This window comes from Myotis yumanensis, unplaced genomic scaffold (genome assembly GCF_028538775.1).
Source record: "Myotis yumanensis isolate MYYU_CA2020_CCGP unplaced genomic scaffold, mMyoYum1.0.hap1 SCAF_2, whole genome shotgun sequence".
Lineage (NCBI taxonomy): Eukaryota > Metazoa > Chordata > Mammalia > Chiroptera > Vespertilionidae > Myotis > Myotis yumanensis.
Genome location: NW_027223753.1, coordinates 93929324 through 93987607, shown reverse-complemented (window position 1 = coordinate 93987607; position 58284 = coordinate 93929324). Strand labels below are relative to the sequence as shown.

General features: G+C 42.5%; 2 protein-coding genes across 3 annotated transcripts; both read right to left on the bottom strand.

The window, feature by feature from the left end:
* Positions 1 to 4862: 4862 nt before the first annotated feature.
* Positions 4863 to 48057, bottom strand: LOC139003677 (leukocyte elastase inhibitor-like). 2 transcript variants are annotated; one of them, XM_070405822.1, is made up of 8 exons: positions 13969 to 14043; positions 13386 to 13459; positions 12642 to 12816; positions 11230 to 11367; positions 10567 to 10684; positions 7067 to 7209; positions 6814 to 6981; positions 4863 to 5369 (listed from the first exon to the last, which is right to left on the bottom strand). In XM_070405822.1, exons 3-8 carry the CDS (start codon positions 12807 to 12809, stop codon positions 4968 to 4970), a joined length of 1137 nt encoding a protein of 378 aa, XP_070261923.1. In that variant the 5' UTR covers positions 12810 to 12816; positions 13386 to 13459; positions 13969 to 14043; the 3' UTR covers positions 4863 to 4967. The 2 variants fall into 2 exon arrangements, with proteins under 2 accessions (XP_070261923.1, XP_070261924.1); XM_070405823.1 differs by lacking the exons at positions 13386 to 13459; positions 13969 to 14043 and adding an exon at positions 48039 to 48057.
* On the bottom strand, positions 37707 to 48107 carry LOC139003676 (leukocyte elastase inhibitor-like). The gene is made up of 7 exons (XM_070405821.1): positions 48039 to 48107; positions 47295 to 47469; positions 44941 to 45078; positions 44300 to 44417; positions 40341 to 40483; positions 40087 to 40254; positions 37707 to 38651 (listed from the first exon to the last, which is right to left on the bottom strand). The coding sequence occupies exons 2-7, from the start codon at positions 47460 to 47462 to the stop codon at positions 38244 to 38246; spliced, it is 1143 nt and encodes a 380-aa protein (XP_070261922.1). The 5' UTR covers positions 47463 to 47469; positions 48039 to 48107; the 3' UTR covers positions 37707 to 38243.
* Positions 48108 to 58284: the final 10177 nt, after the last annotated feature.

The following is a 58284-nucleotide window of genomic DNA, read 5'->3' as shown; positions in this document are numbered from 1 at the left end:
CCTTGTGATCGGAATCTTTTTGCCATATGAAGTATGTGTCTTTATCACTTTTACAGGAAAACTTACTTTACTTAATAATCACAGCTACATTTACTTTTATGTTATAGATATATTTTCTGTAGACACCATACAATTTTTTCAATCTAGCCTGTTTTTGCCTTTTAACTGGAATATATAGTCATTTCACATTTTTTAAAAAAATTTTGATTTCAGAGAGGAAGGGAGAGGGAGAGGGAGAGAGAGAGAGAAACACCAATGATGAGAGAATCATTGATCAGCTGCCTCCTGCATGCTCCCTACTGGGGATGGAGCCTGCAACCCAGGCAAGTGTCCTTGACAGGAACCAAACCTGGGACCTTTCAGTCCACAGGCCAACACTCTATCCACTGAGCCAAACCAGCTAAGGCTAGTCATTTCACATTTAAATAATTACTTAAATATTTGGGATTTAATGTAATATTTTGCTATTTGTCATTCCTGTTCTGTCTCTTTTTTCTTTCCCCTTTTTGGATTGGTAATGTCATTTATTTCTCTTTTTTCTCTTTGGTTTATTATGGAAGTTATAAACCCTTTCACTATTCTTCTTTTGGTTACCTTAGACAGTATGAAATGCATTCCTGACTTATCAAATTCTAACATAATTGTACAGACATGTGCCACCTACCTTTGGGATATGTTTTAAGAAACATGTTGTTAGGCAAGTTTGTTGCAGTGCAAACATCATAAAGTGCACTTACACAAACCTAGACAGTACAGCCTACTCTAGACCTAGGCAAAGTAGTGAGCCTATTGTTTCTAAGCTAAAACTCTGTACAGCATGTTCCAGTAAAAAACACCATGAGATTAAGTCCAGCATAAGAGAAAATGATTAAATCAAGAAACACAATAAACACAAAATGTATGCGGCTGCTGCCATTGTAACATTCCATACTTTTTTAAGCACATTGTTCTTTCATAAATAGAAAAATTACCCACTCTAAAATAATGATAAAAGTTATACTATAATAACTACATTTACTATCATTATCAAATATCATGTTCTGTTCATAATTGTATATGTATACTATTCTGTGACTGGCAGTGCAGTAGGTTTGTTTACACCAGCGTCACCACAAACATGTAAGTAATGCCTTGCACTATAGTATTATGGTGGCTACAACATCACCAGACAATAGAAAATATTCAGCTCCATTATGATCTTGTGGGACCACCATGGTAGATGCACTGCTGTTGATCAAACTGTCATTAATCAGCTAGTGATAGTAATTGTGCTTTTATTCTCTTCACAGAAAATGCAAGGACTCCAGAAATGTTACCTCTATTTTTCTTCCCCAACATCTATGGTATCCTTTATTTTAATTTTGTGTATGTTTGAAATTCTGCAGACATTATTACTATTGTTTCATATGGTCAATATTTATTTAAATTTATATTTAAATTTTTTTCCGGCTCTTGTTCTTTTCTTACAATTCTCATGTTCCTTTTGCATAAATAATATTCTGTAGAATTTTTTTTGTCTCAGTTTTTGTTTGTCTGAATAAATCTTAAGGAATATTTTTCCTGGGTATAGAATAATTCTGGATTGGCAGGAGTTTTGGGTGGTGTTTATTCAGCATGTTAAATCAGTCTATAATCTCTGGTTCTCATAACTTCTGTTGATTTATGTATTTTCCTTCGAACTGTTGCTCCTCTGAGGGTACTTTGTCTTTTTTCTTTGGCTGTTTTTATATCTTTCATGATCATCTCTTTGGTTTTCTGTAGTTTCAGTGGAATATGAGTAGAGATGGATTTCTTTGTAGTATCCTGCTTAGGGGGTGAGTAGGATTTCTAAAATCTGTGAATTAATGTTTTAGCATATAAGTTTTATAGTACACATTTTGAATGTTTGATCTTTAAATATTATTCTGTACCATATTGTCTTTTGCCTTATCTTTTCCTGTTAAACATCTTCTTACTGACTATTTTAACTATTCTTATCCTTCCTTTTATATTTTCCATTCTTTTGTCTTTCTAGGCTTTATTCATTATAGTTGTCTTTCTGGAAGAAAGTATGGGTAATTTTTTCTGGTCTGACAATCCACCTTTTTCCTGTTTAATTTGTTTGTGAATTTATCTATTTAGTTTTTCCTGTGTTATATTTTGAGTTCTAGGATTTCTATTTCATATTTGTTTTTTTTTTAAAAATATTTTAAAATTCTTCAGAGAGAAAGGGAGAGGGAGGGAGAAATAGAAACATCAGTGATGAGAGAGAATCATTGATTGGCTGCCTTCTGCACACCCGCAACTGGGGGTGGAGCCCATAACCCAGGCATATGCCCTGACTGGGAATCAAACCGTAACCTCCTGGTTCATAGGTCAGTGCTCAACCACTGAGCCATACCTGACTGGGCTCTATTTCATTTTTATTTAAATGTGCAGTATCTTTAAATTGTTAGTTATCTGCTGAAATGTTTAACCTTGGTTTTTATCAACTTGATAAAACAGTGTTGTTTTATAATTTGTGTGTGATTATTCCAATATTTAGATCCCCTGTACTTCTGTTTGCATTATCTGTTTTTTCGTGCTGATTTTTATTCATGTTGTCATAGCTCCTCACCCATCCCACTTATCTTTGGTTATGTGCTAAATAGTGTACTTAAAAAGCTGATTATAAAAATAACTAGTTGCCTGGTGCACAGATTCATGCACATAGAAAGGGAAATAATTAGAAGAAATATTTTAATATTGCTATTTGCCCTTTCACCCTCAGCACCTGGGAGCTGGGAGGTGGCTCCGCGTGCTCCCCCCAACACACACACCCCCATTTCAGCTGGTTGAACCCGCCTTGGCCTGGTGTCGCTCAATCACCTGCTCCACTATCCTGCCTTGGTCCTGCTCTTGCTCTCATCAAGGCCCATCAGAGCAGCAGCACCTCCACTGCTGCCTGCTGCCAGCGCCACATGGCCAATGACCACCATGTCCACGCTGTCCCATGGTGGTCAGCACATGTCATAGCCATCAGCCAAACTACTGGTCTCCCAGGAGAACTCCCAGTCAAAATACCACCCAAGGGCACAATTTGCATAGTAGGCTTCTATTATGTGGGATTTGAGGTTTGTAGGTAATCTTTCCATAGGGATGATTTTTGTTTGCTTCTTCCATATGCCTCTGGATAGTAGCAAACCAGATAGATGCAATCCAATCCCAGGGGTTGGAATTTGGGGCACTGTCCAAGGACTTACATCAGGGCTACATTCTGAGCTGCTTCAGTCATACTCCTAGAGTGTAGTTCTAATGTTGCCATGTGAAAGCACAGGGTCACAATGGGCCCCCAACTTGACAGGCCAAAATTCTGCCTGCCTGACCTTGAACATCATCAAAATCGATGCTTCATGCCCTTTTACCTCAGTTGGATTGGGCGATGCCCCTAGGGTAAAAGTAGCCCCAGTTTTCATAGTCACCAATTTACCCAGGATTGCTGAGTTCTTCATAATCATGGTAGCTCCCTTAGCTTTGGGCTCATGCTTGCTTGGTTTGTTGTTGTTGTTGTTGTTGTTATTTTGGTTGTGTTAAAAGATCTGAGTTACCTAGTTCACATTGCAGTAAAGAATTAGATGTTCTCCACATAAAATATTTTTTGAATTCAAGTTTCTGCTCTGAAATTTACTATTTGTTTTAACCTTCAATAATTTGTCATCCATGAGCCTCCTCCCTCATATATAAAAAGGATTTGAGCAGAGTTGCATGGGGCCCTGCAGTTCAGTTTCTACCTGATTAGTCCAATTTACTCTAAATCACTGTGTAGATTTTAGCATAAGATCCCAAAGACAAGGATGCCAGAATGCAGTGACTTGCTTTTCTTGTTTGTCCTATACATAAGAGAACCTTCTAAATTGAAGGTGCCAGTAAGCATTTCAAAGGAAAAAAGGAAGGAAAGCTTGTCAACAGATTTGCTAAAATGTTCTTTTTCTTTCATGGAGTCACTGATTATCATCATGGATATCAGTATTGTCAGTCCAAGAACCCCATTAGTCCTCTCTTTTCTGAGATCAGATAGAAACAAGAAGAGGACTGAGATCAGTCTGGCTAGCAGAATCTTAGGAAACGTTATTAGCCAGCCCACCAGCTTTGTGGGAGCAAGAAAATGCAGCATTTCAAGCCCCATTCCAAGGAGTGCATTTGACTAAGGTTTATATTGATCACAGAGCCCTTCCCCATCCAGCATTGCAAAAAGCCATCCCATTGCTATCACAATCTGGACTAGATGATGGAAATCAAGAGCCCTTATCAGAAAACACACAAGAAGCTGGTAACAGTGTGATCCTTGCAACCCTCTAGGTTAACAGTCTCCCCTACTTCACTTCTCTTGTTGTAGTTTCATGGCAACTATTAAGATAAGACAATTACTTCTTCACTCCTTGTGATCCCACACAAACTACAAACCAAGTGGATAAAGGAAAAGAAGCTCTCTCATTGTTTGAAATCAGAGGGGCTATAACAGAATACTAATCCTGTAGAAAAAGGGTCAGAAACACTGGCCAAGGCAAATTTATCTTCATAATCCAACCCTTAATTGGGCTGCTCTCCTATATTTCTATTGAATGTCTGCTTTTAAGCCTCCCTTCAGCAATGACTATCTCTCTATCATAGCTTCCAGAAGTCTATCTGTGAAATAAATTACAGTTCTATAATTTTTCTCATGGCTATCAAGAGAGTACAGCAGTTTCATAGTTTACTACACTGTCAAGAATCTACATATCTGCTTGGTGCATTCAAAAACAATCACTAAATTTTTCAATATAAAGAACGGAAAATAGATACTTATGCCAAAGATAATGGGTGTAAACAGCCAACAAAGCTGACATTACAAAGGAAATTAGAGATTTGTTTTAGGGGGTGATGGATTTATTGTAGAAGATATATGAAAACTATCACCATTGAAAGGGCCAGTAATAAAGTCTGAGCTTGGCCTTGGACTTCCACAGTCTCTAAGGGGAAGAAAGTCTGCCTAAGAACAGGATGTTAGCTGAGGGATTGTGTCGAATGAAAAAAATGAATGGATGGTCGGCCACAAAATTTTCCTCTGGCATGAGCATGCAGAAGGTGGCAATTCCGGCTGTGGCAGCTGCTGCCTCTGTGCCCTCCTCATTAACTTCCACAAATGACTTGTGGACAATTTTTGATATAAAAAGATCTCTGGATCTTGACATGCCAGACAGATCAGCCTTGCTATTAAAGAGATCCTCTATACCCAGGCTGGCCAGGTGAGAGTTGAGGTTGTAGCTCTCTTCTAGCTTGAACTTCGGCAGGTGGACGTTGACTTCAATGGAACTCAGATTCTCAGGCTTGGTCCACTCATCCAGTTTTTCCAGGGTCAATTGTTCTTCAATCTGAAATGAGAAAGGGCAAAAGAAGAGGTGAGAACTCTTTCACATAAACAAGGCAATACACATTATTTACATGGATGGACTCATGTTATCAGTTGCTAATTCGTTTCCTTCTCTTTCTGTACCAAAATAGATTCCATTTGGAGGATTTCATTTCTTTTCAGCAACAGTTGATAATAGAAGAGAGATGTGGTCCAAGCCATCAAGGGCCCCAGAAACAGGGACTTTGGACATCAGATGCTTCAACTACCCATTCACCCACCCACCCAACCATCCATCCACCCAGGCTTTCCTAAACCCCTACCACACTGGATTACTGTGATAGGTCATGATGGCTGTGATTGCTTTAACTGGTTGATTGATGCAAGGTAAAACTCAAAAGTTTTCTTCTATTTCTTCTATTCTGAACCCTACTGATCACTGTGGTTATCTGTGAACTCACTGTGCTGAAGTAATCTCTAATAGATTTAGCTTGTGGGTAAAAAGAGAAAAGGGACTAGTTCCTCATCTAAAATTGGGAGAGGGTTAATAATAGTACCTACCTTATAGCATTGTTGTGAGCATCAAATGATTTAATGTATGCAAAGCACTTGGCACACAGTACTAGTAAGAGCCACAAGAATGTCAGCTATTATCATTACCATATTACTACTATTATTGGACTAGAATGGGCCCTTCATTCCCCTTGTTCTACTGATGCTGATTATCTCTTTTATGAGGCTGAAGAATTTTTTTAATAATCATAGAAGAGACAAATATGAAAATACAATTAAAAGAAGGAACATACTGATTTTAATACACACTTCATACATGCCAATAATTAATATTGGACCTCTTCCTGATAACAAGTTTGGTTAGGGAGAGGGTAGAGAAAAACCACACAACAGGCTAGAGACACTAAAGAAAACCATAATCTTCACAGTTTTGCCTAGTCCTACCCTGAAAAGAAATGTCTTCGCTTTAACTGAAATAAAATAGAAACATCATACAAAGTTCATATGAGAACATAGGCTTTGCTTTCAAGCTAGTGTGTCATATGGGTCTTTTCTACCACGTAGCTGTTGGAAATTTAATTCACAATCTATATGAATTGTAATGAGAATGAGCAGTGTAATAATAGGATTTTGTAGTACAAGTTGAAGATACCTACTAAGAATGTTTTGGGATTTTTAATTTTAATAAATTTGTTTCAATAATATAATTCTAATTTTAATGAAATTTCCTCTAAAGTTCATTTAAGAAAATTCCTGTGAGCTGCCACTGACATGTTACATTTAATATAGATTCTTAGACGCCCCCTACCACAACCGTACACTGACAGTGTCTGAAAAGTTAATCTTAGGGCTTCAGAGTAGCAAACATTAATGTCCTACTACCACACAACATACACACAGTCTGAACCCATCTATCATAAAGAAACATGAAGCATGAGTGTGGGAGCCATTACCTTCTTCAGACCTGTGGCCTCGTCCTCGATGTCATCTGGCAGCAGGATGACCATGCTGAGGTCCCTGCCTTGGTAAGGCAGCTCCAGCACCCGGCACTTAAGGTCCTCGATGTAGCCAAATGGAAATGTGCTCTTCTGATACATCATTTTCACTGTTTTTGTGTCTTTCTGAACAGTTGAAAAACCAAGTCACTCACAGTATTATCTGCATTCTCTTACAGCAAAGAGCAATTTTATAATTACATCACCTCACCTTATTCAATCTGAAAGGTGTATCGGTTGTGGCCTCTTTACTGAATTTCTCCTGCCAGTTTCCTTTGAAATAGATGGCATTAACTAGCACAAGTTTGGTCATATTATCAACCACGCCTGCAGCCAACAATTCTGGAATTTTCCCTAAAGAAATAAAGTTAAGTTTTTTTTTGTTAATTCACATATCAGCATTCCATTTTTCAATTGCATTAAAATGCAATTTAAATTCATAGTTTTTATTTAATTCCCATTAATGTATTAAGTTAAGGAAGCCGTACCAGTGTATTTTGAGTGTAAATAAACCAACTAAAGGGTTTAAAAGTTAAAAACAGGACAATCTTTTCTGCATTGTTTGAGAAACAATGAGCCTTCTTTTGGGAATGGCCATTCTTTAGGAGGCATAAAAATTATTTCTTAATGAAAATGATTTTTAAATAAATTACTTCTTCAAAGCCTGCAAGTGGAAGCTGCTCTCACAGAAAATATTTTCACAGATATGCAAAGGCTAGGACAGTTAGTCCTCTGAAACAGCAGTTACCCTGTGACCGCAGCATGGCTATGAAGAATGCCTTGGATGGGAGACAGGTGTTTTCTAGGTGCCTTGACTCAGACCTTGACGAGGTTAGAGAGAGTTGTAATGGAGAAACAGCTGAGATGGAGCCACTCCTGACAGTTTAGACCAGACTTTTGCCAAAATACAAATGGCCACAGCAGTTTGTGTCACATATGAGAATACTAGAGCCCTAATGCTCAAAAATTGTGCAAGGGGCTCGGTGCCTGCTGCTGCGGCTGCCACTGCAGCTTCATCCAGAAAGGTCATCTGGTCTAATTAGCATATTATGCTTTTATTATTATAGACTAGAGAACCCGTGCACAAAATTCGTGCACTGGAGGAGGGGCGTGGTGTCCCACAGCCTCGCCAGTGTCTTCTCGCTGTCCGGGGAGTGGGACTAAGCCGTGAGTCAGACATCCCTAGCACTGCCGCAGAGGCGGGAGAGTCTCCTGCCACCGCCGCAGCACTGCTAGCTGTGAACCCGGCTTCTGGCTGAGTGGCACTCCCGCTGTGGGAATGCACTGACCACCATGGAGGAGCTCCTGCATTGAGTGGGATCGGGCCAAAACCAGCTCTCCAACATCCCTCAAGGGGTGCTGGATCGTAAGAGGGCACAAGCCAGGCCGAGGGACCCCACAGGTGCACCATTGGGGCTGGGGAGAGATGCGGGAGGTTGGCCAGCCAGGAAGGGACCAGGAGAAGGCACCAGGGCGTGTCTGGCCTGTTATGCTCAATCCTAATTGGCCAGACACCAGCATCAAGCTAACCTACTGGTCATAGTGTCTGCCCCCTGGTGGACAATGCACATCATAAGGAGCAATTGGGTGGCCTTAGCATATCACTAGCATATTATGCTTTGGTTGAACAGATGACTGACCTGATGACCCGACACTTAGCATATTAGGCTTTTATATAGGACTAGAGGCCTGGTGCACAAAAATTTGTGCACTCAGGGGGGAAGAGGGGTCCCCCAGCCCGGCCTGTGCCCTCTCACAGTCTGGGACCCCTTGGGAGATAACGACCTGCTGGCTTAGACCTGCTCCCGGGTGGCAGAGGGCACGCCCAATCCCTAGGTGCAGCTCCTGGGCAGGCTCAGAGCAGGGCCGATTGGGGAGTTGGGGCGCCGCCCCCTGTCATGCACAGAGCAGGGCAGATCGGGAGGTTGCGATGCCACCCTCAGTCACGCTCAGGGTAGGGCCAATTGGGGGGTTGGGGCACCGCCTCCTGTCACACTCAAGGCAGGGTCGATGGGGAGGTTGCGGCACCACTCCCTGTCACGCACAGAGCAGGGCCCATCAGGGGGTTGTGGTGCCACCCGTCATATACAGAGCTGGCCGAATAGGGGGTTGGGGCACTGCCCCCTGTCACACAAAGAGCAGGGCCCATCAGAGGTTTGAGGAGCTCCCCCCTGTCACTCACAGAGTAGGGCCGATAGGGGAGTTGGAGCACTGCCTCCTGTCACACACAGAGCAGGGCGGATCAGGGGGTTGGGGTGCTGCACCCTGTCACACTCAAGGCAGGGCCAATGGGGAGGTTATGGCTCTACCCCATTACACACAGAGCAAGGCCCGTGGAGGGGGGTTGGGGCGCCGCCCTCTACCACCTACAGAGTAGCGCCAATCAGGTGGTTGGGGCGCCACCACTGACACACTCAGGGCAGGGCCGATGGAGAGGTTATGGCTCTACCCCATCACACACAGAGCAGGGCCCGTGGGGGGGGGGGGGGGAGGGTTGGGGCGCCGCACCCTGTCACAAACAGAGCAGGGCCGATCAGGGGGTTGGGGCGCCGCACCCTGTCACACACAGAGCCGCAGGGCGATCAGGGGGTTGGGGAGCTCCCCCCTATCAGGCACAGAGCAGGTCTGATCAGAGGGTTGGGGCGCCTTCCCCTGTCATGAACAGAGCAAGGCAGATAGGGAGGTTGTGGCCCCGCCCCCTGTCACACACAGAGCCGCAGGGCAATCAGGGGGTTTGGGCGCTGTCCCCTGTCATGCTGATCCCGGTGCCGGGAGCCTCGCTGCTCCACTGATCCCGGTGCCAGGAGGCATGTTACCCTTTTACTATATAGAATAGAGGCCTGGTGCACGGGTGGGGGCCAGCTGGTTTGCCCTGAAGGGTGTCCTGGATCAGGGTGGGGGTCCCCACTGGGTTGCCTGGCCAGTCTGGCTGAGGGGCTGAGGGCCATTTTCAGGCTGGCGGGTGACTGAAGCTCCCAACTGCTCCTTTTTTTCTTTTTCTTTTTTTTGATTCTGGGCCAGCTTTAGCTCTGAGGCCTCGCTGCTGAAAGCAGGTTTCTGGCCTTTACCTTCTGTATTTGATACAATGTTGCGGTCCGGCTGGCTGAAGCCCAGCTGACTGAAAGCCGGTTTCTGGGGTTTTGTTTAGCTTCTATATTTGCAACATAGTTGCTTAGAGTTGCAGCTGAGATGCCGGCAAGTCAGGCGGGGAACGTTGGAGTCTGCATCACTGGAGCAAGCAAGCCTCCCTGTTTACTTCAGTGCATGGCTGCCTGCCGCCATCTTGGCTGACAGTTAATTTGCATAAGGATATGCTGATTAGCCAATGGGAAGGGTAGCGGTCGTACGCTAATTACCATGTTTCTCTTTTATTAGTGTAGATTCTTTTCCATAATCTGGGCCAGGATGGAATTCCCTCAAAGGTTTATCCTTTTTATCCTACATTGAATGTTACTTTTAATTTTAACATGTGGTTTGGTGAATTTATGGGGAAAATATTTAGCTGCTTCTGTGAAAGCATGTTGAACTTCCTACTTTGAGGAATATCCACATTCAAAAGCTGTCTGGCACTGGGCAGTGGCAGAGTTTACCCCCAGCACGAGGGTGAGGGCAGAGGAAAAGGGCAGGGAATCATCTGCAGGCTGGGAAAGTGGAAGGAGGAAAGGAATGGCCAGTGTGTAATGAATGCCTACATTCGGCCCACTCTCTTACCTTCAGTCTGCCCTTTGACCCACTCGTTTATCACCTTTCTTGCATCTTCAGAGGCTCGCTGAAAATCTACACTGGCCAGTTCAGCACCATACATTTTCTGGGTTGAAGCTAAGAACTCCTGTTTAAAATAAAAAAGGTAAAAAAAAACCCCCACAAAACAGGAATAACTCCTAATACATACAGAAATGGTTTTCTAAAATCCTTAAAAGCAGTAGAAATTGTCCTAAAAGACATAAATTTCATTGTAACAAAAAAATTCTAACCCTTACAGTTTTTGCATTATGGTAAAAAACACATAACAAACACTAAATTTACCCCCTTAATCATTTTAATTGTACAGTTCAGTAGTTTTGGTGTTGCATAAAATTTACCAATTCTTTTCTGATCTTTGGCTAACATTTTCATAAATAAGTATACAATGGTTGTTCTTGGAAGTGAATTATGGAATTCACTCTTGCTTTAGTAACACAGCCAGGGTCAGTCTTTTCCTGTGAAGATTATCAAATGAAATCAGATCCTTAATGGGTATACTGCCATATGTTTAAATTCTGTATCATATTTCTGAATGTATATAAAAATGAAAACCGAGTTCTATGACTTGATTGTGCTGGAAAATGTCTGCACTTTTTCGTGAGTTTTAGAATGTGAATGTAAAGTACTCACCGGGAGGAACTCATAGGTTTTCTCTCCATATAACCTATTAGCAAGTTTCAGAATATAGGGAGCTCCACGCTTGTTGATATCAGCATTCAGGCTCTGAAAACTTGAATGAATCTCCTTAACTGCATCGAAGTGAAGAGTCTAAAATAGAGAAAGCATTCTTTCTATAGCCATTTATTTTGAAACGAATTCCTTGACATTTGCTTCTATCAAATTAAATTAATGCTTTTATTACTAATTATCAATAATTCCCAGCCCAATACTTTATTAAACTTTCATTGGAGAACAAGAAAATAAAGAATCTAAAATGTATCACTTTGTGAGACATAATTACATTAAAAGCTCTTTTTATGTCACTTTTTATCATTATATTCCCATGAGTGGAAGTGGTTAATAGGCTAAATATTTACCTATGTCTGCTTTTTCTCCAAAGAAAATCATAAGCGGTATATTCACATATAAATTCTGTATCAATTAGTGTTTTACTGAAAGTTCTCAGAAATAAACAGTAAAATTAAGAATCATCCCCTATGTGGAAGCACAAAGATATTACAGAATTGAGGGTATTTTTAAACTACACTATCAGCATCAGTAACTTAAAAATAACATCTATAAACTTAACATTCAGAAAAAGTTTAATTTTCATGTTACAAATCAAGAATCCCTTCATGGTTTTATGAGTCCTGGGCTGGTTCCTTACTTTAACACACAAAGAATAAACCTACACAATGTACAAAGTCCAGTTACTCACCAAGATAGGGAATGTTTGCACAGTTGCGATGATAGATCTGCTTTAATGGAAAAGCAGGGGAACCCTTAAAACTGTTTTTTGCTGAGACAAAACAGTCCCTGGATAAACCTCAAAATAGAAGCTGACATTACCCTGCAAGAAGCAACTAACAGTTATTACCAGGGGGTAAAATAAAAAAATGGATTTTGGGAAATATAAAAGTGCTTTCATGTCTGCAGTGGTAAAGACCACTGGTTTTTCATAAATTGCTGAAATAAAAGATTTGCAGCTGGAACAGATGGGTAAAGTTGAATCCAAGGCTGGACCGTCCCCAGTTACTGGCACCTTGGAATCTTTCCCCTACTTCCAAGGAGAGCTGGAGTTCCCCTCTCAGAATTCAACAAAGACCACACAGCACAGTTGTAACTTTCTTCACCACTGTATGCTCAGCCAAACAGAAAACAGTGCCTGGCACATAGTATGTGCTCAGTAAAAACTCAATCATGAGTGAAAGCCTGCATATAAATGAACTGCTCTTGGAGCTTTTCTGAAAGTCTGGCCTCATCGTGTGTAGTTGTGGAACACACAAGCACAGTGTTTAAAACTCCCTGTAAGAGCTCAAAGGCACAGCTTTTTAGGAGGGACTTTCAGGGAACCCAGACTCCTTTTGTTAGTTTCTGCTGACCTTGGACATCTGTGCCTCGGTAGTGCCTCTTGTCCCAAGAAAGATCATGGCCAGCGCTGAGGAAATGCTTATGGGGGAGATGAAGATGTTCCCAGAGGGGTTGTTGTCCTTCAGGGTGCGGAAGAGGTCCACTGCGAACCGGGTGTTGGCCAAGCTCAGCTGCTCCATGGTGAGGCTACAACACAGGACAGAGGCCTAGCACACCAGCAAATATGGCCATGACATTTCTCCACGTCTTCTTCGCCCTGAAACACCCAGAAACTTGTACTTCCTTTTCTTTTCTCAGGAGGTCAAGAGCACTGTCTCATGAGCACACAGGTGGGAACTGGACAAGGATCCATCAGCGACCCAGGGCCAGGAGCCAGGGAGCCGAGAGGGCTCTGACTTGCAGACTCAGTAGCCAGCACTGGGCCTTTCCTACTCAGTTGGGGAGCACAAACATTTCCCACCCTTTACCTGAAATGATAATTTTTTATTAGAAAATCATAGCTACCTACTCTGCATTAAAGCAAATTTCAGCAAAGTCATCGATTTTCCTCATTTTCAAGATTCAGTTGCTAACGTTTAGAGAGATGAAGTGTCCCAAGTCCTGAGGCTGGTGTAGGATGTGAGAGTTTGAAAACCCAGCACAGGCCTTAGGGTCATGGTGCAGCCCACCAGGAGCAGGGGACAAGCATCCTCTCTGACACCCACCCCTCAGGTGCAGGTGACTGGCCCTCCACCTCAGCTCAGAAGCCTGCTTACCAATGCTGCCTCCTCTCAGAGCTTGTTTCCACAGAGATGGGCAAGGAAGAATAATAGTGGTGCCAGCTGCTTCCCTGTCAGTAATACATTGAATTATTACTGTTGTTATTGGAAAGTAACCTCTAGGATCACATTGGCCTCCTCTCCCTCCCTCCCTCCCCCCCCTCCCTCCACCTCTGCAGCATTGAAAAGCTGTGCCCCCTGGGCTGCCTAAAAACTGTCCCAAACTGCCCAGGGAGGCAGGAAGTTGAGAAAGAAATAAAAATATTATGATCTCAGGCTTGGCTCTGCCTTTCAGCCACAAGGCGGCGCCCAGTATTTCGCAAGCGAAGAAGCCCTTGCGCCCCGGATTAGGGTATTGGTTTGGGGTTGTTTCCGGGTGGACTCCCCGCTCTGATGAGCAGTGCAGGCAGCAGTCCCAGAGGTGCAGGCAGCAATCCCAGCAAAAGCGCAGGGGCTGAGGGTACCCAGGCCACCGAAGGCCAGGGCGGAGCCAGGAGTAGGCAGCTGGCAGATCCCAGTCCTGAGCAACCCCCACTGGCTTTGTCCCACTTCCCTAATGGGCCTGGTGCCCGGATCTCACCCGTTGCTCGCTGCCTGGGTGGTGCTGGGGATCTGACAATGCCCTTGGCTCAAGCACCGCCCTTATATAGTCCCTGAGGTGGGTGCAGCAGGAGGAGGAACCAGGCGTTGGCCAGAGGGGTTGGGTGAAGGGGGAGGAGGAGGGAGAGAAGGGCGGTGCTGGGTGGCTGGGAGCTGGGGCGGAGCTGCAGAAGGAGCAGGGTGGGGCAGCAGGGCAGGCACAGCCAGTAGAAGCCTAGATGAGGGTGAGCAGGGGGAGATGAGCACCTTTTTGAGTCTAGGTGAACTCAGAGGTCTGGCAAGGATCTGAAGGCCTAGTTCTTGCCTAAGTGTGAATCACTGAGATGACATAATGTGTCACCTCTTACAGGGCAAACTAGCCCCTCTGAATCTCATCTATATACTCCAGAATGGTTTTCTTTTCCTGTGTTTTTGTTTTTGTTTTGTGGGGTGCAGAGGGACCTCCAGTATAAGATAAAACAGTGCTGTCAGCTGATGGTCGTTGGTGCCAGTGCAATGCCACCAGGAATCCCCAATTTAGGGTGCAGTGAAGAAGGACACTTTATTCAGTGCAAACAGTTCAATTGTGATACAGCTCAGTTAGTAGCATGAAGCAGCAGGTGGCAAGGTGGCCCTCTCTGGCTAGCCAGCTCTGCTCTGCTCTGGTCTGCTCCACCTGCTCCATTCCCATCTCCCTCTTCCTGTTTCTCCAGGAAACAATCTTGAGTGGAAAGAGAAAGTGTGCTCCCAGAGCCAGAAAGAAGCTGGCTTAGAGCGAAGACCCCACCCCTGGTCTCTGATTGGTCCATCCTTATGCAAAGGAAGACTCCAAGTCCTCAAAGTTTCATTGCTCCAGAAAGCACTGTCCTGATTGGTCGGAATGGAGCTGCTCTGATTGGTTAGTGAAAATGCTGATAAGGATAGAAGTACACAGTTCCAATTGAATGGGGAAAGTCTCAGTCTTAAAGATTGAAACATATTCTCGGGACCCCTTTCTAAGGGGTGGCTCAGGTGCAGGGACACAGTGCAGGCAGGCAGCTCAGTGAAGTCTTCTCCTTGAAGTGCCCTCCTAGTGAGCCCCCTCCCCTCCCCTATCCTGTAGAAATGGCTACAAGGGTCTGTCTTATAAATTTGAGTCTATTTAGACACCAAGAGTCCTTCTTGGTAGGTATTTTCTTTCTAAGGTCCCAAGTTCCGAATAACAACCTTGATGTTACTATCTTTAGAAACGAAACCGAATTTTCCCCATATTCTTCTCACAGTGATGGCTACACCACTATTTCTGTGGGTCATTTGTTGGTTTCCCACTTTAAATGTCTGGGAATGTAACTTCACCAAAATTTATAGTGGTTGACGGTCTCAAATAATTCTGCATTCATGAAACTTGTCCCCTGTTTTCTTACAAATCTCAACATGAAACAGCAACAAAGAAAAAGCCCTATTTTGTGTGTGTGTGTGTGTGTGTGTGTGTGTGTGTGTGTTAGTAAGGATAATATAGTGTGAAAGGGATTGTAGATTTTTGTTTGTTTGTTATTTACTCTGAGAACTTGTTTATCATGAAAAGGGTCTAGGAAGGCCCAATAATCAGTGATAAAAATACTCTTCAAAGATTTTTTTTTAAGCAGGAAGAGTTTAATAATGAAGATTTTAGACTGATTTACAGTTTATTAAATAAAGAAACCAACACTTATTGAAAGCCACTTATTGCTAAATTCAAGGGGTTTGATCAGATCTGGTAAGCTCTCCACCATTTCTCACAGAACCAGAGCACCACTCACTGACTTCTTCAAAGAGGTCAATGTGAGAAAGTCAGGAAAGAGAGGCTGCTCTGAGAAGTTGTTAAAGTAAAATCTGAGACACATTAGTTGAAGAAAAAAGTTTTCTGAATTTTATTTTTTCTCCTGCCATGCTGTATTTGTGCTTAACGGGAGTTAGCAATCTGGGTTAATTAGAAAACAAAGCCATTTGTATACTGTATATAAGGTTCAGAGAAAATTGATCATTATACATTAATCAAGCAATACATTTACTGTCTAAGTTTGAGGCAAAGTAACTGTTCTGTCAAATAACATTGGAGTGTTCTCCTTGTGAATTTGAAATATAAATGGCCACAATCAAAGCTCAGAGATACTTACACACTCAGGAAGGTACAGTGTTTGGTATATCTACCAAATGAGCACATGCTTACCCGAGCTCCAAGCAGGAATGTCTCCCCAGAATGAAATGTGTGTGAGCACGTGCACCTGCAGGCATGTACAAGAATGTGCATAGCAATGTGCTTTGTACTAGACCTGCATTTGGAAACCACATAAATGCCCATCAGCAGAAGAACAGACTAATAAATGCAGAAGAATAATATACAGTAATAAAAATGAGCAAACTACAGCAATGCACAGCAACACGGCTGCATCTCAGAGCTGCACTGTTGAATGAAAGAACAGACACAGAAAGCTGTATGGTTTGATTATAGAAAGTTCAAAAACAGGCAGAGCTAGCATATAGGACAGGGGTGGGCAACCTTTTTGTGAGTGCATGCCAAAACCAGCAAAATCTCTGACTCAAAATTCTTCTGCGTGCCATCTCTAATTTTTTGAGAACATGTTACGCCTACTTGATATCTCTTAAGGTGTACGTATGTGAAGATCCTTGAAGAAATAATAAAATTCATTTTAGCAACAAAAACAGTATATGATGATGAAAAATACATTTATTTTTTAATGTATACATGTACACTGATAGTCCGACAGAAAACTTTATGACTCCGTTTGATATTATCAGTGGGACTTTTGCTGCTGCATCACTGATGACAAAGATTTTACATCAGGTTTATATTTCGTGACATTCAGAAATATGCACGAGCTACTACTTTCATCCATCAGGCTACTCCTATTATGAGACTTAACAAAATTCATCACTGAGAACAAAGATTCACAATTGTTAATGGAAGATTATAAGAGAGGGTTTTGCATGCCAGAAAAAGTTACTGGCTTGCTATATTTGGCACGCATGCCAGGGGTTGCCCACCCTGCTATAGGGTTTGAAGTCAGGGGAGAGTTCTCTTTGGAGAACAAGGGGGATTGCACTGACTGTATTTTCTTATTTTCTTTGTTCTCCATGCTCTGGTAGTTGGGGCCTTGATCCTGGAGAGAGTACTTCTAACAGCGCTATTTCCCAGAGGTAGCGTATGGCCCCCTGATGGCCCTGCGAGTGTAACTTTGATATAAATTCAGTGACCACATTCTCAAATATCTTCTTTATCAAACTGTTACAGGCCAAGTCAATAGTCCCCTTACTCAAAACTACCCCCGCACAGGTGCCAAACCACTAGAGACTGCTTTTTTAAAAAAATATATTTTTGGAGAGACCAAGATGGCCACATAGGTAAACACCGGAAATTTCTGCCTCGCACAACCACTTCAAAAATACAACTAAAAGACAAAACGAACTTCATCCAGAACCACAGGAAGGCTGGCCGAGTGGAAATTCTACAACTAGAAGGAAAGAAAAGCACACTGAGACTCAGAAGAGGTGCGGAAGTAAAGTGCAGAGGTACAGAGTCGCGTGGAAAGGACTGGAAGCTGAGGACATGGTTGTCTTTTTCAATCAGCAGGGAATCTCAAGCTCCGAACTGCTCTGAACTCCAGTTCCAGGCGAGTCTCTGGGGACTCAGACCCATACAGGAGAAACTGAACTGTCTGGCATCAGTCAGAACTTGAGGGCAGCTTTCTCTCAGAGGTGTCCCGATTACCAGGACACTGAGACACAGGGCCTCTTAGGGCAGGACTGAAGAGCAGCCATAGCTGCTTGCTCCGCCCTGTTGATTCCCTGAGACCCAGCCCCACCCAAGCTGTGCACAGAGGCTTTTGCATATGAAAGGCCTGGCACTTTGCAATCTAAAATTACCTAACAAACTGCAGCTGGGACAGAGAAAGCCAGAACATCCAAAAGAAGACCCAAGGCTCCACAGCAGCTTGCATTACTTCACAGCTGGGCTCCTGCTGGGTAGCCTCAGGCAGAGGCTAAATTAGCATCTCCTTAGAGATCCAAGAGCCAGTGTACCCAGTGGTCAGAGTGGGACCATCCAGATTACAACTCCTCAGATCCATAAGGGACACACTCAGGGGGCAGACTCGGTGAGCACCAAAGCCCCACTGAAGCAAGTCTTGCCCCAGAAGGGTGTCTCCAGCACAGAAGTTCTCCCACTGCAGACAAAGCTGATTCTCACAGCCAATTAGCCTGGAGGTCAATTCCTCCCAGTGATACCTACAACAATCAAGGCTTAACTATAACAAGACTGTGCACAAAGCCCACAAAGAGGTGCACCAAGAGTGTCCACCTCTGGTAATTGGGGAGGCTGAGCCACTGGGCTCTATAGGATACCTAGCACAGAAAGCCACTCTATCAACACAGGGAAGCATAAAAAATGCGGAGACAAAGAAGCAGGACACAAATGACAGAAATGGAGGAAAGCAAACGACTGGATATAGAGTTCAAAACCACGGATATAAGGTTTTTCAAGAATTTTCTAGAAACTGCTGATAAATTTAGTAAGACCCTCAATAAGTCTAGTGAGACCAACGATAAACTTAGTGAGACCCTCAAGAAATCTAGTGAGACCCTCGAGGTTATGAAAAAGGACCAACTAGAAATTAAGCATACACTGACTGAAATGGAGGATATTATACAGATTCCCAACAGCAGACTAGAGGATCGCAAGACTCAAGTCAACGAATTGAAATACAAAGAAGCAAAAAACACCCAACCGGAAAAGCAAAAAGAAAAAAGAATCCAAAAATATGAAGATACTGTAAGGAGCCTGTGGGACAACTTCAAGCGTACCAACATCTGTATTATGGGGGTGCCAGAAGAAGAAAGAGAGCAAGATATTGAAAACCTATTTGAAGAAATAATGACAGAAAACTTCCCCTACCTGGTGAAAGAAATAGACTTACAAGTCCAGGAAGCACAGAGAACCCCAAACAAAAGGAATCCAAAGAGGACCACACCAAGACACATCATAATTAAAATGCCAAGAGCAAAAGACAAAGAGAGAATCTTAAAAGCAGCAAGAGAAAGACAGTCAGTTACCTACAAGGGAGTACCCATATGACTGTCAGCTGATTTCTCAACAGAAACTTTGCAGGCCAGAAGGGAATGGCAAGAAATATTCAAAGTGATGAATAGCAAGAACCTACAACCAAGATTACTTTATCCAGGAAAGCTATCATTCAGAATTGAAGGTCAGATAAAGAGCTTCACAGATAAGAAAAAGGTAAAGGAGTTCATCACCACCAAACCAGTATTATATGAAATGCTGAAAGGTATCCTTTAAGAAGAGGAAGAAGAAGAAAAATGTAAAGATCCAAATTATGAACAACAAATACACATCTATCAACAAGTGAATCTAAAAATCAAGTGAATAAATAATCTGATGAACAGAATAAACTGGTGAATATAATAGAATTAGGGGCATAGAAAGAGAGTGGACTGACTGTTCTTGGGGGGAAAAGGGGTGTGGGAGTGCAGGAAGAGACTGGACAAAAATCGTACACCTGTGGATGAGGACAGTGTGGGGGTGGGTGGGTAAGGGTAGGGGGTGGGGTGGCAACCAGGTGGAGGGGAGCAATGGAGGGAAAAAAGAGGAACAACTATAATAATCTGAACAATAAAGATTTAATTAAAAAAAAGAATTATGAAAAAAAAAGAAAAAAATATTTCTATTTATTTCAGAGAGAAAGGTAGAGAGACAGAGAGATGGAACCATGAATGATGAGAGAGAATCTTGGGTAGTCTGCCTACTGGGGGTTGAGCCCACAACCTGGCATGTCCCCTTGACCAGATGGAACCTGGGACCCTTCAGTCTGCAGGCCAATGCTCTATCCACTGAGGCAAACTGGTTAAAACCTGACACTGCTTTTGTAGCCAGGTCACAGCCCACAAATTATTTAAACTGTCTAATTTAAACCTAGTGAACCTATCCTTCCTTGCCCATTCCTTCCTGTAGGAATTCCAGAAGGCTTTGCCTTCACCCCTGCGTGCCTCCTGGCAGACTGGGTGCTTCCCAGGTCCCATGTGGTGTGGTGCCAAATGCTTCCGATTTCTAGGGATCTGTACCAGTTAATAATGAGGATTTTGTAATCAAAGAAAACACAATAATTTGAAGAGAAACATCAACAGTGCCTTATTCAAAGTAATGTCCATCACTAGCTACACATTTCCCCCATCTTTCAGGTAATTTGTGGATACCATCCCAATAGAACTAGTCTTGTTTTGAGGCAAACCATTCAGAGACCCAATTTTCTACTTCTTCGTATGTTTTGAAGTGCTGCTCAGAAAGTGCATGTGCCATTGATCAGAACAAGTGGTAATCTGAAGGAACAAGGTCTGGTGAATATGGTGGGTGGGTTAATACTCCCCAGGCAATATCTTTTAACGTGTCTTTAACTGGTTTTGAAGTGTGTGATTGTGCGTTATCATGCAGCAAATTACTTTGCCGTGTCTTCTGGACCATTCTGGTCCTTTCACAATCAAAGAGTGGTTCAAATTGATTATTTGTTGTTGGTAGCAATCAGTATTAACGGTTTCACCTGGTTTTAGAAGCTCATAATACACCACACCTTCCTGATCCCACCAACACAGCGCATTGTCTTCTTTCTGCAGCTATTTGGCCTTGCAGTCCATGTTGACAGTTGACCTGGATCAACCCATGATTTTGTGCATTTGGGAATTTCAAAATAAATCCACTTTTCATTGACAGTCACAATTCGATGAAAAAAGACTTTCTTTTGTGCCATTGAAGCAACCTTTTACTGATGACTTTTTGGCTTTCCATTTGTCTTTTGTTCAGTTTATGTGGAACCCATTTTCCTTCCTTTAAAATCTTTGCCATTGCTTGTGAACAATCAGAAATTGTTTGTTGACCAATGTTTAATCTTTCTGCAAGTTGGTTTTGAGTTTGACATGCATCTTCATCCAATGATTTTTGCAATTGTTGGTCTTTAAACTTTTTTGGTTGACCTGGACGTTCTTTGTCTTTCCCATTGAAACCATCACTTTTAAAGCATTTAAAGCAGCGTTCCCAAGTATCTTGAGATGGAACATGTTCACCATAAGCTTCCCGAAGTGTATGATAACTTTTTTTTCAAAATAAAGTAATGAATTAAAACATCCCGCAAATGCTCTTTTTTGGGGCACGAAATTGGGTATTTTTAAGCTTAAAAATAACTATGATGTTAACACCTTCAGCAAATTTGACATATGAAGTTTTGAAGCTTGCTGTCAATACAACAACATAGCACACATATCAAATCACAAATATATCAACATATGTGTAACTCCATCTATTGAAAAAAATCTGCATTATTACTGGCACACCTAGTAGATAACCAAGGGTGGTGTTTCTGGAATATAAATATTCTGAAAATATTTGGAAACCAGTTCTCCCAAAGTGTGACTTCACAAAGTCTGGCTGCCTTCCATATGTATTTTTTAGTGGTAGCCTGTGTGAACTGATGGGCATTGGTGCCAAGTCAATGACAACAGGATTCTCCGATATGTGTGAAGTGAACAAGGAAGCTTTATTGTGACACAGCACTCTGTAAAGTGAGCACATCTTTAAGGGCCAGGCAGCCCTCTCCCTGTAGGTAGACAGTTCTGCTCTGCACCTCATTTATTTGCTCCTTTTGTTGTTGTTTTAATTCCAGCCCTTTTTAGTAGGTATCTTTTGTCTCAGGGTTGACTCCTGGGAAATAACAAAGTGGGAAATGCTCTAGAATGGCAGTCCTGTCTTTGGGGACATTGTCTCAGGTGTCACCCTTCCCTGGGGGGCTGTTCTACCTCGACTGTCCTAAAGCTTGCCTGTCCATTCTCTTCATGATCTTTTCTGCAGAACTGAAGTTCTTACAATTTTTTTGGTTCAACTTACATTAAAAATGTCAAATGTTTAGGAACAAATCTAACAAAAAATGTGTGTGTGCTTCCTCTTAAATTTGTGAGTTTGATTGTTGAACCCAGTGCATAGGATTGCCCAGTTGGGGTCACTAGAGGAGCCTGTAGGGGAAGATTGTTTTTGGGGAGCCGGGGAAACAGAGCTGGGAGTGGCGACTGGGGAGCCAGCTCTGGCGGGAGCTGGTTCAGGTACAATAGAGAACTCCTGGTCAGAGAGGACTTATAGCCTCGGAGGTCAATCCAGACACACTGCCACCCAGAGGCAGAGCCACGAACTGACTCTTCTGTAAATACAGATAAGGCAGTAAGGAGAACCAATACGGCCTGCATTAAAATCAGGACTGTGGCTTACAACACGGAGGAACAGTGTATCCGAGGGAAATTCAACATTCTCCTGAATTCCGGGCGTGCCAAAAAGAAGAGTAGAAGATCTGAAGCACCTGCATTACTGCACATTTTTATTTTTATTTTTTTACATTACTTTTTCACCTTTTAACTAGGAAAACATTTTTTTCTTTTTTTTTCTTTTTTCCCATCACCTGATTTTACCTTTTTAATTACTACATTTTTATTTTTAACTAGTATTATTACTGCTACCATTTTACCATTTTTTAAAGTGTCATTTTATTTTGTCTTTATTTTATTTTGGGACTAATGTTCTCCATTCTATTTTCATCGTTCCTTTAGCAACATTTCTCTCTACCTCAATTTTGCCTCTGTGCTAAACCCTCTTCCGCACTTTTTCCCTTTTGTTGTCCTGTCTCCCTTACCCTGCTCCAGCTTTAGATTTTCCCTATTCTTTTTCCCCCTGTCAAAATTTCACCCTACTTATATATCCTTTGTCAAATCCCCTGCTCTAAATCCTTATACACCTTTCCCTTATCTTCCTTCACTATCCAAATTTTTTTCTTCTTCTTTTCTCTCTCTATTGTTTTATTGTTGTTTGCTTGATTGATGAGTATATTGGGGGTTTTTCTAGGATTTTTTGTGAGGTTATTCTACTTATTCTTTTTATTTTTCTGCTCCCCCCACCCCCCGTGGTTATTTCTGTGCTTCTGTTTTCCCTTGTGTCACTTGATATTATTGGTTGTTTGTAGTTTGTATTCATCTCCAGGCATCTGTTGCAGTAATTTGTTGGGGTTAGTGGTGGTTCTATAGGAGTTTTCTCCTCATATAAATAGTCTCTTCCCCTCTTATACTTCATTCTCTTTTCTCTCTTATTTTTTTTGTCTTTTCCTCTTCTTTTTTTTCCCTCCCTTTTTCCAATTTCATTTTTGCACTACTTTTTTTTCTTTCTTTCTTTTTTCTCTGCTATCTTTTTCTCTTCTTTCTTCCTTATCTCCTAACTCTCTTTGCTCGGGTGGCGACCTTTATTTGGGGTTATTAATATCGTAAATACATTCGTGTTCAGTGCCTGGAACGTTGTGCTTTATTGTGCTGTATTTGGTGCCTTTAAATCAATGGAGCAGATTCAAGCAACAGCAGCATCCTGATCACCGCACGCTCTGTCTAGGGAACAGTTACTGTGTGTGAAGCCTCCCTCCACCAGCCAAATGAGCCACCACAGCTGAGAACAGCACCCACCAGAGGCCCTGCTACCAACGGAGGAGCAGCTGCTACCACAACTTCCCAAGGAGCAACCACAGCCCGAGGAGCCACTGCCACCCAGGGAGCAGCCACTGAACAACTCAACAACTAGATATGTCAGTGAGATCAAACATGGGTAGACAAAGAAACCCCCAAAGGAAAGAAAAGGAGGACTTGCCAGAAAAGCAGCTAAGTGAGACAGAGGCATGCAACATGACAGAAAAAGAATCCAGAATAAGGGTCCTAGAGTACATGCACCGGATGGAGGAAAAAATCAATAGCATATGCAAGAAGCTAGAAGAAACAGATGAAAAAAATTAACTCCCTATGCAAGAAGCAAGAAGAAACAGATGAAAAAATCAACAACTTAAGTAAGTCCCAAGAAGAAATGAAGAGCGACATAGCTGCAATAAAAAACACCATTGAAAGTATCAACAGTAGACTAGGAGAAGCTGAGGGCCGAATTAGTGAATTAGAAGACAAGGAAGCAAAACACACTCAAACTGTACTGCAATTGGAGAAAAAAATTAAAAGACAGGAGGAGAGCATAAGGGAGCTTTGGGACAGCATGAAACGAAACAACATATGAATAATAGGGGTGCCAGAACAACAGAAAGATGAACATGGATTAGAAAACCTATTCGAAGAAATAATATCAGAAAACTTCCCTAAGGTGGGGAAGAAAAAAGTCACACAAGCCCAGGGAGTCCCAAACAAGGTGAACCCGAAAAGACCCACACCAAGACACATCATAATTACCATGGCAAATGTTCAGGACAAAGCGAGAATCTTACAGGCTGCAAGAGAGAGACGGAAAGTTACATACAAGGGATCTCCCATTAGATTATCAAATGATTTCTCAACAGAAACACATCAGGCCAGAAAAGAATGGACGGAAATCTACAAAGTGATGCAAAGCAAAGGACTGAATCCAAGAATACTCTATCCAGCAAGGCTATCATTCAAAATTGAAGGGGAAATAAGAAGCTTCACAGACAAAAAAAGTCTAAGGGAGTTTATCACCACCAAGCCAGCCATGCAAGAAATGCTAAAGGGACTGGTGTAAAAAGAAGAAATAAAAAGCTCAGAAAGAAAACAGCCACACACAAAAAAAGAAATGGCTACAAACAAGTACCTTTCAATAATAACTTTAAATGTAAATGGACTAAATGCTCCAACCAAAAGACATCGAGTGGCTGAATGGATAAAAAAACATGACCCATACATCTGCTGTCTACAAGAGACCCACCTCATTAGAAGGGACTCACACAGACTGAAAGTGAAGGGATGGAAAAATATCTTTCAGGCAAATGGAAAGGAAAAGAAAGCTGGGGTAGCAATACTTATATCGGACAAAATACATCTCAAAGTGAAGGCCATAACAAAAGATAAGGAAGGCCACTTCATAATACTAAAGGGATCAATACAACAAGAGGATATAACCCTGATAAACATATATGCACCCAATGCAGTAGCACCCACATACATAAGAAAACTCCTGGAAGATATCAGGGGAGAGATCGACAACAATACAATCATAGTAGGGGACTTTAATACACCACTGACATCAGTGGATAAATCCTCTAGACAAACAATCAGCAAAGAAACAGCAATCCTAAATGACTCACTAGATCAGATGGACTTAATTGACATCTTCAGAACACTTCACCCCAAAGCCATGAAATATAGATTCCTCTCAGGTGCTCATGGGACATATTCAAAAATAGACCACATATTGGGTCACAAGCAAAGTCTCCACAAATTCAAGAAGATTGAAATCATAAAAAGCATCTTCGCAGACCACGATGGCATAATGTTAGAAATAAACTACAATAAAAACAACCCAAAATACTCAAACAATTGGAAGCTGAATAGCATGTTATTAAATATTGATTGGGTTACCAATGAGATCAAAGAAGAAATTAAAAACATCCTGGACACTAATGACAATGAAAACACAACAATCCAAAACCTATGGGACACAATGAAAGCAGTCCTGAGAGGGAAGTTTATAGCTCTACAGGCCTATCTCAAAAAAACAAGAAAAAATGGTAGTAAATCATCTAACTCTTCAACTCAAAGAATTAGAAAGAGAGCAACAAGAAAACCCCAGACTGAGCAGAATGAAGGAGATAATAAAGATTAGTGCAGAAATAAATGACATAGAGACCAAAAAAACAATACAGAAAATCAATGAAACCAAGAGCTGGTTCTTTGAAAGGATAAACAAGATTGACAAACCCCTAGCCAGGCTCACCAAGAAGCAAAGAGAGAGGTCCCAAATAAACCAAATCAGAAATGATAGAGGCAAAATAACAACAGACCCAACATAAATACAAATGATTGTTAAACAATACTACGGGCAACTCTACTCCAACAAACTAGACAACCTGGAGGAAATGGACAAATTCCTAGAAAAATACAACATTCCAAAACTCAATCAGGAAGAATCTAAAAATCTCAATAGGCCAATAACTATGGAAGAAATTGAAGCAGTCATCAGAAAGCTTCCAGCAAACAAAAGCCCTGACCAGACGGCTTCACAGGGGAGTTTTACCAAACTTTCAAGGAAGAATTAAAACCTATCCTCCTCAGACTACTACAAAAAGTTCAAGAGGAAGGAATACTTCCAAGCGCATTCTATGAAGCCAGCATCACCCTAATACCAAAAACAGGGAAAGAAAACACAATGAAAGAGAATTACAGGCCAATATCCCTCATGAACATAGATGCCAAAATCCTCAACAAAATCTTAGCAAATCGGATCCAGCAATACATCAGAAGGATCATACACCATGACCAAGTAGGATTTATCCCAGGGATGCAAGGATGGTACAATATACGCAAATCAATAAACGTGATACATCTCATAAACAAATTGAAAGAAAAAAACCACATGGTCATATCAATTGATGCAGAAATAGCATTTGACAAAATCCAACACCCATTTTTGATAAAAACTCTCAGCAAGGTGGGAATAGAAGGATCATACCTCAACATAATAAAAGCCATATATGACAGGCCCACAGCCAACATCATACTCAATGGACAAAAACTAACACCATTTCCCCTAAGAACAGGAACAAGACAGGGATGCCCACTCTCACCACTCCTGTTCAACATAGTCCTGGAAGTATTAGCCATTGCAATTAGACAAGAAGAAGAAATAAAAGGCATCCAAATTGGAAAAGAGGAAGTAAAACTGTCCTTATTTGCAGACAACATGATATTATACATACAAAACCCTAGAGACTACATCAAAAAACTACTAGACTTAATACATGAATTTGGCAATGTAGCAGGATACAAAATTAACCCCAAGAAATCTGAGGCATTTCTTTACACCAATAGTGAACTTTCAGAAAGAGAGATTATAAAAACAATCCCATTTACCATTGCACCAAAAAAAATTAAGCTGCCTAGGAATAAACTTAACTAAAGAGGTAAAAGACCTCTACTCAGAAAACTACAGGACGTTGAAAAAAAAGAGATCGAAGAACATACCATGTTCTTGGATTGGTAGAATCAACATCATTAAAATGTCCATACTACCCAAAGCAATCTATAAATTCAACGCATTTCCCATTAAAATACCAATGGCCTACTTCAAAGATCTAGAATAAACTCTCCAAAAATTTATCTGGAATATAAAAAGACCCTGAATAGCTGCAGAGATCCTGAGAAAGAACAAAGTAGGTGGGATCTCAATGCCAGATATCAAGCTGTATTACAAAGCCACTGTTCTCAAAACTGCCTGGTACTGGCACAAGAACAGACATATAGATCAGTGGAAGAGAATAGAGAGTGCAGAAATTAGCCTGAACCAATATGCTCAATTAATATTTGACAAAAGAGGCAAGAACATACAATGGAGCCAAGATAGTCTCTTCAATAAATGGTGTTGGGAAAATTGGACAGATATATGCAAGAAAATGAAACTAGACCACCAACTTACACCATACACAAGAATAAACTCAAAATGGATAAAGGACTTAAATGTACGACAGGAAACCATAAAAATTCTAGAAGAATCCAAAGGCAACAAAATCTCATACATATGCCAAAGCAATTTCTTCACTGATACAAGCTCCTAGGGCACCTGAAACTAAAGAGAAAATGAACAAATGGGACTACATCAAAATAAAAAGCTTCTGCACAGCAAAAGAAACCATCAACAAAACAACAAGAAAACCCACCTTGTGGGAAAACATATTTGCCAACGTCATATCTGATAAGGGCCTAATCTCCAAAATTTATAGGGAACTCATACAACTTAACAAAAAGAAGATAAACAATCCAATCAAAAAATGGGCAAAAGATCTAAATAGACACCTTTCAAAAGAGGACATTCAGAAAGCTAAGAGACATATGAAAACATGCTCAAAGTCACTAATCATCCGAGAGATGCAAATTAAAACAACAATGAGGTACCATCTCACACGTGTCAGAATGACTATCATCAACAAATCAACAAACGACAAGTGCTGGAGAGGATGTGGAGAAAAAGGAACACTTGTGCACTGTTGGTGGGAATGCAGACTGGTGCAGCCACTGTGGAAGACAGTATGGAGTTTCCTCAAAAAACTGGAAATGGAACTCCCATTTGACCCTGTGATCCCACTTCTAGGAATATATCCCAAGAAACCAGAAACACCAATCAGAAAGGATATGTGCACCCATATGTTCATAGCAGCACAATTCACCATAGCTAAGATCTGGAAACAGCCTAAGTGCCCATCAGTAGATGAATGGATTAGAAAACAGTGGTACATCTACACGATGGAATATTATGCTGCTGTAAAAAAGAAGGAACTCTTACCATTTGCAACAGCATGGATGGAACTGGAGAGCATTATGCTAAGTGAAACAAGCCAGTCAATGAAGGAAAAATACCACATGATCTCACTCATTCATGGATAATAAAGACCATTACAAACTTTTGAACAATAATAGATACAGAGGCAGAGCTACCTCACACTGATTGTCAAACTGTAGTGGGAAGGCCAGGGAGGGTTGGGGGGCAGGAGGGACGGGAGTAAGAGATCAACCGAAGGACTTGTATGCATGCATATAAGCATAACTAATGGACATAAGACACTGGGGGGTAGGGAGGGCAGAGGATTGTCAAGGTAGGGGGGGAAAAAAAAAGGACACTTATGTAATACCCTTTGTAATACTTTTAGCAAAAAATAAATAAATTTAAAAAAAATGTGCGTGTGTTTGTGTGTGTGTGTCCTGCTAAGAAACCATTCTCTCCACAAGTACATGAAGATATCTTGACTAAATAAAGAGGGTATATGCAAATTGACTGTCACACCATAATGCTCAAGATGGTTGCGCCCACAGCATAGGTAGGGATTCTGTAACACAAGATGGCTGCACACACAGAGGAGGCTGAGTTCCTGTAACAAGCCTTAAAGAGCAATGAGCAGGGACCTGAGGCTGCGTGATGCTGGGCCGGGGCAGGAGAACTGAGGCTGCACCCCTGTCTTGTGGGGCTTGACAAGGGAACTCAAGCAGCAACCCCTACCCCAGCACTGGGCCAGGGGACCTCAGGCCGCACCCACAGCCTGTGGGGCTTGATGGGGAACATCAAGGCGAGCCCTCGACCCAGGCCCAGTCCGGAGGACCTCAGGCTGTGCCCACTGCCCGTGGGGCTTGATGGGGACCTCAAGGTATGCCTCCCACCCTGCCTGGGCTTGGGGACTTCAGGCTGTTCACTCCATCCTGGGCCAGGCGACCTGAGGCTATCCACCCTCCTGGTGGGGCTTCATAGGGGACCTCAAGGTGCACCACCCGCCCTGGCACTGGGACAGGTGACCTGAGGCCTCACCCCCAACCCAGCAGGGCTTGACAGGGGTGGGCTGGCCGGGTCTGGATCTAGCCCAAATGTGGTGAGACCAGTGGGGTCTGGGTCATGCATGATTTCAAGGCTCATGTGGGTGGGCAGGGACTTGACTCTGATTCCCATAGCACGCCCCAGACTCAGACAGGAGAAAGATTTTCATATACATTTTACTAATTTTCTTTCATCTCTGACACTTCTATTATAGAGAAAGGGCAAAGAGCAATATTAAAATATTTCCTCTAATTAATTCCCTTTTAATGTGCACGAATTTTGTGGACCAGGTCACTAGAATTTTTATATTTACTTCTAAAAGCTTACTGTTTTGCTTTCACAATTAAGTCTACTGTCCATCTGATTGGTTTAATGCAGAAATCAACTTTAACATTTTCCCATATGGTTCCCAAAGGTCCCAGAAAAATTTATTGAAAATTTCCTGCCTTCACTTCCAACTTTGGAGACCACATTTGTCAGAAATATGATAGCCATAAGGTTTATTATTCAAATTGATTAGATTTTGAGAGTAAACGAGGGCATTGCTAATTATTGCAGTAGAACAAGAAACTTAAACAGGCTTTTGTGAGCAAACTGGGATGATGCTTATCATAAAGCAGGGTTCATATACCTGGGCTCTCTGTTTTGTTCCATTTCTAACCATCTTTGCACAAGAACCCACTTTATCTTATTTCCACAGCTTTAGAATAAGTTGTTATTCTATTAAGTATGTCCTTTCATCTGATTCTTCACTATTGTCTTGGATATTCTTGGCCTTTTACCTTGTTATATAAGTACTAGTGGCCCCGTGCAGGAAATTTGTGCACATTAAAAGGGAATTAATTAGAGGAAATATTTTAATATTGCTCTTTGCCCTTTCTCTATAATAGAAGTGTCAGAGATGAAAGAAAATTAGCAAAATGTATATGAAAATTTCCCTCCTGTCAGAGTCTGGGGAACACTGTGGGTCCTAGAGTCAAGTTCCTGACCACCATCCGCACACACTTCAAAAACAGAAGAGACCCAGACTGGTGAGCCCCACCCCCATTGGATAAGACCCAGACTCAGCCACCCCACCCCCTTTCAAGCTACTCCAGGCTGAGAGCAAAACCTAAGGTCCCCCATCCTGGCACCAGGCAAGCCCCATCAGGTGGAGGGAACAGCCTCAGGTCCCCCGGCCTGGCACCAGGGCAGGGGGCACAGCCTAAGGTTGCCTGTCAAGCCCTCTCAAGCTGGGGGCATGGCCTGAGGTCCCCAGGCCTGGAACTGGGGTGGGTGTGGGGGGCACTGCCCGAGGTCCCCCCTCAAGCACCACGGGGCAGAGGGGGCGGCCTGATGTCCCTGTTGTTTGGTCGTGATGTTACAGCATCCTGGCTATTTTACATATTCCTCTATTATATAGATAGATTAGAATCACTTGCCATGTTTCACCAAATGAAAAAGAAAACCTGTTTTTTAATTGAAATTGCATTGATTATGTACATCAATTGACATTTCAATAATGAATCATGAGCATGGTATAACTTTCAATTTATTCAGAACTACTTTATTTTCTCTCAATAATGATTATAGTTTTCTGTATAGAATTTCTTAACATATTTTGATGAATTTATTCCTAGGCATTTGAACATTTTTTACATCATTATAAATGCTTTTTCAAACTTTGTAACTCATAGAAATAAAAATTAGCTGTGTAACTTGCACTTGTAACAAGCAACGCCTTACTTAACTCACTTTTAAGTTCTAATAATTTAGACTTTAGATGAAAATAGTCATCTGAAATATTATAAGATTTGGTTTTACTTTCAAGCTTTTATATATTTTGTTTTTCTTGACTTACCATATCACGTAGGTTCTTCATTCAATTTTGAGTAAGTGATGGCAACATACATTTTTATCTGGTCAAATTGCTAACTAACTTATCCTTTTATTTATAAATAATTTTGAGGACTTACTATTAGGTGCATACAAATTTAGACTTGTTATATTTTCCTAGGGATCTGAATCTTTTACCATTTGAAGTGTCTGTCTTTATCACTAGAACAAAAAAAAACCTACTTTACTAATAATTATAGCTACATCTACTTTTATGGTTAGTATTTGCAACATAGATCTTTCCATTCTTTTTACCTAATTCTATTTTTTTATGTTATAGATATATTTTCTGTAGACACCATACAATATTTTTCAATCTATCCTAACCATTTTTGTCTTTTAACTGAAATATTTTAGTCATTTCACATTTATTTTTTAAGAATATCTTCATTGATTTCACAGAGTAAGGGAGAAGGAGAAGGAGAGAGCTAGAAACACCAATGATGAGAAAATCATTGATCAGCTGCCTCCTGCAGACCCCCTACTGGGGATCAAGCCCACAACTCAGGCAAGAGCCCTTGACTGGAATCTAACACAGGGCCTATAAGTCCACAGGCGAATACTCTATTCACTTAGCCAAACTAGATAAGGCTAGTCATTTCACATTAAATAATTACTGAAATATTTGGGATTTAATGTGACATTTTGCTATTTGTCATTCCTGTTCTATGTATCTTTTTTCTTTCCCCTTTTTGGATTGGTTGTGTAATTTTGTTTTTCTTTTCTTTTTTCTTTTTGTTTATTATGGAAGTTATAAACCCTTTCACTATTTTTGTTTTGCTTACTTAGTATGAAATGCATCCTTGACTTATCAAAATCTATACTAATAAAAGAAAAAGATGCTAATTGACTGTACCTTCACTACACCCTAAGCCACACCCACCAGCCAATCAGAGCGACTCTATGCAAATTAACCCAACTAAGATGGCGGATGGCAGCCACAGAGCTGAAGCAAGTAGGGGGCTTGGTTGCCCAGGCGATGGAGGAAGCCTAGCTTCCCACCTGCCCTGAGCCGGCTATGGCCTCTGCTCATGGCAACAAAGTTTCAATTATAGAAGACAAATAAACCCCAGATACCTGCTTCCAGTGAGCCTCCACTGGGAGCTTGGGTGGCTGGGGGTTGTGGCCAGCCTGCAAACAGCCATCAACCCCTTACCCAGGCTGGCCACACCATCATGAATTGAGGGTCCCTGCTGGGGGGCTTAGCCAGCCTGAAAAAGGCACTCAGCCCCTCACCCAGACTGGCCAGGCACCCCAGCAGGACCCCCCACCCTGAAGGGGCTGTGGCCAGCCTGAAAACTGCCATCACCCCTCACCCAGGCTGGACAGGCACCGGAGCGGGGATCCCCACCCTGAAGGGGCTGTGGCCAGCTTGCAAACTGCCATCAACCACTCACCCAGACTGGCGAGGCACCCCAGCAGGACGCCCCCCCCCCCCCCCCCCGACCTGAAGGTGTTGTGACACGTCTGAAAATGGCCCTCAGCCCCTCACCCAGGCTGGCCAGGCACCCCAGCAGGGACCCCTACACTGAAGGGGCTGTGGCCAACCTGCAAACAGCCATCAGCCCCTCACCCAGGCTAGCCAGGTATTTCTATATAATAAAAGGGTAATATGCAAATTGACACTAACAGCAGAATGACTGTGAATGACTGGTCACTATGACACACACTGACCACCAGGGGCAGATGGTCAATGCAGGAGCTGCCCCTTGTTGGCCAGTGCACTCCCACAGGGGCAACTCAGCTCAGCCACAAACCAGCTGCCAACACAGTGGTGGTGGTGGGAGTCTCTCCTGCCTCCTCATCAGCGCTAAGGATGTCCGACAGCAGCTTAGACCTGCTCCCCACTGGCAAGTGGACATCCCCTGAAGGCGCCCCTGCTGCCAGAGGAATATCTGACTGCCAGCTTAGGACCAATTCCACAGGGAGCAGACCTAAGCCAGCAGGTGGTCATCCGCCGAGGGGTTCCAGACTTTGAGAGGGTACAGGTCGGGCTGAGGGAACCCCCGAAGTGCACAAATTTTTGTGCCCCGGGCCTCTAGTCTATATATAAATAAAAGCTTAAGTGACCATTACTACTGGACAACTGCATGATCGGACCACTGGCCAGTAACTATGATGCTCACTGACCACCAGGGGGCAGACTGACCTGGTGGTCAGTTCACTCACACACCCAACCTTTTGTGGCTGGCCAACCTCCCACAGTCCCTCCCTGCTTCTGGTCCCAATTGGGACTGGGTGAGATGGCTCCAATTGGCCGGTAGGGACCCCACCCATGCATGAATTTATGCACTGGACATCTAGTCTAATATAATTGTACAGATATGTGATACCTACCTTTGGGATATGTTTTAAGAATCATGTTGTGCCCTATCCCGTTTGGCTCAGTGGATAGAACATCAGCCTGTGGACTCTACGGTCCCAGGTTCGATTCTGGTCAAGGTCATGTACCTTGGTTTCTGGCACATCCCCAGTGGGGAGTATGCAAGAGGCAGCTGATCGATGTTTCTCTCTCATCGAAGTTTCCAACTCTCTATCCCTCTCCCTTCCTCTCTGTAAAAAAATCAATAAAATATATTTTTTTAAAAAGAATCATGCTGTTAGGCAAGTTTATTGTAGTGCAAACATCATAAAGTGCACTTACACAAACCTAGACAGTACAGCCTAATCTGGATTTCGGCAGTGTGGTACATCCTATTGTTTCTAAGATAAAACTCTGTACAGCATTTTATTTTAAAAAACAGCATGAGATTAAGTCCAGCACAAGAGAAAATGATTCAATCAAGAAACACAATAAACACAAAATGTATGCGACTGCTGCCATTGTAACATTCCACACTGTTTCAAGCACATTGTTCTTTCATAAATAGAAAAAAATTACCCAGTCTAAAATAATGATAAAAGTTATAATACAATAACTACACTTACTTCCATTATCAAATATCATGTACTGTGCATAATTGTATATCCTACACTTTTTTCTATGACTGGCAGTGCAGTAAGTTTGTTTATACCAGCGTCACCACAAACACATAAGTAATGCTTTGCACTCTAATGCTATGGTGTCTACAATCACCAGTCAATAGGAAATTTTGAGCTCCATTATGATCATGTGGGACTATCAAGATAGATGCACTCTGTTGTTGACCAAAATGTCATTAAGCAGCTAGTGACAGTAATTATACTTTTATTCTCTTCACGGAAAATGCAAGGACTCCAGAAATGTTACCTCTATTTTTCTTCCCAACATCTATGATATCCTTTATTTTAATTGTGGGTATGTTTGAAATTCTGCAGACATTATTACTATTGTTTTATATGGTCAATATTTATTTAAATTTATATTTAAATATTTTCTTGCTCTTATTCTTTTCCTATAACTCTTATGTTCCTTTTGCATAAATAATATTCTCTAGAATTTTTTTAAGTCTCTCTCAGTTTTTGTTTGACTGAATATATCTGAAGGAATATTTTTCCTGGGTATAGAATAATTCTGGATTGGCAAGAGTTTTGGGTGGCGTTTGTTCAGCATGTTAAATCAGTCTATAATCTCTGGTTCTCATAACTTCTGTTGATTTATGTATTTTCCTTCGAACTGTTGCTCCTCTGAGGGTACTTTGTCTTTTTTCTTTGGCTGTTTTTATATCTTTATTGATCATCTCTTTGGTTTTCTTTAGTTTCAGTGGAATATGAGTAGAGATGGATTTCTTTGTAGTATCCTGCTTCGCTGGTGAGTAGGATTTCTAAAATCTGTGACTTGATGTTTTAACAAATAAGTTTTAGAATACACATTTTGAATGTTAGATCTTTAAATATTATTCTGTACCATATTGTCTTTTGCCTTATCTTTTCCTGTTAAACATCTTCTTACTGACTATTTTAACTATTCTTATCCTTCCTTTTATATTTTCCATTATTTTGTCCTTCTTTGGTTTACTCATTATAGTTGTCTTTCTGGAAGAAATTATGGGTAATTTTTTCTGGTCTGACAATTCACTTTTTTCTATTTAAATTTTTGATAAATTTATCTATTTAGTTTTTCATGTGTTATATTTTTGAGTTTTGGGGTTCTATTTCATTTTTGATCTTTTTAAAAAAATATTTTAAAATTATTTCAGAGATAGAAGGAGAGGGAGAGAGAAATAGAAACATCAATGATGAGAGAGAATCATTGTTGGGCTACCTTCTACACAACCCCAATTGGGGGTCGAGTCCATAACCCAGGCATGTGCCCTGACTGGGAATAGAACCGTGACCTCCTGGTTCATAGGTCAGTGCTCAACCACTGAGACATACCTGGCTGGGCTCTATTTCATTTTTACTCAAAAATGCAGTATCTTTTAAATTTTTAGTTATCTGCTAAGATGGTTAACCTTCGTTTTTATCAACCTGTTAAAAAAGTGTTGTTTTATAATTTGTGTGTGATTATTGCAATATTTAGAGCTTCTGTACTTGTTTGCATTATCTGTTTTTTCATGCTGATTTTTATTCATGTTGTCATAGCTGTTCATCCATCCTACTCATCTTTGATTATGTGTGAAATAGTGTACTTACAAAAGCTGATTATAAAAATAACTAGTTCTGGGTGCACAGATTCGTGCACATTGAAACAGCAATAATTAGAAGAAATACATTAATATTGCTATTTGTGATTTCACCCTCAGGATATCATAGATGTTGGGAAGAAAAATAGAGGTATCATTTCTGGAGTCCTTGCATTTTCCGTGAAGAGAATAAAAGTATAATTACTGTCACTAGCTGCTTAATGACATTTTGGTCAACAACAGAGTGCATCTATCTTGATGGTCCCACATGATCATAATGGAGCTGAAAATTTCCAATGGGAGCTGGGCAGCACCCCATTGTCCCCCACCTCAGCTGGTCACACCAGCCTCAGACTGGTGCTGCCCACTCACTGCTCTAACCTCCCACCATGGTCCTGCTCTTTCTCTAGTCAGAGCCCATTGGGGCAGCAGCCCCTCCACTGCTGCCTGCTGCCAGCACCACATGGCTAACACCCACCATGTTCAATGCCGCCCCCTGGTGGTAAGCACACGTCATAGTGAGCAGTCAAACTCCTGGTCTCCCTGTTGAACTCCCAGTCCTGAACTACCTCTAGAGGGGACAATTTGCATATTTGACTTTCATTATGTAGGATTTGAGGTGTAAGGGTGATCTTCCCCTGGGATGATTTTTGTTTGCTTCTTCTATATGCCTCTGGATAGTAGCAAACCAGAATAGATGTAATCCAATTCCAGGGACTGGAATTTGGGGGACTGTCCAAGGACTTACATCAGGGCTGTATTCTGAGCTGCTGCAGTCATACTCCCAGAGTGTAGTTCTAATGTTGCCATGTGAAAGCACAAGGTCAAAATGGGGCCCCCATAATTGACAGCCCAAAATTCTGCCTGCCTGACCTTGAACATCATCAAAATCCCTGCTTCATGTCCTATTACCTCAGTTGGATTGGGAAATGCCCCTAGGGTAAAAGTGGCCCCAGTTTCCATAGTAACCAATTTACCCAGGATTGCTGAGTATTTCATAATCATGGCAGCTCCCTTGCCTTTGGGCTCGTGCTTGCTTGGTTTGGTGTTTTGGTTGTGTTAAAATGTCTGAGTTACCTATTTCACATTGCAGTAAAGAATTAGATGTTCTCCACATAAAATATTTATTGAATTCTAGTTTCTGCTCTGAAATTTACTACTTGTTTTAACCTTCAATAATTTATTTGTAGTCCATGAGCCTGCTCCCTCATATATAAAAAGGATATGAGCAGAGTAGCATGGGGCCCTGCAGTTCAGTTTCTACCTGATTAGCACAATGTACTCTAAATCACTGTGTAGATTTTAGCATAAGATCCCAAAGAGAAGGATTACAGAAGGCAGTGACTTTCTTTTCTTGTTTTTCCTATGACTATGAGAACCTTCAATATTGAAGCTGCCAGTAAGCATTTTGAAGGAAAAAAGGAAGGAAAGCTTGCCAACAGATATGCTAAAATCTTCTTTTTCTTTCATGGAGCCACTGACTATCATCATGGATATCAGTATTGTCAGTCCAAGAACCCCATTAGTCCTGTCTTTTCTGAGATCAGATAGAAACAAGAAGAGGACTGAGATCAGTCTGGCTAGCAGAATCTTAGGAAACGTTATTAGCCAGCCCACCAGCTTTGTGGGAGCAAGAAAATGCAGCATTTCCAGCCCCATTCCAAGGAGTGCATTTGACTAAGGTTTATATTGATCACAGAGCCCCTTCCCCATCCAGCATTGCATAAAGCCATCCCATTGCTGTCACTATGTGGAATAGATGATGGAAATCAAGAGCCTTTATCAGAAAACACACAAGAAGCTGGTAACAGTGTGATCTTTGCACCCCCACCTAGCTTAACAGTCTCTCCTACTTCACTTCTCTGTTGTAGTTTCATGGCATCTTTTAAGGCAAGACACTTACTTCTTCACTCCTTGTGATCCCAAACAAACTACAAACCAGGTAGATAAAGGATAATAAGCTCTTTAATCGTTTTAAGTCAGAGGTACTATAATAGAAGACTAATCCTGTAGAACAAAGGGTCAGAAACCCTGGCCAAGGCAAATTTATCTTCATAATCCAACCCTTAATTGGGCTGCTCTCCTATATTTCAATTGAATGTCTGTTTTTAAGCCTCCCTTCAACAATGACTGTCTCTCTGTCATAGCTTCCAGAAGTCTATCTGTGAAACGAATTACAGTTCTATAATTTTTCTCATGGCTTTCAAGAGAGTATAGCAGTTTCTTAGTTTACTATACTGTCAAGAGTCTACATATCTGATTGATGCATTCAAAAGCAATCACTCAATTTTGCAATATAAAGAAAGGAAAACAGGTACGTCTGCCAAAGTTAATCGGTGTCAACAGCCAACAGAGTGGACATTACAAAGGAAGTTACAGATTTTTGGGGGGTGATAGATTTATTGTAGAAGATATATAATTTTCATATATTTTTGAAAGGGCCAGTGATACAGCTCTGAGCTTGACCTTGTGTTTCCACAGTCTCTAAGGGGAAGAAAGTCTGCCTAAGAACAGGATGTTAGTTGAGGGATTGTGTCGAATGAAAAAAATGAATGGATGGTCGGCCACAAAATTTTCAACAGTTTCTGGCATAAGCGAGCAACCCTTTAAAATTAGGGCTGTGGCAGCTGCTGCCTCTGTGCCCACCTCGTTAACTTCCACAAAAGACTTGTGGATAATTTTTGATATAAAAAGACCTCTGTCTCTTGACATGCCTGACAGATCAGCCTTGCTATTAAAGAGATCCTCTATACCCAGACTGGTCAGGTGAGAGTTGAGGTTGTAGCTCTCTTCCAGCTTGAACCTGGGCAGGTGCACGTTGACTTCAAAGGATCTGAGATTCATAGGTTTGGTCCACTCATGCAGTTTTTCCAGAGTCAATTGTTCTTCGATCTGAAATGAGAAAGGGCAAAAGAAGAGGTGAGAACTATTTCACGTAAGCTATTCACATTATTTACATGAATGGATTCATGTTATCAGTTCCTAATCAGTTTCCTTTATGTTTTTTGCCAAAATAGATTCCATTTGTAGGATTTCATTGCTTTTCAGCAATTGGTGAGAATAGATCAGAGCTGTGGTCCAAGCCATCAAGGGCCCAAGTAACAGGGACTTTGGACATCAGAGGCTTCAACTACCCATCCATCCACCCACCCAACCATCCATCCACCCAGGCTTTCCTACACCCCTACCACACTGGATTACTGTGGTAGGCCAAGATGGCTGTTATTATTTTAACTGGTTCATTGGTGCAACGCAAAATTAAAAAGTTTTCTTCTATTTCTTCTATCCTGAACCCTACTGATCACTGTGGTTTTTTGTGTACTCACTGTGCTGAAGTAATCTCTAATAGATTTAGCTTGTGGGTAAAAAAAGAAAAGGGACTAGTTCCTCATCTAAAATTGGGAGAGGGTTAATAATAGTATCTACCTTACAGCATTGTTGTGAGCATTAAATGATTTAATGTATGCAAAGCACTTGGCACACAGTACTAGTAAGAGCCACAAGAATGTCAGCTATTATCATTACCATATTACTACTACTATTGGACTAGAATGGACCCATCATTCCCCTTGTTCTACTGATGCAAATTATCTCATTTTTGAGGCTGGAGAATTTCTCTTTAAATCAGAGAAGAGACAAATATGAAAATACAATTAAAAGAAGGAACATTCTGATTTTATTAGGTACTTTATACATGTCAATAATTAATATTGGACCTCTTCCTGATAACAAGTTTGGTTAGGGAGAGGGTAGAGAAAAACCACACAACAGGCTAGAGACACTAAAGAAAAACCATAATCTTCACAGTTTTGCCTAGTCCTAGCCTGACAAGAAATGTCTTCGCTTTAACTGAAATAAAATAGAAACATCATAGAAAGTTCATATGAGAATATAGGCTTAGCTTTCAAGCTAATGTGTCATATGGGTCTTTTCTACCTCATAGCTGTTAGAAATTTAATTCACAATCTATATGAATTGTGATGAGAAGGAGCAGTGTAATAATGGGATCTCATTGTACAAGGTGAAGCTACCTAGTAAAATGTTTTGAGGTTTTTAATTTTAATAAATTTGTTTCAATAAAAGAATTCTAGTTTTTTGCACTTTTCCCTAAAGTTTATTTAAGAAAATTCCTGTGAGCTGCCACTGACATGTTACATTTAATATAGACTCTTATGTCCCCACCAAAATTGTTCACTGACCGTCCCTGTAAAGGTAATCTTAGGGCTTCAGAGTAGCAAACATTGATGACCTACTGCCACACAACATACACACAGACAGAACACATCTATCCGAAGGAAACATGAAGCATGAGAGTGGGAGCTGTTACCTTCTTCAGGCCCGTGGCCTCATCCTCGATGTCATCTGGCAGCAGGATGATCATGCTGAGGTCCCAGCCTTGGTAAGGCAGCTCCAGCACCCGGCACTTAAGGTCCTCGATGTAGCCAAATGGAAATGTGCTCTTCTGATACATCATTTTCACCGTTTTTGTTTCTTTCTAAACAGTTGAAAAAACCAAGTCACTCACATTATTATCTGCATTCTCTTAGAGCAAGGAGCAATTTTATAATTACATCACCTCACCTTATTCAATCTGAACGGTGTATCGGTTGTGGCCTCTTTACGGAATATCTTCTGCCAGTTTCCTTTGAAATAGATGGCATTAACTAGCACAAGTTTGGTCATATTATCAACCACGCCTGCAGCCAACAATTCAGGAATTTTCCCTAAAGAAATAAAGTAAGTTTATTTTTTTTAAAAAAATTCACATATTAGCATCCCATTCTTGAACTGCATTGAAATGCAATTCAAATTCATACTTTTTACTTAATACCCATTAATGTGTTAAGTTAGGGAAGCCGTACCAGTGTGTTTTGACTGTAAATAAACCAACTAAAGGGTTTAAAACTAAAAATAGGACAATCTTTTCTGCATTGTATGAGAAACAGTGAGCCTTCTTTTCTGAATGGCTATTCTTTGGCAGGCATAAAAAATGTTTTTTCATGAAAATGATCTATATTAATAAAATGGTAATAATCTAATTAGACCGAATATCTTCCAGATGACCTTGAGTACATTCTTTGGGACAAAACCATAGTAGCGGGGCTGAGGCAGAGGCAGTTAGTGGTGATGAGTCAAGCAGAGGAGAGCAGTTAGGTGATCAGGACAGAAGGAGAGAGCAGTTAGTGGGCTCAGGATGGCGGGGGGGTTGGGGGAAGATAGGGGGATTAGGCCGGCAGGGGAGAGCAGTTAGGGAGCTTAGGCCAGCAGGGCACAGCAGTTATGGGAATCAGGCCAGCAGGGGAGTTCAGTTAGTTGAATCCAGCTGGCAAGGGAGAGCATTTACTGGGATCAGGCAGGCAGGGGAGAGCAGTTAGGGGGATGAGGTGGCTGGGAACAGTAGTTAGGGCAATCAGGCCAGTAGGTAGGTGAGCAGTTAGGAGCCAGTAGTCCTGGATTGCAGGAAGCATGTCAGAATGCTGCAGGGATCTCACCTAAACCCGCAGTCAGATATCCATCGAGGGGTCTTGAATTGAAGAAGGTACAGGCCAGGCTGAGGGACCATACCCCATGCACCTATTTCATACACCGGGCTTCTAGTTGTTAAATAAGTCACTTTTTCAAAGCCTCCAAGTGGAAGCTGCTCTCATAGAAAAAATTTAACACATATCCGAAGGCTAAGACAGTTACTCCTCTGAAACAGTAGTTCCCTTGTGACTGCGGCATGGCCATGAAGAATGCCTTGGATGGGAGACAGGTGTTGGGTAGATGCATTGATTCAGATGTTCACAAGGTTAGAGAGGGTGTTGGTGGAGAAACAGATGAGATGGAGCCATCCCTGACAGCTTGGACAAGACATTTGCCAAAATACTTATGGCCACAGCAGTTTGTGTCACAAATATGAGAATATTAGAGGCCCGATGCATGAAATTTGTGCCAGGGGCACAGCCACCGCCACCACAGCTTCATCCTGAAGGTCGTCTAGAAGGCGCCCAGTCTAATTACATATTATGCTTTTATTATTATAGACTAGTTTTCTAGTGCATGAAATTTGTGCGCTCGGTGGGGCGGGGGTGAGGGGGACCCTCAGCCTGGCCTGCATCCTCTCATAGTCTGGGAGCCCTCGGGTTAAGTCTGACTGGTGGCTTAGGGACCACTGACCTTCGGTGCAGAATGGGCCTAAGTCATCAGTCAGACAACCCTATCACTGCTGAGAGGCGGGAAAGGCTCCTGATACCACTTCTGTGCTCGCCAGCTTTGAGCCTGGCTTCTGGCTGAGTGGCATTCCCCCTGTTGGAGTGCACTGACCACCAAGGGGAAGCTCCTGGGTTGAGCCAGGTAGGGCTTAGAGTGGCTCTCTGACATTCCCTGAGTGGTCCCAGATTGTGAGAGGGTGTAGGCCAGGGCAAGGGACCCCACTGGTGCATGATTGCGGCCAGGAGTGATGTGGGAGGTTGGCCAGCCAGGAAGGGACCATGGGAGAGTGCCAGGACATGTCCGGCCCTTATCGCTCAGTCCCGATTGGCCACACCCCAGCAGCAAGCTAACCTACTGGTTGGAGTGTCTATCCCCTGGTGGTCAGTGCACATCATAGGGACTGGTTGACTGGTTGACTGTCTTCCCCCTGGTGAACAGTGCACGTCATAGCGAGCGGTTGAGTTGCCTTAGCATATCATTAGTATATTGCCCTCTGATTGGCTGAACAGACAACCTACCAGATAACCTGACACTTAGCATATTAGGCTTTTATTATATAGGACTAGAGGCCCAGTGCACAAAAATTTGTGCACTCAGGTCTGGTCCCTCAGCCTGGCCTGTGCCCTCTCACAGTCTGGGACCCCTCGGGGGATGACCACTTTCTGGCTTAGGCTTGCTCCCCGGGGGATTGGGCCTAAGATGGCAATAAGACATCCCTCTGGTAGCCCAGCAGCCCTCGGGGGATGTTCTCTTGCCAGCAGGGAGCAGGCCTAAGCTGCAGTCGGACATCCTTAGAGCTGCTGAGGAGCCAGGAGAGGCTCCAACCACCAACGCTGTACTGGCAGCCGTCAGCCTGGCTTGTGGCTGAGCAGAGCTCCCCGATGTGGGAGCACCCTGACCACCAGAGGGCAGCTCCTGCATTGAGCATCTGCCCCCTGGTGGTCAGTGTGTGTCATAGTGAGCAGTCATTCCTAGTCTTTCTGCTGTTAGGGTCAGTTTGCATATTACCCTTTTACAATATAGTATAGAGACCTAGTGTACGGGTGGGGGCCGCCTGGTTTGCCCTGAAGGGTGTCCCAGATCAGGGTGGGCATACCGCTTGGGTGCCTGGCCAGCCTGGGTGAGGGGCTGATGGCTGTTTGCAGCTGGTCACACCCCCTTCAGGGTCGGGTCCTCACTGGGGTGCCTGGCCAGTCTGGGTGAGGGGCTGATGGCTGTTTTCAGGCTGGCAACACACCCTTTAGGGTGGGGGTCCCCACTGAATTGCCTGGCCAGCCTGGATGAGGGGCTGAGGGCCGTTTTCAGGCTGGCGGGCAACTGAAGCTCCTAACCTCTCCTTGTTTTCTTTTTTTTTTTTATTCTGGGATTTATTTACCTTCTATGGCTGTCACTGGAGCTGAGAGCCGGTTTTAGCTCTGAGGCCAGCTCCAGCTTGAGGCCTCAGCTGCTGAAAGCAGGTATCTGGGGTTTGTTTGGCTTCTATAATTGAAACACTGTTGCAGCCAAGCTCTGAGGTCTCAGCTGCTGAAAGCATGTATCTGGGGTTTGTTTAGCTTCTATAATTGCAACATTGTTTCTTAGAGTGCAGCTCAGAGCCAGGCTGCGGCAGGCGGGGAACCTTGGCTTCCTCCATCACTGGAGCAAGCAAGGGTCCTGTTCGCTTCAGCTGCCTGGCTGCAGGCCGCCATCTTGTTTGGCAGTTAATTTGCATATTGCCCTGATTAGCCAATGGGAAGCGTGTTGGAGGTACAGTTAATTACGCTATTTGTCTTTTATTAGATTAGATTCTTTTCCATAATCTGAGCCAGGGTGGATTTTCCTCAAAGCTTTATCTTTTTTATCCTACATTCAATGTCACTTTTAATTTTAAAATGTGGTTTTGTGAATTTATGGGGAAAATATTTAACTGCTACTTCAGTGAAAGCCTGAAGTAGCTAATATTTCCACATTTAAAACTGTTTGGGATGCCCTAACTGGTTTGGCTCAGAGGATAGAGCATCAGCCTGTGGACTGAAAGGTCCCAGGTTCGATTCCGGTCAAGGGCATGTACCTTGGTTGGGGGCACATCCCCAGTAGGAGGTAGTGCAGGAGGCAGCTGATCGATGTTTCTCGCTCATCGATGTTTCTAACTCTCTATCCCTCTCCCTTCCTCTCTGTAAAAAATCAATAAAATATATATATTTTTAAAAAGAGCTGTCAGGCACTGGGCATTGGCAGAGTTTACCACCAGTAAAAGGATGAGGGCAGAGGAAAAGGGCAGGGAATCATCTGCAGGCAGGAAAAGTGGAAGGAGAAAAAGAAGAGCCAGTGTGTAACGAATGCCTACATTCGGCCCACTCTCTTACCTTCAGTCTGCCCTTTGACCCACTCGTTTACCACCTTTCTTGCATCTTCAGAGACTCGCTGAAAATCTACACTGGCCAGTTCAGCACCATACATTTCCTTGGTTGAAGCTAAGAACTCCTGTTTAAGACAAAAAATGGTAAAATAAACCCAAAACACAAATAAGTCCTACTACATACAGAAATGGATTTCTAAAATCCTCAAAAGCAATAGAAATTGTCCTAAAAAACATAAATTTCATTGTAACAGAAAAATTCTAACCCTTACACTTTTTTCATTACGGTAAAAAACACAAAACACATAACACATTTTAAGTGTACAGTTCAGTAGTTTTGGTGTCACATAAAATTTACCAATTCTTTTCTGATCTTTGTCTAACATTTTCATAAATAAGTATATACTGGTTGTTCTTTGAAGTGAATTATGGAATTCACTCTTGCTTTAGTAAACAGCCAGGGTCAGTCTTTTCCTGTGAAGATTATCAAATGAAATCAGATCCTTAATGGGGATACTGCCATCTGTTTAAATTCTGTATTTTTTTCTGAATGTTTATAAAAATGAAAACTGAGTTCTGTGACTTGATTGTGCTGGAAAATATCTGCACTGTTTAGTCAGTTTTAGCATGTGAATGTAAAGTACTCACCGGGAGGAACTCATAGGTTTTCTCTCCATATAACCTATTAGCAAGTTTGAGAATATAGGGAGCTCCGTGCTTGTTGATATCAGCATTCAGACTCTGAAAACTTGAATGAATCTCTTTAACAGCATCTAAGTGAAGAGTCTAAAATAGAGGAAACATTCTTTCTATAGCCATTTATTTTGAAACGGATTCCTTGACATTTGCTTCTATCAAATTAAATTAATGCTTTTATTATTAATTATCAATAATTCCCAGCCCAATACTTTATTAAACTTTCATTGGAGAATAAAAGACTAGAAAATCTAAAATTTATAGCTTTTTGAGACATAATGACATTAGAAGCTCTTTTTATATCATTTTTTATAATTATAGTCCCATGAGTGTAAAGTGGTTAATAGGTAAAATATTTATCTAAGTCTGCTTTTTCTCCAGAGAAAATCATAACTGGAATATTCATATATAAATTATGTATCAAATAGAGTTTTACTGAAAGTTCTCAGAAATAAACAGTAAAATTAAGAATCATCTTCTATGTGGGAGCACAAAGCTATTACAGAATTGAAGGGTTTTTAAACTACACTATCAGCATCAGTAACTTATAAATAACGTCTATAAAGTCAACATTCAGCAAAAGTTTAATTTCCATGTTACAAATCAAGAATCCCTTTTTGGTCTTATAAGTCCTGGGCTGAATCCTTATTTCAACACACAAAGAATAAACCTACACAATGTAGAAAGTCCAGTTACACACCAAGATACGAAATGTTTGCACAGTTGCTATGATAGATCTGCTTTAATAGAAAATCAGGAGAAAACTTAAAACGACTTTTTGCTGAGGTAATACAGTCCCCTGATAAACCTCAAAATAGAAGCTGACTTTGCCCTGCAGGAAACAACTGACTAATATTACCAGGGGATAAAATTAAAAGTTTGTTTTTGAAATATAAAAATGCTTTCATGTCTGGAGCTGTAAAGACCACTGATTTTCATAAATTTCAATATAATAAAGAGGTAGTATGCAAATTGGCCATCATGCCCTTGCACAAGTAGGCCACACCCAAGTAGTCACAAGATTCCTATGCTCATGTGGTCACAATATGGCCTGCAAGGGAGGGTAGTAGGGGGCGTACTGGCCAGCAGGGGAGGGAAGTTGGGAATGATACGACTGGCAGGGGAGGGGAGTTAGGGGTGACCAGGTCAGCAGGGGAGGGCAGTTGCGGGGAGACCAGGCCTGAACAGGAGTGCAGTTGGGGCGATTGAGCCCACAGGGGAGGGCAGTGGGTGGTAATCAAGCTGGCTGGGAAGCAGTTAGGAATTGATCAGTCTGGGAGGCAGAAGCTGTTAGACGAAATCAGGTAGGAAAGAAGGCTAGTGGTTGGGAGGCAGCAGTCTCTGATTGTGAGAGGGATTGTCCCTGTGGGATTGGGCCTAACCCAGGATTTGGACATTCCCTGAGGGGTCCCAGATTGGAGAGGATACAGGCTGGGTTGAGGGACAACCCCCACCCTACAACCCTCCAGTGCACGAGTTTTGTGCACCGGGCTCTAGTGTGCAAATAAACTATTTGCAGCTAGAACAGACGGATAAACTTGAATCCAAAGAAGGACCTTCCCCAGTTACTGGCACCTTGTAAACTTTCCCCTACTTCAAGGAGAGCGGGAGTTCCCCTCTCAGAATTCAGCAAAGACCACACAGCACAGTGGTACACCTCAAACCCATGAAGGCCAGGTGGAAGGCCAGGCATTACTGCTTCTTCTCCCTGTAACAGAGACCTGCCATACCACCGAGGGCTTGGCCCTGTTCCTGCAGCCACCACACCTCACTTCTTTCCTCTGCTTCAGGCCCCCCTACCCACACAGGCACTTGTTCCAGGCACATGACTAGGTCTCCACAATATAACCGCATGATCTCCTGTTCCCTCAAAAAGGCAGCACCGCCAACTTCCTCCATAACCTGTGTTAATTTGTGCGGAAAGGTAACATAGCAGGCATCTATTAATGAGTAGCGGGTTACATGCAAAGCAAACACTAAAAAATCTGAAGTGAGAGGAGATGCCTTCAAAGATTTGTAGATGGCAAGAGAATTAGGGCTTTCATAGCTTTCTTCACCACAGTTTCCTCAACCAAACAAAAAACAGTGCCTGGCACATAGTATGTGCTCAGTAAAAACTCAATCATGAGTGAAAACTTGCATATAAATGAACTGCTCTTGGGGCTTTTCTGAAAGCCTGGCCTCATCGTGTGTAGTTGTGGAACACACAAGTACAGTGTTTAAAACTCCCTGTAAGAGCTCAAAGGCACACGTTTTTAGGAGGGACTTTCAGGGAACCCAGACTCCTTTTGTTAGTTTCTGCTGACCTTGGACATCTGTGCCTCGGTAGTGCCTCGGGCCCCCAGAAAGACCATGGCCAGCGCTGAGGAAATGCTCATGGGGGAGATGAAGATGTTCCCAGAGGGGTTGTTGTCCTTCAGGGTGCGGAAGAGGTCCACTGCGAACCGGGTGTTGGCCAAGCTCAGCGGCTCCATGGTGAGGCTACAACACAGGACAGAGGCCTAGCACACCAGCAAATATGGCAATGACATCTCTCCATGTCTTCCTCGCCCTGAAACACCCAGAAACTTGTACTTCCTTTTCTTTTCTCAGGAGGGCAAGGGCACTGTCTCATGAGCACACAGGTGGGAACTGGACAAGGATCCATCAGCGACCCAGGGCCAGGACCCAGGGAGCCGAGAGGGCTCTGACTTGCAGACTCAGCAGCCAGCACTGGGCCTTTCCTACTCAGCTGGGGAGCACACACAGTTCCCACCCTTTACCTGAAATGATAATTTTCTATTAGAAAATCATAGCTACCTACTCTGCATTAAAGCAAATTTCAGCAAAGTGGTCGATTTTCCTCATTTCCAAGATTCAGTTGCTAACGTTTAGAGAGGTGAAGTGTCCCAAGTCCTGAGGCTGCTATAGGATGTGAGAGTTTGAAAACCCAGCACAGGCCTTAGGGTCGGGGTGCAGCTCACCAGGAGCAGGGGACAAGCATCCTCTCTGACACCCACCCCTCAGGTGCAGGTGACTGGCCCTCCACCTCAGCTCAGAAGCCTGCTTACCAATCCTGCCTCCTCTCAGAGCTTGTTTCCACAGCGATGGGCAAGGAAGAATAACAGTGGTGCCAGCTGCTCCCCTGTCAGTAATACATTGAATTATCACAGTTGTTATTGAAAAGTAACCTCTAGGATCACATTGGTCTCCCCTCCCTCCCTCCCTTTTTTCTCCCTTCCTCCCTCCCTTCCTCCCTTCATCCCTCCCTCTCTCTTCAGCATTGAAAAGCTATACCCCCCTGGGCTGCCTAAAAACTGTCACAAACTGCTCAGGGAGGCAGGGAGTTGAGAATGGAATAAAAATATTATGATCTAAGGCTTGGTTCTGGCTTCAGACCAAAGGATTAGTCCAGTCCATCACAGGCCAGCTGGCCCTCTTGCCAACCCCCCTCCTCGCATTAGGGTGTTGGTTGGAGGATTTTTCCAGTGTTGCTCCCACTCAGATGAGCAGTGTAGGTAGCAAACCCAGAGGTGCAGGCAGCCATCCCAGGGAAAGGGCAGGAGCTATAGGTACCCAGGCCACTAATGGCCAGGGCGGAGCCAGAAGTAGGCAGCTGGCAAATCCCAGCCCTGGGAGCCCCACTGGCTCAGTCCCACTTCCCTAATGGGCCTGGTGCCCAGATCTCACCCTTTGCTGGCTGCTCCTGGGAGGGGCTATGGATCTGAAGGTGCTGCAGCCTCATGCACAGCCCTTATATAGTCCCTGAGATGGGTGCAGCCTGGGAGGGGCTCAGGATCTGTTGATGCCTGCAGTGCAAACACATCCCTGAGGTTGGTGCAGCTATTGGCCTGCAGGAGGAGGAAAGGGGTGGGGTTTAGGGGGAGAGAAGGGTGGGGCTGAGGCAGGGTGCGGTGGCAGAGCTGCAGAAGGAATAGGGTGGGGCAGCAGGGCCCGCACAGCAGGAGTCTGGGCACTGGCAGTAGAATCCTAGATGAAGGAGGATTACTCAGGAGATGAGCACCTTTTCGAGTCTGGGCGAACTCAGATGTCTGGCAAGGACCTGATGTCCTAGTTCTTGCCTAAGTGTGAATCACTGAGATGACATAATGTATCACCTCTTACAGGGCAAACGAGCCCTTCTGAATCTCATCTATATACTCAAAATTGGTTTTGTTTTTCTGTGTTTTAGTTTTAGTTTTAGTTTTGTGCGGTGGGGAGGGACCTCCTGTATAAGATAAAACAGTCCTGTCAGCTGATGGTCATTGGTGCCAGTGCAATGCCACCAGGAATCCCCAATTTAGGGTGCAGTGAAGAAGGAAACTTCATTCAGGGCAAACAGTTAAATTGTGATACAGCTCAGTTACTAGCATGAAGCAGCGGGTGGCAAGGTGGCCCTCTCTGGCTAGCCAGCTCTGCTCTGGTCTGCTCCACCTGCTCCATTCCCATCTCCCTCTTCCTGTTTCTCCAGGAACAATCTTGAGTGGAAAGAGAAAGTGTGCTCCCAGAGCCAGAAAGAAGCTGGCTTAAATAGAGAGAAGTCCTCACCCCTGGTCTCTGACTAGTCCATCCTCACACAAAGAAAGACTCCTAGTCCTCAAAGTTTCATTGCTCCAGAAAGCCTGTCCTGATTGGTCGGAATGGAGTTGCTCTGATTGGTTAGTGAAAATGCTGATAAGGATAGGAGTGCACAGTTCCAATTGAATGGGGAAAGCCTCAGTCTTAAAGATTGAAACACATTCTCGGGACTCCTTTCTAAGGGCTGGCTCAGTTGCAGCAACACAGTGCAGGCAGGCAGTTCAGTGCAGTCTTCTCCTTGAAGTGCCCTCCTGGTGAGCCTCCTCCCCTCCTCCTTCCATAGCAATGGCTGCATGGGTCTGTCTTATAAATTTGAGTCTATTTAGCCAGCAGGAGTCCTTCTTGGTAGGAATCTTCTTTCTCAGGGTCCCCAGGTCCAAACAGCCTTGATGTCACAATCTTTAAAACCAAAATGAATTTAGCCCCAGTATTCTTCCCACAGTGATGGCTACACCACTATTTCTGTGGGTCGTTTGTTTGTTTCCCACTTTAAATGTCTGGGAATGTAACTTCACCAAAATTTATAGTGGTTGACGGTCTCAAATAATTCTGCATTCATGAAACTTGTCCCCTGTTTTCTTACAAATCTCAACATGAAACAGCAACAAAGAAAAAGTCCCACTGTGTGTGTGTGTGTGTGTGTGTGTGTGTGTGTGTGTGTTAGTATGGATAATACAGCGTGAAAGGGATTGTAGATTTTTGTTTGTTTTTTACTCTGGGAACCTGTTTATCATGAAAAGGGTCAAGGAAGGTGCAATAGTGAGTGACAAAAATATTCTCCATAGATTTTTTTTTAAAGCAAGAAGTGTTTAATAATGAAGATATTAGACTGATTTACAGTTTATTAAATAAAGAAACCAACACTTATTGAAAGCCACTTATTGCTAAATTCAAGGGGTTTGATCAGATCTGGTAAGCTCTGCACCATTTCTCACAGAACCAGAGCACCACTCACTGGCTTCTTCAAAGAGGTCAATGTGAGAAAGTCAGGAAAGAGAGGCTGCTCTGAGAAGTTGTTAAAGTAAAATCTGAGACACATTAATTGAAGAAAAAAGTTTTCTGAATTTCATTTTTCCTCCTTCCATGTTGTATTTGTGCTTACCTGGAGTTAGCAATCTGGATAAATAGAAAAGAAAGCCATTTCCTAAGTCAATGTGTATACTGTATATAAGGTTCAGAGAAAATTGATCATTATACATGAATCAATCCATTCATTTACTCTCTAGTGTGGAGGCAAAGTAACTGTTCTGTCAAATAACATTGGAGTGTTCTCCTTGTGAATTTAAAATATAAATGGCCACAATAAAAGCTCAGAGATACTTACACACTCAGGAAGGTACGGTGTTTGGTATATCTACCAAATGAGCACATGCTTACCCGCGCTCCCATCCATGAATGTTCCCCCAGAGTGAAATGTGTGTGAGCACGTGCACCTGCAGACATGTACAAGAATGTTCATAGCAACATGCTTTGTACTAGATCCGCATTTGGAAACCACATAAATGCCCATCAGTAGAAGAACTGACTAATAAATACAGAAGAATAATATACAGTAATAAAAATGAGCAAACTACAGCAATGCACAGCAACATGGTTACATCTCACAGCTGCACTGTTGAATGAAAGAACAGACACAGAAAGCTGTGTGGTTTGGTTATAAAAGTTCAACAACAGGCAGAACTAACCCCTGAGGTTTGAAGTAAGGGGAGTGTTCACTTTGGGGACCAAGGGGATTGTACTGACTGTATTTTCTTGTTTTCTGTGTTGTTTATGCTCTGGTAGTCGGGGCCTTGATCCTGGAGAGAGTGCTTCTACCAGCGCTAATTCCTAGAGATAGAGAATGCCCCCGCCCCTTATGCCCCTGTGAGTGTACCTTTGATATAACTTCAGTGATCACACTCTCAAATATCTCCTTTATCAAACTCTTACAGGCCAAGACAATAGTCCCCCTACCTGAAACTACCCCCTCAAAGGTGCCAATTCACTAGATACTCTTTTAAAAAAAAATATTTTTATTGATTTCTGAGAGGAAAGGAGAGGGAGAGAGATAGAGAGAAACATCAGTGATGAGAGAGAATCATGGATCAGCTGCCTCCAGCATGCCCCCTACTGGGGGTTGAGCCAGCAACCTGGGTATATGACCTTGACCAGATGGAACCTTGGACCCTTCAGTCTTAGGCCAATGCTCTATCCACTGAGCCAAACTGACTAAAACTAGAGACTGCTTTTGTAGCCAGCTTTTGTATTCCATTGTGTAGATGTACCACAGTTTTTTAATCCACTCATCTATTGATGGGCACTTATGCTGTTTCCAAATCTTAGCTATGGTGAATTGTGCTGCTATGAACATAGGGGTGGACATATCCTTTCTGATTGATGTTCCTAGTTTTCTTGGGATATATTCCTAGAAGTGGGATCACTGGGTCAAATGGGAGTTTCATTTTTAGTTTTTGAGGAAACTCCATACTGTTCTCCACAGTGGCTGCACCAGTCTGCATTCCCACTAGCAGTGCATGAAGATTCGTTTTTCTCCACATCCTCACCAGCACTTGTTGTTTGTTGATTTGTTGATGATAGCCATTCTGACAGGTGTGAGATGGTACCGCATTGTTGTTTTGATTGCCTATTCCTTCTTGCAAGAATTCCAGAAGGCTTCGCCTTCACCCCTGTGTGCCTCCAGGCAGACTGGGTGCTTCCCAGGTCCCATGTGGTGTGATGTCGAATGCTTCCGATTTCTAGGGATCTGTATCAGTTAATAATGCAGATTTTATAATGAAATAAAACACCATAATTTCAAGAGAAACATCAAAAGTGCTTTATTCAAAGTAATGTCCATCACTAGCTACACGTTTCCCCCATCTTTCAGGTAATTTGTGGATACCATCCCAATAGAACTCATCTTGTATTGAGGCAAACCATTCAGAGATCTAATTTTTCACTTCTTCATATGTTTTGAAGTGCTGTTCAGAAAGTGGATGTGCCATTGATCAGAACAAGTGGTAATCTGAGGGAGCAAGGTCTGGTGAATATGGTGGGTGGGTTAATATTCCCCAGGCATGATCTTTTAATGTGTCTTTAACTGGTTTTGAAATGTGTGATGGTGCGTTATCATGAAGCAAAATTACTTTGCCGTGTCTTCTGGCCCATTCTGGTCATTTCAGGAACAAAGTGTGGTTCAAATTGATTATTTTTTGTTGGTAGCGATCAGTATTAATGGTTTCACCTGGTTTTAGAAGCTCATAATACACCACACCTTCCTGATCCCACCAAAGGCAGAGCATTGTCTTCTTTCCTAAGCGATTTGTCCTTGCAGTCAATGTTGATGTTTGACTTGGATCAACCCATGATTTTGTACATTTGGGAATCTCAAAATAAATCCACTTTTCATCGCCAGTCTCAATTTGATGCTAAAAAGACTTTCTTTCGTGCCATTGAAGCAACATTTTACTGATGACTTTTCGGTTTTTCATTTGTCTTTCGTTCAGTTGATGTGGCTCCCATTTTCTTTCCTTTAAATTGGTTCTCAACCTTCCTAATGCCATGACTCTTTAATACAGTTCCTCATGTTGTGGTGACCCCCAACCATAAAATTATTTTTGTTGCCACTTCATAACTGTAATTTTGCTACTGTTATGAATCGAAATGTAAATATCTGATATGCAGGATGAATTTTCATTTTTCACGACCCACAGGTTGAGAACCGCTGCAAAATCTTTGCCATTGCATGTGAATGATCAGAATTTGTTTGTTGAGCAACATTTAATCTTTCTGCAAGTTGTTTTTGAGTTTCCAATAATGTTTGCAATTGTTGGTCTTCAAACTTTTTCGGTTGACCTGGAAGTTCTTTGTCTTTCAAATCGAAATCATCACTTTTAAAACATTTAAACCAGCATTCACAAGTATCTTGAGATGGAACATGTTCACCATAAGCTTCCCGAAGTGTATGATAACTTTTTCTTCAAAATAAAGTAATGAATTAAGACTCCCCACAAATGCTCTTTTTTTGGCACAAAATTTGATATTTTTAAGCTTAAAAATATCTATGATGTTAACACGTTCAGCAAATTTGACATATGAAGTTTTGAACCTCGCTTTCAATACAACAAAATAGCATACATATCAAATTGCATATATATCAACATATGTGTAACTCCACCTATTGAAAAAGATCTGCATTATTAACTGGTACACCTAGTAGGTAACCTGAGGCTGTGATTCTGGTATATAAAAAATCTGAAAATATTTGGAAACCAGTTCTCCCAAAGTGTGACTACACACAGTCTGGCTGCCTTCCATATGCATTTTTTAGTGGTAGCCTGTGTCATCTGACGGGCATTGGTGCCAAGTCAACGGCAATAGCTATCTCCGATTTGGGTGAAGTGAAGAAGGAAGCTTTATTGTGACACAGCACTCTGTGAAGTGAGCACAGCTGCAAGGGCCAGGCAGCCCTCTCCCTGTAGGTAGACAGCTCTGCTCTGCTCCTCGCTTGTTTGCTCCTTTTGTTGTTGTTTTTCTAATTTGAGCCCTTTTTAGTAGGTATCTTTTGTCTCAGGGTTCACTCCTGGGAAATAACAAAGTGGGAAATGCTCTAGAATGGCAGTCCTGCCTTTGGGGACATTGTCTCAGGTGTCACTCTTCCTTGGGGGCTGTTCTACCTCGACTGTCCTGAAGCTTGCCTTTCCTTCTCTTCATGATCTGTTCTGCAGAACTGAAGTTCTTACAATTTTTTAAATTCAATTTACATAAAAAATGTCAAATGTTTAGGAACAAATCTAACAAAAATGTGTGTGTGTGTGTGTGTGTGTGTCCTGCTAAGAAATCATTCTCTCCACAAATACATGATGATATATTTTTATATTTTCTTCTAAAAGCTTTATTGTTTTGCTTTCACAATTAAGTCTACTATCCATCTGATTGGTTTAATGCAGAAATCAACTTTAATATTTTTCCATATGGTTCCCAAAGGTTCCAGAACAATTTATTGAAAATTTCCTCCCTTCACTTCCAACTTTGAAGTACCACATTTGTCAGAAATATGATGTTCATAGGATTTATTATTCAAATTGATTAGATTTTGAGAGTAAAAGAGGGCATTGCTAATTATTGCTGTAGAACAAGAGACTTAAACAGGCTGTTTTGAGCAAACTGGGATGATGCTCATCAGAAAGCAGGGTTCCTATTTCTGGGCTCTCCGTTTTGTTCCATTTCTAACCATCGTTGCACAAGAATCCAGTTTATCTTATTTCCGCAGCTTTAGAATAAGTTGTTATTCTATTAAGTATGTCATCTGATTCTTCCAGATTGTCTTGGATATTCTCGGCCTTTTACCTTGTTACATAGTATTAGAATCACTTGCCATGTTTCACCAAATACAAAACAAATAAAAACTGTTTTTTAAAAATATATTTTTATTGATTTCAGAGAGGAAGGAAGAGGGAGAGAGTGATAGAAACATCAATGTTGAGAGAGAATCATTAATTTCTGCCTCCTGCATGCCCCACACTGGGGATCGTGCCCACAACCCAGGCATGTGCCCTTGACTGGAATCGAACCGGTGACCCTTCAGTCTGCAGGCCGATGCTCTATCCACCAAGCCAAACCAGCTAGGGCAAAACTGTTTTTTTAATTGAAATTGCATTGATTATGTAGATCTATTGACATTTCAATAATGAATCATGACCATGGTATAGCTTACCATTTATTTAGAGCTTCTTTATTTTCTCTCAATAATGATTACAGGTTTCTGTATAGAATTTCTTAACATATTTTATTGAACTTATTCCTAGGCATTTGAACAGTTTTTTACTTCATTATAAATGCCTTTTAAAACATTTTTAAAACTTTTTAACTCATAGAAATACAAATTAGCCGTGTAAATTGTACTTGTTACCAGCAATGCCTTACTGAACTCACTCTTAAATTCTAGTAATTTAGACTTTAGATGGAAGTATTCATCTGAAATATTATAAGGTTTGCTCTTACTTTCAAATTATTATGTATTTTATTTTCTGGAGTTACCTTATAGCTAGGGTCTTCATTAAATTCTGAATAAGTGATGGCAACATACGTTTTTATCTTATCAAATTGCCAACTAATTTCTCCTTTAATTTTTTTCTCTTTTTTTGTATAATTTTGAGGGCTTATTATTGGGCGCATACAAATTTAGAATTGTTATATTTTCCTTGTGATCTGAATCATTTTGCCATATGAAGAATGTGTCTTTATCACTTTTACAGGAAAACTTACTTTACTTAATAATCACAGCTACATCTACTTCTATGTTATAGATATATTTTCTGTAGACACCATACAATTTTTTCAATCTAGCCCTTTTTTGCCTTTTAACTGGAATATATAGTCATTTCATATTTTTTAAAAAAATTTTGATTTCAGAGAGGAAGGGAGAGGGAGAGGGAGAGAGAGAGAGAAACACCAATGATGAGAGAATCATTGATCAGCTGCCTCCTGCATGCCCCCTACTGGGGATGGAGCCTGCAACCCAGGCAAGTGTCCTTGACAGGAACCAAACCTGGGACCTTTCAGTCCACAGGCCAACACTCTATCCACTGAGCCAAACCAGCTAAGGCTAGTCATTTCACATTTAAATAATTACTTAAATATTTGGGATTTAATGTAATATTTTGCTATTTGTCATTCCTGTTCTGTCTCTTTTTTCTTTCCCCTTTTTAGATTGGTAGTGTAATTTATTTCTCTTTTTTCTCTTTGGTTTATTATGGAAGTTATAAACCCTTTCACTATTCTTCTTTTGGTTACCTTAGACAGTACAAAATGCATCCCTGACTTATCAAATTCTAACATTATTGTACAGATATGTGCTACCTACCTTTGGGATATGTTTTAAGAAACATGTTGTTAGGCAAGTTTGTTGCAGTGCAAACATCATAAAGTGCACTTACACAAACCTAGACAGTACAGCCTACTCTAGACCTAGGCAAAGTAGTGAGCCTATTGTTTCTAAGCTAAAACTCTGTACAGCATGTTCCAGTAAAAAACACCATGAGATTAAGTCCAGCATAAGAGAAAATGATTAAATCAAGAAACACAATAAACACAAAATGTATGCGGCTGTTGCCATTGTAACATTCCATACTATTTTAAGCACATTGTTCTTTCATAAATAGAAAAATTACCCATCCTATATAATAAAAGAGAAACATGGTAATTAGCTGTAACTTCGCTACCCTTCCCATTGGCTAATCAGGGCGATATGCAAATTAACTGCCAACCAACATGGCGGCCGGCAGCCAGGCTACTGATGCGAACAGGCAGCTTGCTTGCTCCAGTGATGGAGGAAGCCAACATTCCCCGCCTGCTGCTGCTGGGCTCTGAGCTGCAACTCTAAGAAACATTGTTACAAATATAGAAGCTAAACAGGCTCCAGAAATCTGCTTTCAGTCAGCCAGGATCTCAGATCTGGAGTTGCAACAAAGTTTCAAATACAGAAGGTAAACAAAGCACAGAAACCTGCTTTCAGCAGCTGAGGTCTGAGCTAAAGCTGGCTCTCAGCTCCAGTGACAGCCATAGAAGGTAAATAAATTCCAGAATTAAAAAAAAAAAGGAAAAAATGAGATGCTGGGAACTTCAGTCACCCACCAGCCTGAAAATGGCCCTCAACCCCTCACCCAGACTGGCCAGGCACCCCAGTGGGGACCCCCACATTGAAGGGGGTGTGACCAGCTGCAAACAGCCATCAGCCCCTAACCCAGGCTGGCTAGGCACCCAAGCGGGACCCCCACCCTGATCCAGGACACCCTTCAGGGCAAACCAGCCGGCCCCCACCCGTGCACCAGGCCTCTATCCTATATAGTAAAAGGGTAATATGCCTCCCAGCACTGGGATCAGCGGAGCTGTGAGGCCTCCCAGCACTGGGATCAGCGGAGCCGTGAGGCCTCCTGGCCCCTGGAGCAGCATGACAGGGGGCAGTGCCCCAACCCCCTGATTACCCTGTGGCTCTGTGTGTGACAGGGGATGGGACCACAACCTCCCTATCTGCCCTGCTCTGTTCCTGACAGGGGAAGGTGCCCCAATCCCCTGATTGGCCCTGCTCTGTGTCTGATAGGGGGGACGCTCCCCAACCCCCTGATCGGCCCTGCTCTGTGTGTGACAGGGTGGGGCGCCCCAACACCACCACGGGCCCTGCTCTGTGAGTGACGGGGTAGAGCCGCAACCTCCCCATCGGCCCTGCCCTGAGTGTGACGGGGGGAGTGCCCCAACCACCTGATTGGCCCTGCTCTGTGGGTGACAGGGAGTGGCGCCCCAACCTCCCCATCAACCCTGCCTTGAGTGTGACATGGGGCAGCGTCCCAACTCCCAATCGGCCCTAGCCCGAGCGTTACTGAGGGTGGCATCACAACCTCCTGATCCACCCTGCTCTGTACATGACAGGGGGGAGCTCCCCAACCCCCTGATCGGCCCTGCTCTGTGTGTGACAGGGGGGAGCGCCCCAACCCCCTGATCGGCCGGATCTATGCGTGACAGGGTACGGAGCCCCAACCCCCTGATGGGCCCTGCTTTGTGCATGACAGGGGGCAGCGCCCAACCCCCTGATTGGCCAGCTCTGTATGTGACAGGGGTGGCACCACAACCCCCTGATCCGCCCTGCTCTGTGCGTGACAGGGGGTGGCGCAGCAAACTCCCCATCGACCCTACCTTGAGTGTGACAGGGGGCGGCACCCCACGCCCCCAATTGGCCCTACCTTGAGCGTGACTGAGGGTGGC

Coding starts and splice junctions, on each gene's coding strand:
- LOC139003677 (XM_070405823.1), bottom strand. CDS start 12,809: ATGGAGCAGCTGAGCTTGGCCAACACCCGGTTCGCAGTGGACCTCTTC. Junction 11,368..12,641: donor CCGAGGCACAGATGTCCAAG/GTCAGCAGAAAC, acceptor TCTCTATTTTAG/ACTCTTCACTTCGATGCAGT. Junction 7,210..10,566: donor GGTCAAAGGGCAGACTGAAG/GTAAGAGAGTGG, acceptor TTATTTCTTTAG/GGAAAATTCCAGAATTGTTG.
- LOC139003676 (XM_070405821.1), bottom strand. CDS start 47,462: ATGGAGCCGCTGAGCTTGGCCAACACCCGGTTCGCAGTGGACCTCTTC. Junction 45,079..47,294: donor CCGAGGCACAGATGTCCAAG/GTCAGCAGAAAC, acceptor CCTCTATTTTAG/ACTCTTCACTTAGATGCTGT. Junction 38,652..40,086: donor AGGCCACGGGCCTGAAGAAG/GTAACAGCTCCC, acceptor TTCTCATTTCAG/ATCGAAGAACAATTGACTCT.